Genomic DNA, 72,089 nt, shown 5'->3' on the forward strand with positions numbered 1-72,089 from the left:
ATTTTCATTTTAAAAATTTATAGTATTGTTAAAAATTGCAGTATTTGCCACATGACAGTGAAATTGCATTAAATCATGTGTATAGTTATTTTTAAAAAATTGTGAGAATTTTTATGGTTCTGCATCAAGGCTTTTTGTGGGGTTCAAATGAAGAAAAGTGCTCCGACCCGTGAATGAACATCCTAACCAGTGGACCCCCTAACCAGTGGAATCAATTTCACATTATAACAACAACACAGAAAACAACACACCATGTGAAAACAACACAGCACAGACAACAACGCAATGTGAAAACAACACAGCATTGTCTAGTTGTTTTCTTTCTAGAAGTGGGTAGAAGGGAGCTACTACTGCGAATTTATAAAGCAAAAAAGTTTTTGAACCTTATTTTCTCACAAAAATTACGAGGTGTTCCTTCACTGGTCGGTCTATCCTATTTTGTGAAGCTTAAATTTTTGTGATTATGAGGAGCTTGCACAGATTAAAAAATTGGATGAAGTTTCAGAAGATTACTGACACATAAACACATGTTTTTAAAAATAATTTTATTGATTTGGGTGTATGAGGTTATGCGCGTAGAAAACCACCATCTTGGGGTGTTCAATTTTCAATAGATTTTTTCTGTATTGACCTTTGAGGTCTTATGTCTTAGTTTTTTGCCCAATTTAGGCTGTTTTTGAGTTCTCGTTTTCACAATATTATATATATATATCTATATATATATATATATTTTTTTTCTTCCTTTCCATTTTCCTTTATTTTTTCATGTTGCTGTTTCATTATTCTGCTAGTGGGGAGTAAGTTACTTCCATGTCCGAAAAAAGAAAGGCCAATCCTTCAGAGGACGAAGAACGTACCTCGGAAAAAAATGTGAAAAGAAACCTTAATGTCTTCGAAGCTGACTTAAGTTTAGAGGACAAAGTAGAAGCAGCCTTTAATAATGGAGTGACAAGCATAAAATTGTGTGTTTATGGTATCAGCTCACCTATCCCAAGAAATAAGGGAATTAAGTTCCATGAAGAAATAGATAAAATCACAGACAAGACAGATGACGTCCAATTCTCAAGAAATAACAACATTATAATAACAACCAACAAAAAGAGCACAGTTGACAAGGTAAGTCAATTAAAATATTTCCTAGGAGTAAACACAGCGACTAGACTGATTGAAGACGCCGTAAGCACCAAATACATCATTAGAAACGTCGACACTGAAACCTCATTAAAATATATCGCCGAAAAATTAACCGAAGACGGTATCATAGTCAGCCAATTAATCAGATTTACGAAAAAAGGCTCTACAGAACCCATTCCCGTCGTTCTGATAAAAGAAATAGGCATAACTAATAGGGATAACATAAAAATAAGCCGATTACGCTTTAAAATTGAAAAATTCATCGACAAGCCTAGTATATGTAGAAAATGCCTTAAGATAGGCCATCCTGAAAAATATTGCCGAGGAACCCAAAAGTGCGTCAATTGCGGCGGGGAACACCCCACCTGCGATATCACTCCAAAGTGCTTACGCTGTAAGGGAAATCACTCTGCTCTGGATAAAAATTGCCCAGAATACGAAAAGTACATTAACAAGAAAAATAGCAGCATAATTGAAATAAAACCCTCTTACGCCAATGCAGTAAGAACAAACACTAACTTTGATATCCCTACTCAAAAAACGGAATCAAAAGAAAATAAAAACTACGAGACTTTATTAAATATCATCAAAGAAAAAGACTCCGAAATAAACACATTAAAAGAAGAAATCAAAAACATAAAGACAGAACTCTTCGCGTTAAGAAACGCTCTCACCGGACTTTTCGATAACACTGAAAATGTTATGGGTGATAACGAAAAACAACTAATTGAACAATATAGAGCTCTACGAAACAAAGACATTTTACTCAGTTCATGCTCCGTCTTCGACTCCTCAAAAGAAGACCTTTTTTACGACGTTGGTAGTCCTATGCAAGTCTCTAGTCCTCATGTGGACGAACCAGGAGGAAGCACGACGCCTTAACGGGGTTTTTTTTGTTTTTCTTATGGGTTGTTTTTTGCTTAATTGGAATTGCCGCAGTGTAGGCAAAAACCTTTGTTTTCTTAAACTTCTTATATCTTGGTCTAACCCCAGTATCATTTGCCTCCAAGAGACTTGGAGTAGCGACGACAAATTACCAGTATTGTCTAATTACATTTCATATGCAAAAGAAAAACCGTTTCCTCATAAAGGTGGAGGTGTCTGCATCTACGTACAAAAAAATTTATCTTCCCGTGAACTTTTCTATGATACAAGTAATTTAACCCTAGAATTCAACGCAGTTGAAGTTTTTGTCGAGAACAAATCTATTAAGATTTTTAACTGTTATCGTCCCCCCGGACACTTTCATGATAACATTATCAACTTTTTTAACAACATTTTAGATAATAATATTATTTTTACCGGAGATTTTAACGCCAGAAACACATGCATTGGTGACAGAATCTCCCATCCTAGCTCGAAAAAATTTTTCGACTGGATTCTTGAAAAAAATTTATGTATAATCAATAGTAAAGAACCAACCCGCCGCAATAGAGGCAAAGAAGACGGAATCCTCGACCTCACAATAGTTAGCACCGACCTAATTCTCTTATTTTCTTGGTTTCGAAGTAAAGAAAGTGGAGATAGCGATCACTTTCCAACCTTTTTAAAACAAAGTAACGCAAAAGATACCAAACTCATCAAAAAACGATATACAAATTGGAATATTGTCACTAATAACATAAGTAATTTTATTGCCGAAACAAATATAAATCCAACACAAAGCGAAGACATCATTAAATTTAACCAAGGTATTCTTAAAGTCGTCGAAGAAAATACAAACACTATCACCTTTAAAGACACAAAAACTCATCAAAAATGGTGGAACAGAAGATGTGCTATAAGCAAAAAGGAAAAAAATACAGCGATGAATAAAGCCTATCACACGAACAACATCACAGATTGGCTCAATTATAAAAAGAAACTTGCAAAATTTAGAAAAGTAATCAAAGAAGAAAAAAACAAATTTTGGGGAAATATCCAACACAACCTAAAAACTACCAAGGACATTTATCGTTCGGTCAACAATTTAAAACGTTATTCTACGAGACATAGTTACGTTAGTAATTTAGTTCTGGAAGACAAAGGCAATTTGATTAAAGAGCCACAAGCACAAGCAGACCTATTTGCAGAACACTATTCCAGAACAACCAACCCATCTTCAGATTCAACTCCCACAATTTGGACTAAACTTCCTCACAGACCCTGCATTTCGAAAGACTTCACCGCCCAAGAATTAGATTTCGCAATTAAGAATTTAAAATTCACAGCTGCAGGCACAGACGGAATAAACAACAAAATTTTAAAGAATTTACCAGCTACAGGGAAAAATTTGCTGAGAGAGTTTTTTAACAATAGTCTATCCACCGGTATCATTCCTAATGTCTGGAAAATGTCCAAAATAATTCCCATCTGCAAACCAGGAAAAGACAACAAGTACACAGAAAATTACAGACCGATTGCCCTTACTCAAAATACCTGTAAATTAATGGAAAGACTAATCCTTGAAAGATTGATATGGTGGGAACAAACATACAATATTTTTCCTAATTTTTTATTTGGTTTCAGAAAAGAAAGAGGAACTGAAGACTTTCTAGTCAAATTGATTACCGATATAAAAGACGCCAGAACAGACAAATATACCATCTACCTCCTCTCATTAGATATAAAGGGCGCATACGACAACATCAGAACAAGCATCTTAATAGGAAAACTGTTGAAAACTAATCTTGACACAAAAATAATCAAATGGATAAATAATTTTCTAACAAACAGGTCTTTTAAAGTGAGTTGGAGAAACTCAATGTCAACCACCAAATCCCTCGCGTATGGTTTGCCTCAAGGCTCAATTTTATCAGCTTTTCTCTTTAACTGTTTTTTAATCGACTTACATCACATTCAAAACAAAGAATGCTCCATCTACGCTTATGCCGACGATATCACCTGCATAATCAAACACAAAAAAGAAGATGAAGCAAAGATAGCCCTTAATAGAACAGTGCACCAACTTACAGAGTGGGCAACAAAAATCAAACTCGAGTTTACCCCTGCCAAATGTTGTCTCCTCAATCTTTCAGCAACTAGATCAAAAAATAATTTCGACGTGAAAATGTACAATACTATTATACCATGGAATAATAACCACAGAATCCTAGGATTATGGATAAATAATAATCTCAAATGGAAAACTCACACAGATACAATCGAAAGAAAAATCATCAAAACAATCAATGTTCTTAAAATTCTCAGCGCACAAAGTACCGGAATGAATAACAATAACCTTATCTCAATAGTTAAACAAACCATTATCCCACAAATTGATTACGCCAAAATATGCAGGACAAAAGACACGAAAAGAAACAAAAACAGATTCTCCATTATTGAAAACAAGGCACTTAGAAGCTGCCTAAAAGTCAACTCTTTTACCCCAAACGATGTATTACGACATCTCACACACCTTGGCTCGTACGAAGACAGAATGACCTGGAACATTGTCAAATATAATCTAAAACAAAATTACAAAAGTGATCGTCGAAGCAACTTTCAAACCAATATAAAATTAAAAACCAAGAGCGACATAGAAGTCAAAGCACTCAGTATCATAAAAAATTATAAATCAAATTACGTCAGTAATCAAGACAACTTGCTGGGAAATCTTAATATACCACCATGGAAAGAAAATAACCTAGAGTTTATCACAAAATCCGAACATTTTCAAAAGGCAACCTGCATAGAAGAAATTAAACAATCTTTTACAGAATATGCTGAACAACACAGCAACTTTGATATCTGGGCAACAGACGGCTCAAAAATAGAAGACAAAGTGGGTTTTGGCATTGTAAACAGTAATAAAGTTAATAGGAAGATAAAACTACTAGACATTTGCTCAGTGTTTACAGCGGAAATGATCGCCATCTATTATACCGCTAAATTTCTCATCGACAAATCAAACCCCATCATTATCATTACTGACAGCTTAAGTTCAATAGAAGCATTAAAGAACAAAAAGAAAAAAGAAGAAAAACTCATTGTAGCCACAAGAAATATCTTACAAGAAGCCAGCAACAACAAAAAAATTATTGTAACCTGGGTCCCTAGCCACACAGGAATTTATTTAAATGAATTAGCCGACAAATTAGCTAGAGAAGCCGTCATGGGCCATAATACTCCAATACTTTCGCTAACAACCTGGAAAGACTGTAAAAACCACATCGAATCAGCTCATAAAAATGAACTAAAGGAAAGATGGATGAACTCAAAATATTACAACAAATTCAAACTAAGAACTATCCCTGATAAATCAAGCATCCATTGGATTAAAAACAGAAAACAAGAAATCTTTTTAAATCGACTAGTCCTTGACAGTTTCCTCTTGAAAGACAAACTCTTCAAACTAAAATTTGAAATATCCCCAAATTGTAATTCCTGTGATACTCCCGAAACTATCTGGCACAGATTAAACACTTGTGATCGTTATAATAATCAAAGAAATCTGCTCATCCAACTTATCCCTAAACACCTTGTTTATTGCTCTGACGATTTTTTAGCCTCTCCCCTTCTCGCTTTCTCTCCAGATTATTGTTCGGTTCTCTCCTCGTTTTTTCTAGAACCGTAATCCCTTTTGGCTTTTCGCCCTGTTTATTTTCTGTTCATCTCTCCTTGCTTTTATATCTCGATTCGGTTTCGTTCTTCATGTCTCTTAGGTTTATGCTAATTTCATAAATTCCCACAATCATTCCTTATTTGCATACATATTTGATCTTTCCTTTTATATGATATTGTGTAACTTTTTCAATTCAAACTTTGTATCAACCTATATATTAATAAGAATCCTTACAATTTGACGTTCAATTTCCTCAAGCCACTATTCACTAAGAATCGATAGCACTCCTTTTTTAATATCCCAGTCCTTGTAAAGAAGACATATTAAGATCCTCCTATGATTGGTCAATCTCCTCTATTCAATTTTCGCTCAATTTAACTAGCAGAGGCAAGGCGTTTTTCACGCAGTCCTCTCATCAACCTGGAGTCTGAAGACTCTTATTCAACTTCAACTTCAACTTCAATTTTATTGATTAAATTTGAACGCTGTTTCAGCAATCTTGAATACATGAACCAGTCACGTGATACTATATTTACATTTTAAAAAAGACGTAGCATTAAATTAAAAAATATATTACTAAAATTAAAACAATTGATTGCAACATGTTGATGATAATCGATCATAGTATAATGAAACTATTTTTAAAAAGATCTCAAAAGAGTTTTAAGTAATTAAAATCATCAGAATAAAAATTTTACCATAGAAAGATTAATTAATGATACATAGTTGTATGTTTCTAGAATATGGAAATAAAATAGTATGATTATAAAAAAAATTAAAATGTTTTTGATCAACAAATGTAAAAAAAAAAAAAAGATCAATGTATAAAAAGTAAATTTTGGGTGCAACAAAATATTCAAGTTTGTAGAGCCTCCACACAGAATTTTTTTTCATGGCACAAATGATTGCACTCGTAATATTCAGTCAATAATTTTGAATTTGATGGTGACATACTGGATGATGCCTTTTCTTGAATGAAGCTCTGATGCACTGGGGTAAAATAATCTGTCATCTATAAACAAATTAGTACAATAAGCTTGGCCTCAAATCATAGTTCTCATATATGAATCACATAAAGGGATGCGGAGGAGAGAAATTACTCATGAGAATTTCAAATATAACAAGGAAGTTATGTTCGATTTTTTTTCAAAACGAAAATTTTTGTTTGGACTTATAACTTTAAATAGAAAATTATTGCTAATTTTTCACCAACTCTGCAAGTAGTTTTTTTTTTTTTTTTGACAACAGAATTCTTTTTACCTTGACATTCAGTGCTATGAACTTCTTGCTGTCATTTAGAAAATATAAACTTAATGAGGCCACATATATAGCAATAGCTAAGCCAGCCAAGAGCAGATCATTTTCTTTCCTAGCAGCTGGTAATAAAATCTGCTTTAAACACTTTCCCAGAGGATATTGTCAGTTTACTGAACTTCCTGAGCTTGGTCCTCCCAACCCTTAAAGCTAAATTGTCTGCGCTATTGCTGTCATATAGTTTTTCTTCCACTACATTTAATTTCCTTTTATATCTCATTCACATGCCAATTGATAAAAGTACACATTTTTTTAAAAAAATTTATCTAAGAGAGGAAATGTTTGGAAAATAACTAATCTCATATTGTAAGTAATTCTTTGATATTATTCTGCAAACAAAGAAGTTGGCATATAAAGTTTTATGTTGTGAAGCTTTTAAATGATCACTGAACTGCATTAAAAAAAAAGAAGAAGAAAATGTACAAATTTTTCACGGGTTCGGAAGTTACCCACTCTTCTCACCATTTGATAAGAAGTTTTTTTGTTACCCTTTCAATCTTTTGTCGGCTGAAAAATGGAATAAAATTAAACTTTTTTTGCAATTATAAACAAGAAATGGGGCAAATATTTGTTTCCATATGTATTAAAATGCTATTTCAGCATTATTTGCATATCCAAGGGTCCATGGTTTCTTGACCCTCCCTGAAATGAGTAAAGAAATTCAAAAATGAAAATGTTCCGTTTTTTCAGTTTTCTACTCATTTAATAATAATAAATTGAATTTGACAATATACTGTTATATACAGTCCAACCTGTTCATCTTGAATCTGCCCATCTCCAAAAACTTTCGATGTTAAAATTTTTCAATTTCTCTGCATTACAGCACAAATTCAATGTTTTTGCCATGTTTATTTCAAATGAATTTACTCAAAAATCTCTGTATCTTGAATTCCGACTACACTGTCTTTAATTTTATTCCCAGCTATTTTTATCAATAGCAGAACTTGGAAACAAAAAGCAATTTTTGTAACATCAGCAGTCTCCAAGTCTTTGAGACATGCAGACATGTAATCCAGGAAAAACGATATGTACAAATAGTAAGTTTTCTAGGAATTCCATCCACTCTGAAACTGAGAGGAAGAAAAGGCTGTGTTGAACAGGGAAAAAGCACCTAGCTTTTTACTTTCAAGTCATTGACAGGGTTCTTATCAGGGTCGGGTTTTGGACGGTCCGAAACTGGTTTAGAACAGGACAGGTGGTTTTTACCGTAAAAACTGTCCAAAAGATGTTAAAACTAAAGGAGTGTAATCTAATCAATTTGTATTTACTGCAATATTTGTAACGCATAAATATAGATATTAATGAGGTTTAATTATATTAATTAGCATTTGATAATGTTTTTCTCCAAAATGTTCGTTTAAAAAATATCTTTTTAAAAAATTGGCAATAATTCTATTGCATAAAAACTTCCTTATGTAACAGTTGATAGTGTTATGAAAGGAAATTCACAACACAACTAATTTCAGCTCCATTTATATCTCAAAGGAATATTATTAAATGTACAATATTTAGGTGCAAAAAAAAAAAACTTTTTTTTAATGGATCGTGCAAATAAGTTTTACAAGATGTTTTAACGAAAATTATTTTTTAAATCATAAATTAAAGAACAAGACATTGATGATTAAACATTTATATTATAAAACTTAAGCTATTCTTTTTTTAGTTCATATTTTTAATATAATACATTCTGAAACTACAAAAAATTGCCATTTATTATATTTAGGTCAATTATTTCACTATATTTTGAACGACTTCTTTTGCACATTGCATAAACATTGAGAAATTGGGGGGTTTATGGGAGAAAAAAAAAAAACTCTCGGATACAGATTGCCATTTTTAATGAAGAATTTAATTTCTACTTAACTAGATTAAAATCAGCTGTAAATAAGTTGCATTTATATTTACACACTTAAATGTTCACATTCTATAAATATATTAAATAGTCAAAAAAAAAAAAAAAAAAAAAAAAAAAAAAAAAAAAACCTGACACATTTTTTTGTTTCTGATATTTTCTCACAAAATATAGTTTCTCAAACAATAGTTTTGGACACTTTCGGACAGTTTCAACACAAGGATTTTGAACAGGATGGTCAAAACCTTGCCAACCCTGCTTTCATTTGCATACATGCAGGGAAATTAGGTTGCTATTATCAAAAAAGAAAAAAATGAAAGCCATGCATACAAATTAAAAATTTTAATCAAGAATTCAACTTGTATGTAACTAGATTAAAATCAGCTGCATAAACATGGTAACAAAATCCAGGAAAAAAAGTTTCCTGATAAGTCCCTGATATTCGTTGATTTAACTTCGAAAAAGTCCCTGATTCTACAATCGTGGCTATCACACATATGGGTCATTCCTCAAAAAGTAACTTTTCTGTCACATGCCTTTTACAGTAAAAACTTTAAGGAACAATTCATTTAACAATGATTTTTAATTTCATCAAAAATATATCTATTTAAACCTGCCAACAATTTTTTAATAATAATTTTTATTTTAGTATATTTTTGGTTCACAACATGTGAATTCTCAACTCCGTGGCATGTCACACACCTTGTGTGACTGTTTATGTTGTTTAATAACTTGTTTAAAAGTACATACTTATTTATTTATTATTCTTTTCACGAGTGTCTCAAATACTAATTGCTTAAGTATATTTAATTTCTTAATATTGTGTTTTAGTTCATCTTAGTAGGACACGGAATCATGTCACTCAATAAATTCTCACCTCCATCACCAAAACACAAAATACTATTCCTCATTTACATGTTGCAGTAATGACATGAAATTCTATTTTCCATGATACAAGGGAGCCCCCTCGTTTTTTTTCAGTCATAGTTGAAGTTGTGAGACTTTGTCGAAAAACAAGAAGATAGATTTTGCTTTAAAAACTTAGTGTGGTTATTCAGACTTCTCATATCCGTCAACTTGAATTTCAGAGATGTAAATTAATGTAAAAAAAGAAGTGAACATGTTTTCATATGCTTAACATGTGCAGATTGTAGGAATGAAAAAAAAAAAAAAGAAATCCCTGAAAAATGTATCTATTACGCCTATATTAATGGAAAATTCCTCACCTCTGTGACAGACCTTGTCAATGTCATTATTTCTGAGGTGAAAATAAATGATTGGAGGAGAAATACATCAACAATAGGCATTCTATTAAAATTACAAAATGCCAGTTTATCCTCAAATTTACTAAATACTATTTATTAACATACATTTGAAAGTACTAATTAAGCCATACTTTAATTAAGAGAGCTTAATATTATATTCCCACTAATCATTAAAATAGCTGATTGGTTGCAATTAACAAAATTATTACTTTGATATTAAATTGGCCTCAATTTTTAAATATTAAAAGTTTTTTCTTTCTTTTTTTTTCATTTCAGTGAACAAGGCATTATTTATTTATTTTTTATTAATGAGTAAAATAATTGGAACTTAGCTGGGTCATTGTTTATGCTTACTTCTAGTAGGTAATTTTTTCATGAGAAAACGAAAGGTTTTGAAATTGAAAAATATTTGTATTCAAAAGTTATGTTTTCTGGAGAATGACCCATATCCAAAAGATAGAACCACATTATTTAGCATACCTGCCAATTTTGCAAGAAACACAAGCAAATTTAAGTTCAAAAAATAAGAGGAAAATCAGTAGATTTTTAAAACAGAAAACTAGAGAGAAAACAGTAAGACTAACAATCAAAATACTTTAAGACTAAACTTTTTTCAATTAAATTTTGTTCAGTTCAACATTTAACTTGTGACATTTGAAAACTTGCAATCAAAATGATCACAGAATTTTGATTAAACACTCCCAAATTAATGTTTCAATGAAAATAAACAAATGTAACCAAGCATTTTAACTAAGCTTAAATAATATTCGGGGGAAAAATAACAATTGAACACGCAAATGGCAAAAAATATTGAAATCATCAGCTGTATGAAACAAAAAATTAAAATAGTATTAATAATTATAGAACGTTTGAATCAGTTAAAAAAGAGAATGAAAAGAAACTTAACTGAGTTCGGGTATTTTTTGCAAATTTTTATCATTTTTTTTCTGGTTCGATCTCAAGGTTTTGTTGGTTTGTATCAGTTCTTAAAGATAATTTTAGAACATTCGGAAAGTTTTGTTTGGCAAAAAAAAAAAAAAAAAAAAAAAAGAATAGGGAGGAAAACTTTAGAGGTTTGTGGTTTAAATTTATAATTTTCCCTGACATTTTGAGAAATTTTTAAAACACCCTGATATTTTTTAGAAATTAAAATTTTCCTGATTTCCAAGTTTCCCAGGTTGTTTTATCATCCTGGCAAATAAGCTGAATGTTCACATTGAATAAATGTTCAATATAAAACATTAATTTGATACATATTATTCTGTTTTTGATGTTTTCTGACAAAATACAGTTAATCTAAAAATATAGTTTTGACACTTTCGGACAGTTCTGGACACAAGGGTTTTGTGCAGGTAAAAACCAGGGTTTTTACCATAGTGTCCATGCCAACCCTGGTTCTTATGCTACTGGAAAACCTGGGGAATGTGGAAAAGTTAGGTAAAAGGATATCCTTCAGAAAGTCATAGAAATTTCAGGAAATTTCTTTTTCCACTACTGATCCCAGAAAATCTATGTTGGTTGCAATATCAGATTACCAATTAACTCCACGGAAAAATGTATACCTTTCAGAAAATATTTTATTATAAAGATGGACTTGTCACCGGATTCTTCCCCTGAAAAATGGACTTTTTAATTTCAAAGAGTTACAATTCTTTCTAATAGACGCGTAAGATGCCTGAAAGATCTTTTGCATGTTTACCAATTCATCCTGATTTATTATGTAGTTGGAAATCCAATTGCATCCGCTGCTTCCTGATTCTTGTCTTCAAGCACTCCTTAGCATCATTCACAATCTTTCCTCAATTAAAATGTACTGTGCAACACTTTTTTTCTTTTCTAGGTTTACCATTTTACATCTTATTTGTTTGATGTTTTTAAAAGTAGCAGCTATTAAATAATTGCTTCAGCATTAAAAAGTTATTGTCCTAAAGCTTTCTTTTTCTTATAAAAAAAAAACTGAATATTACTGTCCCAATTGAAGTGCAAGAAACAAATACAATCGACTTGCTCATCAAAATGTTAATACTTGATACATTAATAATCGTTTGATGTTTTAAGTACTACTTGTATCAAATCGAACAATTGTGATGGATCTTAAAAAATTTTCATACTCATTTGATGTTTTTCTTTTGATTGTAAAAGAAGAGGAGAAATATATATATATATTAATAATAAATAATCTATACATTTAATAAAATAAGATGTTTGTGTGTGTGTGTGTGTGTGTTTGTGGTGCGCATCCCGGGAAAACGGTAAGGCCTAGAAAGATGAAATTTGGTATACAGGTGTAGTTTTTGCTGAAGTTGTGCACCTCGGGCTTCGATTTTTGATATTTTAATTAGAAAAAAAGTTATTTAATGTTTTATGTGATTTTTAGCACTTTTTAGTACTTTTAACCTCACAGACCCCGAACCAATCGCGCCAGACAAATATTTTTTGTACTATAGTGTCGGAAATTTAATTTTAAATGAACAAAAAAATTTTGAAGATAGAGCACTTTTGTATTTTTTATGAATTTTTGAAAAAACCTTTATTTTGCATTTTTTTCCCGGGTTTAATTGTTTTCTAAACGCATCCTGCAAAAATTATTGAGCCCTCAATTCCAAAATTTTAGTTGGTAATAGTAAAAACATTCCGCCCCCTTCAGAAGAAAAAAGTTTTTAAAAATATGCAAAAGTTTTTTTTTTACAATTTTTTAAATGCAGAACACGACGCGACCTGTAAGCATTGCCGGCTGAGTTCAGCACTTCCTCATCACGTGACCTAACTGAAATCGTTTGCTTTCTCTTCACTTTTTTTTTTTAACGTTCAGAGATTTCTCAGATCTTGATTTTTCCAACTTTTTTTTTCTGGACTGTTTGCTATATTTATTTTTGGTCAAATATTTTTGTGCATTTTAACTCAATAAAAGCAGTGATTTTTTTTAACTTTTGCAAGCGCTGCTTTTTGGACACTACAGGGAACATAGAGCCTTTTTTTGCGTGTAATTTTAATTTTTAAGTAAATAAATAAAGCTCACGTTTTTTTTGCATGATTTTTGTAGGGATTGGTGTTATGTTTGGTAGATAGAGAGATGATATTAAGTGGGCAAAAAATGTTTTTTTTTTACATAAAAAGGATTGTTAATTACTATCAGAGGTAGATATGCATGGATCGTATAGATAGATAGATAAATAGAGAGAAAGAAAAGTGGACAAATATAGAGGTGGATACAGTAGATGGATAGTAAGAAATAGAGGAACTCCAACGGGGGATCAATAGCCCCCCCCCACCCCCACACGCACCATGACTTTGAAAAAACAATGCTTTCACATAAAAGTGGAAATGCTTTTTGTCATTTTTCGACAAAATTTGCATGAAGAGTATGCCTTTTGTGCCTCCCCTCCCTGAAAAAAATTCCAAAGGACATAACAGGAGATAAATCTAGAAAATACATTATTCAACACAAAACTTTTTTAAGCAGCCGCCGATGGCGGCAACCTTGGCATAAAAAGGCGAATGTTAATATTGATGTATAGAGAAAAAGGTTGATTAATACCATCAACAATTTTTTTTAAGCAGCCTCCGAAGAAGTCAACATTGGCGTAAAAAGGCGAATGATAATATTGTTATATAAAGAAAAACATTGATTAATACCGTCGCTAAATTGTCTAAGCAGCCGCCGAAGGCGGCAACCCTGGCGCAAAAAAGCGAATGGCGTAAAAAGGCGAACTAGCTGGTCGCCGCAGGCGGCTAAATAAATATAAAATAAAAAAATTAAAAAAGGTTCTAGGATTGAAATTACATATGTTACGGCAACGAGTTGAATTCATAAAACTGTTAAAATTATTTTAATGTTTTTATTTTCTTATCAATTGACAATAAGCATGGATTGCTTTTTTTTTAAATTTATGTTTTATATCTAAATAACTTATCTAATTTCATTAGTATATTTTACACTAGCCGCCTGCGACGACCAGCTGGTCCGCCTTTTTACGCCATTCCCTTTTTGCGCCAGAGTTGCCGCCCTCGGCGGCTGCTTAGACAATTTAGCGACGGTATTAATCAATGTTTTTCTCTTTTTTCTCAATATTATCATTCGCCTTTTTACACCGATGTTGCCGCCTTCGGCGGCTGCTTAAACAAATTTGTGGCGGTATCAATCAATCTATATCTATGTATATCATTAGTAGTTTGAATAAAATATTTTCTAGATCTATCTCCAGTTTCGTCGTTTAGAATATTTTTAAAGGAGAGGGAGACACAAACGACGTACTCTTCATGCAAATTTTGTCGAAAAATAACAAAAAGCACTTCCACTTTTATGTGAAAGCATTGTTTTTTCAAAGTCATGGTGTGTGTGTGTGTGTGGGGGGGGGGGCATTGACACCCCGTTGAAATTCCTTAAATGACGGGCATGCCTCTTTCTTGCTGTCCATCTGCTATATCGAACTCTATATTTGTCTATCTATCAATCTACCTCCTGACAGTACAATCTTTTTTTATTTATATAAGTATTAATTCGAAAACAAAAACATTTTTTGTCCACTCAACCTCTATCTATCTCTGTATCTACCTAACCTAACCGCCAATTCGTAACAGAAATGAAGATCATGCAAAAAATCGCGGGCTTTATTTATTTAATCAAAAGAGCCCTCAAAAATAAAGGCTCTATGTTCCCCGTAGTGCAAAAAGTAGCGCTTGCAAAAAAAAAAAAAAAAGGTGAAGAGAAGGCAAACGATTTCAGTTGGATCACGTGATGAGGTAAGCTCGGAACTCAGCCGGCAAGCGAGCAGCTCGCGTTGTGTTCTGCCATTAAAAAAATTGTAAAAAAAAACTATTGCGTATTTTTCAAAACTTTTTTCTTCTGAAGGGGGCGGAATGTTTTTATTATTACAAACTAAAATTTTAGACTTGAGGGTTCAATACTTGTCGCAGGATGGGTTTCGAAAGAAACTAAACCCAGAAGAAAATGTAAAATAAAGGTTTTTTCAAAAATCTATAAAAAATACAAAAATTGCTCTATCTTCAAAATTTTTTCATTCATCATATTTAAAATTAAATTTCCTACACAATAGTACAAACAATATCCGTCTGGCGCGATTGGTTCTGGATCTGTGAGGTCAAGAGTACTAAAAAGTGCTAAAAATAACATAAAACATTAAATAACTTTTTTTCTAATTAAAATATCAAAAATCGAAGCCCGAGGTGCACATTTTCAGCAAAAACTGCACCTGTGTACCAAATTTCATCTTTCTAGGCCTTACCGTTTTCCCAGGATGCACGCCACAAACACACACACACACACAAATATCTTGTTTTATTATATGTATAGATTACAACTCTTTTACAAATTATGAAAAATATTAAAAACGTACGTGTGTTATTCTCAGAAGTTTTGTTCTTTCTGAATTTGAAAGCAAACAATGCATATTTAGTTATTAAAACAGTTATAAAGGATAAAGAAAAATTTACTTTTTTATCCTGTAATTTTCAATCTAATGCAATAAATGTCAAAGAAAAACTTGTGAAATTAAAGGTTCTCAACTTTACTAATCAATGAAAACAGGACTCTAGTTAAAAGAGCTGGTGCTGATTTTGTTTTCAAAAGATAATGAGTATATTTTTTACAATGGTTATTGAAAAAATGGGATTCACAAATTACTGCCTCGGGTGTCACCAGTGCTAGGTATGCCACTGCTATATCTGTCTTAAGAATAGTTAAAAAAAAAAAAAGAAAAGTAGCCTCAGACTCTTTTTTTGTAAAAAAATGGTAGTGTAATAACCTTACCAACGACTAGTTAAAAAAACTGGCTAATAAGAAAATTGTTCACTTTGTCTTATTGCTCAGAAAGCCCTATTCGAAAATTACTTCAAGGAAAAAAAACTTAACATGAAAAAACGGCTAACGTGAAATGATACAGCCGTCGAGACAGCACACTGCAATTTAGTGCAATTTTTTCGACATAAAAAAATATTTCACTCAATTTCCTGTTAAATGTTTTAAATTGTACTTAAATTTATAGGAGAAAAGACTTCACTGTGCTTTTTTTAAATTCTAAATATAAATTTACTTATTGTATGTAGGGCTAAAATGCAGCAACAGAGATCTGATGGCAAAAACTCAAAACAAAAACTGCACAAATTACCAGCATTTTTGTTTTCCATGCATTGGTAATCCAGTGAAGTTTATCTGCTGCTCAGTTTTGTTTGAATTAGCTGTAATTTTGTTTGAATTAATTGTTACTTAGGAATGATTTAAATACAATTTTATTGAAGTGGTTACTCTAAAATTTTAAACAAGCATAATTTATGATTCAATACTTTTCGTTTAATAATCATGCATAGTTATTTTGCCAACAACTGTTTTAATAATTATTCAAAAGGAATATGCAACAATTCTTAACAAAATAAATGCTTTATTTCAAGCCAATATTAACAAATAAAAACAAATATTCAAGGTAAATGACCTTTCGCATCTAACATCAATTAAATAATATTTTATGTATAAAAATAAAGCAAACTATTTACCAGTGTGATTTAAAATAAAACTTTATATCATTTCTTAGCTTAGATAACATTATATGAAATGAGCAAATTGTTGAACAATAATTTAACAAATTATAATATTCTGATAGGATTGATTTAAATACAATTTTATTCAAGTGGTTACTCAAAAATTTCAAACAAGCATATTTTATGGATTCATTTTAAATAAATTAAGCAACTTGTGTTTTAAACATTTACACTCGAGCAAGAACGATAAACAAACTTACAGAAGGGAATGTAATAGACTGAAATAGAATGTAGCATTACAAAAAAATACTGCTGTTGATCAATAGTTTATTGGGTAATTATATTAGCCCCAATGTAAGACAACACTTGATGAATGCTTTAAAATTGTAAGCACATGTAATAAACAAGTAGATTTTGTTTCAAAGAAAGTATTACATAATTTAATTATAAGGTTTTTCAGTATTAATATAGATAACCCGACTTCTTAAGCAATATAATGCTTCAGGATCACTTTTACAATGATTATCATCCATGTAAATTTTATTCCCAAAATCTTGAGTCGATACAGTTCTCTAGAAACAAGTTAATATTTTAATTCATTACATTGCTCAGAGTGATAACATAACTTCCAACAAATGTTACTAAATATAACCTTTCAGTTCTCTCAAGCGATACTCACAAGAAAAAACTTTTGGGGGAACTTTCTCGTGACCAACTTTGCTTGCTTTATTCTGCTCAGATAATCTAAAAATCGTGCAATTTTTACCTAAAAATAGTTTGACTTTTGCTTTCAACCAATTAGAATAACTGTGATGACATCATTGCACAGAACTGACATGGACTTAGAAACTAATATTAAACTTAGCAAAAAGTACAGGTAATTAATCTCTTGAAATTTCATGTCAAATGATTGGATTAAAATATTTTCTAGGCTCCTGCTTCTACTCTGACCTACCAACCAATACTTTAACCCAAAAGAAAAAGAGAAGTAAAAAAAAAAAAAAAAAAAAAAAAAATAGTAAAAAGTTTCTGCAGTTATAGTCCTCTGCAGCAAAGGTTACAAAGCATGCTTACATAATAATTCATTGCTGCTCTTGATTTGTTGGGGAGACTCCCAAACTCCATAATGAAGTAAATATCTCAAAAATTTTCATTAAATCAACGAACAACAAACGTTTCAATTTTGGAAACTTTTTCCCATCTGATTGATAAATGAATAAAAATGAGCTGCCAGTATACTTAAGAGGAAAGGTGAAAATAAATGATCTTATTGCTTTATTTGTTTCATATGTATGAAAGGGAAGTCTGGAAAAAAGTATTCATCTAAACAATGAGAATTCTTAGCTACCTAGAAATAGGCTTATACAAAAAAATAGATGTAAAGTCCATATAAGTGGAAAAATACAAAGTGTGATTGAATTTATTGTTGGTATTCTTTAAAGATCAAAAATGAGTAAAAGAACAGCAACATCAAATGAGGATCAAATACGACATGAAGGCTTGCTGTCACTAATCTTTTCTGTTTAAGAATGCAGCATAAAAGCCCCAGAAAAGTGTCCTTCATTGGCTAAAAGTTTCATCAAAAGTTTATCATTGTACTTGTGCAATTCACAAACTCAAATACTTATCATTCTTTTTTCGTTTTTATATAGCTCTCTGTAACACAAGATATTAATATTAAGTGGTTACCCCCCCCCCCCCCACTCCTAAAATTAAAAATCCAAACTAAGTCGTTCTGAAATTTCCAAAAGCCTTTAACCTCTATAACATCCTTAGTTTACGGATGCAGGCCAATCACTAGCAATGCAATCTTTGCTTGAGGAATGATCAACTTTGAAAGAAATTTAGGACTTGAATGAGCAATTGTAAGTAATTTTCATAAGACATTACACTATGTATTCAAAATGAATTTTATTTCACATGTACGAATTTCACTAATACATGCATGTGTTACATCAGTGAGTATAAATATATTTTTATACCATTTAAATTTTATGTCCTAAATTAAACTTCCTTCTCAATTATTTGCAACCATATGCATAGTTTTAAAAAATACTTAGTATGCTATTCAAATCATTTGTACTGGTGATGTCACTTTACTCAACGAACTATCACTGCTTGAATCAAAAATTACTGGTGAATATAATGCAAATTCTGTTGGGTCAAATAATTTGGATTTTTCAAAGCATATGGAAATGTTTTTAGATTTCAATCTTTCTAATCGCACGTTCGGTGTACTACTAATAAAAGATCCTGGGGTTTTGTAAAAGATATTTGATCGGTTTAAAACATACAACTGTTCAGGACTAACACATGATTTATCACAATGTTTAGGCATAAGATTATTAGCAGCTAAAAAATTATCACTGATTTGTATTTTAGATAGCCTAGACTCTAAGTCAGATATTTCAGGAGAGAACTTATTCATACATAAGTTTCCATCATTAACAAGTACAGAACTAGGTTTATCAATTACATATGGCTTATGGATTTGTAACATCAAATTGTCAACACTGCTGTCGTTTGATTTTTTACGTCGAGAAGAGTCTTCTATTGTGGATTCTTCATTAAATGCATGATTGTTTACTTCTGATGACAGTAAGTCAGTTTTTGTGCACTCATTATTTATATCAAGGTTTTCATCACTGATTGCTTGTTCACCACAAACACTGTGACACGATGAACTACCAGCAGAAACATTGATTTGCTGTGAACTTTTATAATCCTTTTTATTCACAAAATCAACTTCTGAGAGCAACTTTTGTTCATTTTCGCAACTAAAATCACTGAAAAAGTTTTCTGAATCATGAAGTTTTAAGTTCATGATCTTACCAGGAAGGTCACGCATATCATTCAATCTTTGACAATTAATATCTCTTTTTCTGCCAGAGAAGAATAACTCCTTATTTTGACTGAGAAATACATTGAAACTATCATCAGAGTCATTGAATCGAAAATTTAAATTATTTTGGAATGAATCTGTATCACCACAATCAGGTGGTATAGTCTTTGAAAAGGCACCTTTTGAGACATCTATCCTTGTGATAGGCAAATTCCTTTGTTCTCTTTTAGAAGGCTCCACACATATTTTACTTGAATCTTCAGCAATTTCTTTGCTGGTTTTAAATTGTTTTATATGATTTTGAGATATCTTTGCAGACAACGCTATAACTCTAGCAGCAAGAGGAATATTTGTAAAACTGTCAAATGATTCTGATGAAGTAGAATTCGGTACGAGAGGGGAAGAACTAAGGTTTTTTTCATTGCCAGAGAGGAACAACTCTTTATTTTGACTAAGAAATATGTTAAAGCTATCATCAGAGTCACTGAATTGAAAATGAAAATTATTTTGGGATGAATTTGTATCACTACAAGTATGTGGTATAGTCTTTGAAAATGAGTCATTATGCTTAGAGACATTTATTTGTTCCATTTTAGAAGATTCTACACATATTTTACTTGGATTTTCATTAACTTCTTTGTTAATTTTTAATTCCTTTACATGCTTTAGAGACACCTTTTTAGACAATTCAATAACTCTAGTAGCAAGAGGATTATTTGTAAAACTGTCAAATGATTCTGATGAAGGACAATTTAGTATGAGAGGGGAAGAATTAAAAATATTTGATTTTAAATTTTCACTAGGCACAACAGGAGTTTCTTGTATTACCTTTCTAGTATCTTTTTCTTCTTTCATTGTCCGTTTTCTCCTCTGTTGGCGCTCTGCTTTAGGTTTCATTTTAGCCTCTTTTTCCTCTGAAAATAGCAAATTTTAATATGATGCTTAAATTAAGGATGCACCGATTAATCAGCCACTTTGCCATTTACTTATAACCGGCCAAATTTTGCCAATCAATGAGCGGGAAAAAATATTTTTAAAAATAATTTTTTTAAAGCATACCTTCTACGAGAAACTATGATGAATGTATTTATAAACAATAAATAAACGTTATTTTCTGCAAACATTGTTTTAGAGCTGCAGTATGAAAGTGTACAGAGATTAAAAACAAATAGTTTAGAAAGTGCATAAAACTGAATGAAATAATTAAAGAATAATTCTCACAGCTGAAATTCACATTACACTACAAAGAACAATTTACAAAACATTTAAATTGAAATGTGAAAATTATTTATGCCCCCCTAGCCCCCCCCCTCCCCTACACTTTTCACATCACCTGCCTTGCAGCTATTTTTTATTTTTATGTTACTGTTATTTTTATTTATCTTTTGAAGGACAGAAATGTAACAGAAATCAACAAATGTGTATATTGGAGTGGAGTGAAAAAAATAAATTTTCGAATTTTGAAATGCTTGGGGTCTCAAAAGTTGCCTTTTAGCATCAATAGGTTACTCTTAAAACCTTAGCCTCAAAGGATAATGACTTTAGATTCCAAAATCGCCCCAAAAAAGTCCAAAAACCGACTTGTTTTTGAACATTTTTTTTATGAAAAGAAAATATATATAATTTTGGAATTGTTTGGAGGTGTAAATGTCTCTGTCTTGGTAACATTAATATCTCCTAGAAGTTTTAGTTCAGTAGAGTAATTTCTTTTAATTTTACAAAAGCCACAAAATAAACCAAAACTCGACGTTTTTCATCAATTTTCTCACGATCTTGCAACGCCAAATTAAGTTTATACACACAATACAAATATTTTAAACACAGAATCTAAACTCATTTATTAGTTATATATTTAGCTTCTTATTTAGATAACATATAATATTACATTTAAGAACGTTTGCTATAAATCACTACTGGAGTTTTTTTTACAATAGTGGTCCAATTAAGAAGCACCCAACAAGAACAAATAATTGTTTTTACTAGTAAAACTTTTTCGATTATAAAATTCTGTAAACCGATTTTACCGAATTTTCCTTTATGCAAGTCAAATTAAATCGACTGAACTTGCAAACAGGGCCACCTTCTTTTTAGGGTGGAGCGAAAAAAATTAATTTCTAAATTTCGAAACGTACAAGTTATTTTCTTCCCAAGTGGAAAAGCATTATGTTACAACTCCTATAGAATATCATTATACTCTGATAAAAGAACCTGGCTCAAAATACATAGGACATAAAACAGTTCTGCACAGAGAAGCTGAAATGATACAGTACAACATTAATTTCTTAAAATTTCAAAAAAGTAAAAAAATTGATATTTTTTGAACATTTTTTACAAAAAATAAAATATATAATTTTGAAAATGCTTGGAGGTGTAAATGTTGACATGAGGTAACATTAATATCTCCTAGAAATTTTAGTTCAATAGAGTAATTTCTTTAAATTTTCCAAAAGTCACTAAATCAACCGAAAATCAACTTTTTTCTTCCTTTTCACATGATCTTGCAAAACCAAAATAGGTGTAATGCACATAAATATAAACATTTTAAACACAGAACTGAAACTTATTTATTAGTTATAGATTTAATTTCTCATTTAGATAATTCATTACATTACATTTAAGAATATTTGCTATATATCATTATTGTAGTTTGTTTTTATCCAATAATGATGCAATTCAATTAACAAGTACCGAACAAGAACATATTTTTTACCATTACTGCATTTCAGAGCTTAAAGAAAATATTAATTAATTTTGAATTTTTAAAAAAGATTTAATTTTAAGTTCAACTTATTTATGAAAGAAGTTAAAAATAATAAACAAAAATGCATCGAGGTTTGTGGAAATTGAAAAGATAAGGCTCTCAGTTTCGTGTGACTGTAAAAGTAAATGATTAACCCCAAAACTCAATTTATTAAAAATTATTTTACTTACCTTAGCGTAGTTAATGCAGCCTACTTTATGTGTATACTTTGGGAGTGAGTAAATTTACTTCCTTTAAAAATTTAATTTAAGGCAGGGATTTAAGACCTAGAGGGGGGGGGGGGGAAAGAATTTCATCTTTCGAGGGTATGAGTAAGTTTCAAAAATTAAAATGAAAAAGTAAAACTTCTTCATCCAGCAGTTCATTGGTGTAAATTGGTAATATATATGTATCTGTACGTACGTGAGAGCATTATTTTTTTTCCTCCATAAGCTTCTGAAACGATCCAAAAAAAAAAAAAAAAAGACTTTTACCATAGCAAGGATTTGTAACATACCCTTTCACACAACAGGTACTCGTTATGTTGAAACAAAATTCGGGTTTTCTTGATTTTTTCACAATAATTGTCTTGAAGTTCAGATTTATTATGTAAAAAACAAAAGCTATTTAAAACTACCAAGTAAAAAATCTCAAATTCAAAGAAAAAAATCCCGAAGTATTTGTAATTGCAGCAAGTAAATAATTGAAAACTAATATTTTCATTTCATTTTTTATTTCTTACTCATGGAAACTGTTTTAAAAAATGTATTCAATTGCTTGGAAATATCGATGAAAAGCATAAATGACAACAGACCAGGCGGAAATTCTCTGTCACAATGCGGAGATGCTCATTTAAGAGTCAAAATGACAATCAGATGTTTTCCCCCGGGTGATACGAAGTGGGGAGAAGCAAGTTCTGGAGGTTTGCTGGTCCACGGGAAGCACGCTAATGTTAACCTTGAAAACTCAAGTCTTAACCAAGACAGAAGTTGAGTTACGGCACTTTGATTTTCCTTTAGTAATCAGACACTTAAAAATTAAATTTTTTTAACACATAACAGCTTCAACTATGTGTCTCAATCACAGACATTCTCTATTTTTTTCACATCATTTGTCAATATACACCCTTTTAAGCCTTCAAATTTACGAGAACTACTCCCTCAACACCGAGTAGCACATCTTGTACCTTTCCCTCCAGTGCCAAGTTAAATTAGAAAAGACTATAGGTAGTTTAGGTAGTGTTGATGCTATTTAGAGAACTGCTGACTTCATTCTTTATAATGATTTTCAATCACTATTTTCTCTATTTTAATGGAAATTTTTAAGGACTGTTGTCCTTAATTTAATGGAGATTTTAAAGAACTGTTGTTTTTATTCTAATTCTTTCTAATTCACTACACTAAGGTTAAGTTTATAGTTGTGAATGAATTTGAGTCACTCAATGAGGAAAATGGTTTTCAGATTTCTTCAGAGTTCTGTAAGTTAGCAGTTGGAATTATTAGTTTGCATTCTGTAATTAACACTTTAGTTAACTGATCCCTAAGTATATCCTAAAGTAAGTGGCATTTCAAAACATAATTTTCAACAGATGTAACATTAAAAAAGGTGTGAATATGTTTTAATTTGTTTAATATTGTAGTTTCTAGCAGTAATACTGTTATTAGCAACTTACAGCACAATTTGTAAAATTCAGACCCTTTCTTACTCCCCTCCCCCCAATGACTTAAAAGCTATGCAGTAGCATTTTAACTATGAGTTATTTTGAATGCAGAATGTACCAGAAATCATCCTGGAGCACACGCATCTGGCATCAAAGAGAGATGCATTTGTTGCTGGTGTTCAGAAAAATCTGCAATCTAGGAATTGGAAATATCAAAACAAGCTACATGCAGCAGAATCACTCATTAAACAAAGCTAGAAAGCTCCTTTCAAAATTATATTTTGGAGCACCGCAAAAAAAATCTATATTGAAGGTACAAATTTGTATTCAAGTTTAAAATACTGCTGCTAATAAAGGTGCTTCAAACCAAAAATTTTGGCCTAATTTTTTTTTTTCTGCTGTTAAAAGCCAATAAATTAGTTAATATGAAGTACTAGGAAGTCATGGTGTACACATAAGACTTCTTTCTTCAAAAGATCCCAACTTTAGATTAATCTGCATAAAATGTTTTAATACAAAATTCAGAAAATACAGAAATTGCAAGCTCAAAGGAATAAAAACTGAAACATTTTAAAAAGTAGATTTCTATCACAAATTCTGTGCTTGAACATTTACGAAACAACATTTCTTTTTAAAGTAATTAACTCACATGACAAAGTCAATAAAAGTACTCACTAATTTTAGCATCAAAAAAGGCTTTTGTAACATCTGGATAAGCTTCAGAAAATAGTTTCAAATGTTCCACAGTACACAAATTTTCAGATGGAAGATCAGTATTACTTTCAATATCTAAGGGAAAGTTTAAATGAAAAATAATAAAATGTTAATTATACTAATACCACACACACAAAAAAAAAAAAAAAAAAAAACTACAAACAGGAACTACATCCAATAAGCCTAAAAACATGTGATATACAATACAATACCTACCTTTTAACTCCCACAAAATTTCCAAGTAGTCTTCACCCTTCACAACTCTTTCTTTAACAATTCTAAGAAAATTTAGAAATATTTAATTTCAATATTTCAGAAAAATGTTATTTAAGTTATGAAATCCTGTAATTAGTTTAGAATATAAAATTTTTCACATGGTATTTAGATATTATAGTACAAGGCACATAACACACAATGTTTTTGTACATAATTTTTTATAGTAATGTGTCAAAAACATTTTCCCCTGATATTATCACATGCTTACCATTTTGCTTCATATATTGATGCAAAGGACAGTTAGATTATCAGTTAACATGTAATCTAACTCTTAGCAATTGACAATTCATAAGGAATCTGCAGAGTACAATACTCAGAAACGTTAATTTCTTAACCCCAAATACACAGCTTATTTTCTTACACTTGACATATTGTTTCTTATTATAGATGCATTTTCAAGTAATAGCCTCCAAAAGTTAAGCTACAAAAAGTAACTGAGAAAAATTTCTAAAGACAAAATATTTTGAATAGGTTTCATTCTGAAAATGAGAGAAAATGAAGTTCAATTTATGTTTAAAATTAATTTGTACTATTTTTCTGCATTCATATATATGTTTTCATAAGCTAGACTTGAATTTTAAGGCCCTTCGACTTCGACTCCTGTACTCCAAAATTCTGACTCCAACTCCTTATCATTGGCAGAAATACAGACTCGTAGAGAAAGCGATCGACTCCAACCTCCTTTTGTCCCAAAAAGCAGTCTGTTCCCCCAACTCAGCAAGTACTTGCAGAGTTGCGGACTTTGAGGCAAAGTGACCAATTCTGACTCTTGAAATTTAAATCTTTGACTCCTGTGACTCCCAACTCAGCAGTTCTGGTTTTTACTATGAAATAATGATTTTCATTCTGAAGTTTTCATTTATTTATTCAATTTTTGGCAACAGGAAACAAAAGTAAATTCAGAGTCCTTTATGTGTTGAACAGAAATTGCAGACATTTTATTGTTATTTTTTTATTTTCTAAAGTAACATTCATGTATTTTTCTTTATTATATTTTGGCAACGGGGGAAAAAATGAAATCCAAGGCACTTCATTTTTACCAAGAATAAAGAGTTTAACAAATGATTTTTTTTTTTTTTGATAATGTATTTATTTTTATGAGCATTTTATAGTTAATTTTTTTTTGTGTTTTTTTTTTTAAAACCCAATTAAAGTTTCTTTTTGTTTAATGGAAAGAAATATATTAATTGCATTGTTTAAAAGGTGCTACTATAATTGTTCGTTTACTTATTATTTATGTATCTATTTCATCAGATGGGTAAAAGATATTTTGTTTCTTGAAATCAGCTTTAAAATCAGACATGTGACCCAAACAGGATAAAAAAATATTGAAATCGCATGGCTGTGTGAACTAACCACAACACTGTTAGTATATTATACCACACCTGAAAGCACTCCCATGTATTTTTGTGTCTATGTAGCAGACTATTGTAACTGGATGCATTAAATTAACTGGAACATGTTGAATTTAGCTTTCAATGCCCATTTTTCTGCAGACAGTATTTTGCTTTTTCAAAAAATACTGAAAAATTACATGCCTGTTAAAATGTTTAAAAGGTATATTTCATATAATTTGAAGTCTTAACTAATTAAGAGAATATTGATTAGATACTAGAAAGTCTATGTTGGTACATGGAAAAGTAGGCTCGTTTAGTTCTGGATGGAACTTCTTGTTCATTTCTAAGGAGATCTCTGCATGACCTATTCTTTTAACTCTCACAACTCAAAATTATTTTATGTTCAAGTGGTAGTGATCCACTGCATTAAAATTTAAACAGAAACAGTTCAGAGATCAACTTAAGAGCTAATATTTTACTAACTACTTTTTTGCATTCTCAAGAAAGCTATCTGTCAAATACCAAATGCACAAAGAAAACATTTTGTCAACTCCCCCCCCCCCCCCCACCTGAATACTTTTTCTATCTTACTATTTTAATTATACAACTTTAAGCAACTTATTGTATAATGACATCTAAAAATTATATCTTTCAAAAAATAGTTGAAATAATTTCCTATGGAAGTGTGCAAAGTTTGATTTTTTTGTAAAAATACTACTTAACCTAATGTAGCAAAAGACATGCTGAATTGAAACGCCAAGTAAAATTTAAAATAAATAATTTAGTTTATCAAATAAACAAAACATTATACATAAATCATACTCATTCATTCTCTATTTATATTTAAAAAAAAAAAAAAAAAAAAAAAAAAAAAAAAAAAAAAAAAAAAAACCCACCAGGCACACATTTACACAGACAGATTTAAGATGGTTAAAGGTTGAAAAAGTAATTCATCATATAGGGGTAGAAGTGATCGACTTGTCACATTTTCCACAAGAAATATAGGACAAATATAGGACACATTATATGGATAGTTTCGCTATGAAAAAAGAAATAATACATATGTATTATTTAGTTATTCTTATCAATGATTTTGTTTAAAAAAAAACTCTCAAACAAAATTATAACTAACACCCGAAATGACTTTCCTGTAGTTGAAAGAATAATTTTTGAAAAAACAGTGTACTTTATAGACAAAAAAATTGAACAAAGTGAAATCTATTGATAATTAATACAGCAACTCACAAATTTTGCAGAGATAGAAGTGTCACAAACATTGTTTATACAGTGAAACCTCCGAATAGCGGACAGTCAAGGGACCAGAAGTTTTGTCCGTTATTGGGAGGTGTCCGCTATTAGGAGGAACTACTTAATTTACCTTTTTCAACATGGGCTGTTGTTCCCTTTGTAGAGCACAATCGAAACAATTGCGAAAGGTTTACTACATTTTACGTCAAGTGTAATTAATCTATTAGTTGGCAATATGACCTTGAATATGGGCAAATCTTTTTCATGTCTAAAAACTAAACAACCCAACGAAACTTCGGCGCTATAAAGGCGACTACTACCGCCGCCGGTCTGCTCAATTGCATCTCCCGAGAGCCCCAGTTAGAAAAAGCGCCCAGTTTCCTCTTTCTTATCTTAACTTTTGAATAGTTATTGTGTACAAAATTCATTGAAATCTTATGAAAAACGTACGTTAATTGTTAAGACTGACATCAGTTTTCACTTATCAGCTTCAATACTCTCAAAACTAGCCGTAACAAAATTATGACTTTTTTTTTCTTTTTCATTTTTTGCTGCCTGCAAAAAGTACCATGTCTTATAGTTCTTTTTTTTATGCCCTCAACTTTTAAGCCCAATCGCTGCCTCTGCCCATTAACACCCTTTTAATGCCAAGAAACAGTGATAAGGGAATGACGGGGGGGGGGATATCAGTTGTGGAAGATGAAAAGCTTTGTAAGGCAAGCAGTTACTAAGATATTCTGTGAAAAGAAAAAAAAACCAAAAGTGCTACGATCGCAAGGGAAATTTTTTCTGAAATAACTGTCCGTTATTTGGAGTGTCCGTTATTCAGAGTGAATTACATGGAATGACCTATATTGAGGGACTGGGACTTGCAAAAATGTCCGTTAATTAGAGGTGTCCGTTATTCGGGAGTGTCCGTTAAGGGAGGTTTCACTGTATTAATAAATAAATAAAAACCGTCTTTGTGTTGAGAACTAACAGAAAATAACAAATGCTTTGTAGCACAAAAAAAAAAAGATATTTTGTGCTATAAAATTCCACAAAAAGAAAAGATTGCAAAAAGAATATTAGAACATTTCGATCAGAAAATGCACTGAACACAAAAGCATACCAGCGAAAACGAAAAAGAAAACCCGCTGGAAAACAAAACAAACGGCTGTTGCCAAACGCAAAATTCTAAAACCGGCTTCAGACTTTGTTCTCGAAACTACACTTACTACAGTGACGTCATGCTGTAGCCAATGAGAGAGGATTGTTGCAGGATTTAGTCAGTTGCGTTTGTTAATTTAAAATTCGTTTGCACACATACTTTTGACAAAAAATCCGAAGTCAGATAATTTATTTACTGTTGTTTTAAAGAAATAAATTGGATAAAAAACAGAAATATAGGAAATATAGGACATTTTTCAAAAATATAGGAAATTAAGGACGATTTTGATGTTTTTTTTGAACATATAGGAAATATAGGATATATAGGACCACTTCGACCCCTGATCATACTATTTTACATTTAAAAAAATGATTAATAGCTATGCATGTATTTTTTAAGTAAACAAAATACTTTATTTAATACTACATTAATACTATCTTAATAACTAAGATATTGAGTAGGGCACTTACTTAATAGGTTCGAAGATCATCTGGTGGCTTACTATTTTGTTGCACAAACTGTACAGCTGCCAGGACGTGATTAAAGGTAAACATTTATTCAAACTATTTTCATTAGTCCACCCTAAATAATTGAAGGCTTTTTCCTTTAAATATACAATAAGATTAATTAGTATCAATGCAGTCTCCCCCTTTTTTTTTTCTTTTTTGAACAAAATCATTTAGTAAATAATAAATTCAATTTCTACTAATTTAATACTAGTTTTTGAACATAATTTTAAGAACTTTCAAGAGAGGATATAATGTGATCAGGGGTAGAAGTTGTCCGAAAAATCCTAAAATTTCAAACTTTGTCCTAAAACTCCTAAAATTTTGAGTTTTGTCTTAAAATTCCTAAAACTTCCATTAATTACTCCATACTTACGCAGAAAAATAAGATTCAACCTAAAAATAAAACTTTTTCATGATGACATCCCAAAATTTAGAATAAAATAAACTTTGTAGACCCTAAGAAATTTTCTCTGAAAATGAAACAGAGGAAAAACTATGCTGCTGCTGCTGCTTTTTTTTTTTTTTTTTTCCTGGAGAAGGGGAGGAGAGGATGCAGTTAACCAAAACACATACTCAATATAAAACTGTTTGTTTTATCTATACTTTGTAACTCTTGCCATCATTCCTCTTCTGCAAAAAATATGTAAAAATAAAATAATAAAGAAAATAAAAACAGCTGTGCAGCAAATTTTGCAGAAAAAGAGTTAAGGAAAAGGAATATGAGTTGATGTTTGATTTTTTTTTCAATTTGAAAAGAAATGAAAAATGTGTGAATCAGGAAGGGGGGGGGGTAGTATTCCCTCCTTCTCTCAAATTGCAGTTCCATAGCAGAAGGAGTTCGGGTGTGAAGGGTATCATAGCTAACTGAAATAAAATAAATACAATGTGTTGAGTTAGTACCCAAACATAAACACTTGGTTCAAAAAAAATTACTTGGAGCAAAATTTAAATGATTTGTCCCCAGGCGGGAAGTGTAGTGCTAATCTTGTCTGTGGTTTCAGCATTAGTTTGTCCTTTTAATACAAAGAGTCAATTTGCTTTGTGTTTCTGTTCAAGGAAGTTGGATTATTTCTTGCACATATAATTTTTAAATTTAGTCACTAACTTTTTGCTTTAAAAATGAAAATAGTAATTTATTTTATTAAAATGTCATGAAAAGAAAATTCTCTCCCTTGTGGTTGGAAAAAGCAGACAGAAATGGATGCAAGATCAGAACATGGTGCCGTGCAGAAAAGGATGAATATAAAGCATTTTGCTCTGATTGTACATTATCTTCCCAATATTGATCAAGAATTTTTGCAGGTATTGTTTCATGCTGATGCGGCAAGACCTATAAGGTTAACAAGTAGCTTGAAAAATAAAGCTTTATTTTTAATTCCTTGTTCTTAGTCTTCAACTGAAAATGAATTAATTATACGAATACAAAAGTGACGACCAGCAACAGGCTCTGGGCCCAGCTAGACTGGTCCTAGTCAATTTATAATCCCCAGTGAAGATCAATGGCCCTCTTAAAACTATCTACTCCCTTGCTCATTACCACCTCTTCCGGTAAACTGTTCCAAGGTTCCACTACCCTGCTAAAATAATAATTTTTCATAACATCCATGTTAGCCTGAGATTTAAATAGCTTAAAACAATGACCCTTAGTCCTGTTTTCAATGCTAAACTTTCAGCCCCGTAACATCTTTCATTTTAATAAATTTAAACAACTGAATCATGTCCCCTTGGTCTCTTCTTTGCTCAAGACTGTACATTTTTAGCCTTCTAAGCCTGGAATCATAGTCTAAGTGAGAAAGTCCATTTATTAGCCTTGTAGCTCGCCTTTGAACCCTTTCCAATACATTAATGTCTTTCTTAAGATAAGGAGACCAAAACTGAACAGCATACTCCAAATAAGGTCTTACCAAACTTCTATATAAGGGCAAAAGAACTTCTTTAGATTTGTTTGAAATAGATCTATTGATAAACCCAAGCATCTTATGATGAAACGATCCAAAGCTTTTTTTCCAAACTGACTCCAAGATAAAATTTGGAAATCATAGGTTTTCTCAGTTTTAATTGCTGTAAAAAAATTATTTATTTCTATCTTTAAATGATTTATCTGTAATTTAGAGGGATACTTTCGATGGTTCGAAGAAAAGCAAAAAGTATCAAATTATCTGACAAAAATAAGGACATAATAAATTTTGGTATATACTTCTACTTTACAATGTGTTACTGTGTTGAAAAATAAAAGGTTGATTTCATTTTATTGTAATTTTCAAGATTTAATTTGAAACATTTCATCATCCCCTATGAAAATCAAGCTTATAAATTACATTTAAGTAAAAAAAAAAAAGATTTTTGTTGTCCTAAAAATGTCCTGAAATTTCATCAAAATTGTGTCCTAAAATTTTTGAAATCACCACTCCGATCCCAGAATGTGATGGAGAAAAAAGCAAAACATGTTATATTCCATGAATGTGAACACAATTTACTGCTCTAAATGAAACTCAAGATGACTTTAAATAAAATTTCTGGATCAATATAGAACAAAGTAATTTACATAAAATAGCAAAAGCTTTATCTGATCCAGATCCAGAAAGCTCAAACGAAACAACTGAACTTCTATACTGGATAAAGAAAAATAGTTGCTTCACAAGAGGTAATTACAAATTTCTGCTAATATTCTCAAGACGGATTTTGGTGAAAAAGATATTGATTTATAGAATAATAATCAAAGTAAAAAAAAAAAAAAAACTTTAAATTTAAATAAAATAAATTCTACTAAAAAATTTAATTTACCTGAAAGCTTTGCAAATTGGGACATTTCCAAACCAATGCTTCTGAATCTGGAATTTGATCAGAATAATAAAGATATTCATCAATTACCTAAAAGAATGTTCATTAAGTTATCAATTGTTCGGAAAATATAAGAATTTCTAAAATCACATCATTTCTGTCAATCACACTTCAATCAAAAATGCATTTGCCAAAAAAAAAAGTCCAAGACTGTGTGACATCATTTTCTTGATATAATATCTAATGATGGTGTAGCGGCAGCTAATGAAATTGTTGAAATATTATGATGTAGGAAAATCGGACTGAATTCCATGATAGCCACTTGACAACAGCTTACAAGTTATTTATTTTTGTACAAATAAGGAAATTGAGGCAAGCTATACAAATTTAAATCTAAGACCTTTTAAAAAAAAACCTTAGATGTTCGGTAAAAAGTAGAAGTTACTTCCTCTTTTTCCTAACAGAAACCATAATTAGTTTCTGAACCAACTTCTGTTGAGCACACATATTTGGCAAGTTTGATGACTATTATTTGTGTAGGGTTAACATTTTACACTTGAATGTTGATTAATTTTCTTGGGCTAAAGCCTTCATGTTTCTAAAAACGTGTTCCTTGAGTATTAGCTAAATTAATACATAGATATACAAATACGAAAGTGATGACCAGTAACAGGCTCTGGGCCCAGCTAGACTGGTCCTAGAATACCTCTCAATTCAATCTTTTTAATGATCCTTCATCATACAAAATTTCAATAAACGATAGCATCAGGTTTCTTCCTCCACCTAATAATAAATGTGATGCAAGTACTTCTTGTACCAAACTGGTATCATGGATAGTGTAGGTAAATTTTTATGTGCCAATCTTGATCGTAGCACAAGCAACACAAAATTAACTCTTCCCAGGCTTGAAAAAATCAACTTTTGCAAGGTTTGGCATTATATAGTTGAAACGGGCTCAAAAATGTTGCCATTTACTAGGAAAAATTCCAGACATATATTTGCAGTAGAAAAGCTGAGTATTTTTTTCCCCTTCTGAAATTTGATGTAAAACTGAAACTTTTACTTAATTTATTCACTATATTTTCAAGTCAAGGCACAAATCTGATGTTTTTACATTATGGGGTAAATACAAATTTCAATTTGATCAAGTAATTGAAAATGTCAGAATTAAAGTTACAAATTAAAATATTAAATCAATATTATAAAATAAACAAATATATATGTGATTTACCATGTTAAAATATTTTTTTTTTCTAATATCAATGCTGTGAAGTAAGAAATAACATCAAAAAAGCACAAATGGCAGAGGTTGTTATTTCTTACTTCACTGTTCAGCACAATGGTATTTATTTATCTTATCAATGCTGTGGATATAAATCCTGCCTCTAATGAGTTAAGATTATATATCCAGAGAAATTAGAACCAGAATTCAGCTGAGAAAGATTAATTATACAAAATTTTACATTTTCTGACCAATGGAAGTGTCTTGAGGTCAATATATGTCAAACATCATGATAGGATAGTGGGATCCCATGCTCTTTGAGTTATTAGCAGATGCACTCATCAATAGAGCAAATGAGCCTCCATCTCAAAATGCTATACACTTTAGCAAAAAAATAAATTGAAATTGACGCCTCTATTTGACTATAGTATTTTTTAAAAAAAGTTATAGTGCAATTTACCAAGATAAAAATAATGTCTTGGTTCCTTATGTTAATTACAAAACTTTCGCTCAGAATCCTGCAATGAGTTTAGTTTACCTATTCAATGAAATTTGGATCAGAGTTCTGTTGAAGAAAATGTCATTAATACTAGAATGACTGACATTTTCTGTATACATAGAAAGACTGAAAGGGCCAGTGTGGCCCCTACCCATTTTTGGGGTGAATGCTTTTAAAAATTCTTCCTGAGTGAGTACACATGCCCGATGCACCTTCTTTCATGACTAAATGAAAACTTAGTATGCTATTACTTTTAGTTTCCTCACTTCTCACTATACTAGCCAAAAGGTTGAATTAGTTTTTCTTTCCAAGAGCAATGGTTACCGTTGGCTGGTAAGCAGTTGGTACTGTTTATAGCATTTGGATATCCAACCGCCTGCATAAAGAGGAAGTTATAAGTTGATCTAGAGTGAATGGCATTTTTTTTATTTTACAACAATTAGGAGAAAGGAAAAAAATTAATTTTTTTAATTGTAAAAAAACTTTGGTGCCTCTATGGCCCCTCCCGTCTTTCTAGGTACAGTAAAACCTGTCTACAACGATACAGTTGGGACCTAAAAAAATATAGCAATAGACAGGTTATCGTTACAGACAGTTTGATTATTCATGCTGAGATTTTACTGGGGCAAAAAAAAAAAAAGTTATAGACAGATTATTGTTATAGACAGTATCACAGTGGCGCCAACTCCATGGGGCCTGAGGGGGCCCAAGCCCCCTCAAAAATATTTTTGGGGGGGGCAGAGCCCCCCCCAATAAATCAAGAAAATTATTAGTTATATTATGCTTTCTAAACTCATAAATTTAACTTTTATTTTCTTTCTTTGAAGATAGCTTTTCTTGTAAAATACATTCAGTAACAAGTTAAAATAAATAATTATTACGGTAGTAAGCAGGTTAACTGAAAACGAGTAGTGTGAATAATGATGGTGTTACGGTGCTGCAAGCACACTTAGAATTTGTCCCAGTGCGCGAACTTACGGGTCAAGTCAGTTGCTGGTACGCAGCGATGCGACGCGCTCATCTAAGTGTTGCTGATCTGGAAAAAATATACGAGGGTTTGATTTGTATATTAAATGAGAGGCGTGATAGTTTTGAATACTTTTGGGTATTGTGTTTAAAAGAAAAACCTTCACAAAATGAACAAATTCAACATCCTTCGTTTTCTCAGAATCGACATATACCAAAGAAGTATGAAAACAACGAAGCCAGCTCACCGCACACTTTCAAAATCCCAAAGGGGCCGTGGTAGCCCGATCGGTAAAGTGTCGGATTCGGGGCCGGAGGGTCCTGAGTTCGAACCTCGATGGTCGAAGATCCACCGTCGTCATTAAACGGGAATGGGAGACGTTAAATATGCTCGTGGTCTCAATGTCCTCCAAGTGAAACGATACCTCTGGGGGTGCTAGCACCAGGTAGCTATTAGCTCCTGGACTAGTTCTAAATTCTCATTAACTGTTCGATCCAGTGATGGTGCTGCCATCTATCGGTATATAAAATAATGGAGGCAAGGCACTTAGTATGCAGTCCTCGACATAAATACAGTTGTAGTCAGTTGTGACTCTGAATAGGAATAGGAAATCCCAAAGCACTACAAGGCAATACATTGATGAGGTTTGCGAAATGGCACAATCTTGCATTATTGGGCGGTTTACATCAACTGAACCCCCCACAGGTTATTGCAGTTGAACAAGAGTGCTTGGTCTTGTTAAACAGAGGTGAAACAAATTTTGAAAAATCAACTGCTTTTCAAAAATGACCTAGACAATGAGAGACTTGCGTTTACATATGAGTATGTTAGCCGATATCACTAATGAAAAAAAAAACTGGTCTTAAAAAACATGTGTAAATTAAATTACCTTTTTACAAAAAATACTGTGCATGTTTGTATTTATTTTTTCCTTTTTTCAAAGCCAAAAAATGTTTCAGGCTTGTCGAGTTTTCGGGGTTCTAATGTTCATTATATAATTTTGAAATGCTTTAAAACTCACTATTTTTCATCTCAATTTTAGAAAATTTCCCGCTGCAAGACCCTCCGGTATGCCCCCCCCCACACAATATATTTTTTTTTAGTCCGCGTCTCTGGGAGTGCCCTTCTATGCAAGTCAAGTGCCCTACCCTTTTTCAATGCCTAGCTACGGCACTGCACGACTCCCCGTAAAAATGAACAAAAAAATGTCTCTTACTAAGACAAGTGACATGATCTAGTTGAAACAGAAAATTTTTATACCAATTTTTAGATTGTTTTACTTTGAAAACGCCATATCACATTTGTTTGTTTAAAATATACACACCAGAAAATATGTAAATTGGCATTTTCAAGGAACAAAAATCTGACCTTTATTGTGGGGGGGGGGACCTCCGTGGAAGTACATAACCCCCTAAGCCCCGGTGATGTCTAGCCCCCTCAATAATTTTTGCAAGTCGGCGCCCCTGCAGTATCATTATACACGAATTCACTATGAGGCAAATGATTAAATGATTAAACAAGCATTCAAATAGTGTTATACAATGAAAAGTCAGAAAGTTCCATTAAGTTCCGTTAGATATTACCCGAGTTATTAAACAACCAACTTTGAGAGGGGCCACACAGGCCCTTCCGTCTTTCTAGTGTTAAAATGATGTTTTTTGGCCATGATGGATTTGAACTCACAACCATTGCTGTATTAGCACAACACTCAAACAACTGAAGCATGAGTCTTTTTTTGGGTGTATTGAAGCAATTTATTACGCATTGAAGCAATGATAACAGAAAACAAAATAAATTGTGTTTTTTTTTTTTTTTTGACAAAACAAACAACTTGCAAATTGCGTCTTTATATTTCTCCAAAGGGGTGAGAAAAATCTTCAATATGATGCTTAATTTATGATATTTGATAAAGTATTGAAGTTATGGTGTCCCCCCCTCCCCCCAAAAAAACTTTGAGAAATGATATACATAAACGCACTTACGTAGACACATATATACTGCTCTGCTAAGCGCAAAAGTGGTATCTGCAGCCGAGTTCAAAATGAGAAGTTGCCGTTTAAAGTTATGTGTCTCCATGTATTTGATTCAAAATTTTTTTTTTCGGATCTTTTAAAAAAATGTATCTCATCGACAAATGACCATAAAATATTATATTTAGGTGAAATATGTGACAAAGAACCATTTGGTGACAATAACTCAATTTTGAAAAAAAGTGCAGATACGATTTTTGTGCTTAGCACGGCAGTATAGACATACACACTACACGAAGAAACATTACTTCAGAATTTGGAAAATCACTGATTTCTTTTGCAGCATCATAAATTTTCAATTCTGCTTTTTGTTTCACACTTGTTTCATTACTGATGTGCCAAGGACAAGGACAAGTTACTTCAGAATTTAAGTAGCAAGTTATTGTGCTATTGCATAATGCACATCCAGCCTTTTTGTGTGCAGATGCTGATCCTGAAAATAAAATAAAATTTGGTAACAGTAAAAAACACACAGAAACGCACATACTCCCAAATTATAATAACATTAAAACATACTTCTAAGCTCTTTCAACAATTTAAATAAAAGTTAGGTTTCCAAAATGAACTACTTAAATATTTATGCATGAAATATCTATAGATTTAAGCTAAGCATGAAAAAATTACAGAGAACATTAAGTAAAAACAGTTTTGCAATATTTAAAATGAAGCCAAAATATAAAATTTTGGATTTTCAGGATAACCACAATGTTGGCTCTCTTATTAAACCACATATATTATTTCTCAATGGTGTTGTTTTGTGGGAACTGCGTAAATCATTCAATACTTCACCAAACTTCATAAGTAAGGCATCATTTAAAGGCTCTTTTTCACCACTTTTGGCAAAAAATAAAAAAACTATTCACATTTTGGTAACTTGTCAAAAAAAAAAAAAAAAAAAGCATAGTGTCCATCTTCAATGAACAGAATCTCAAAATGAAGATGCTTGGTCTCAGTTGGATAAAATGTTGTTCTAATAATGTGACGGTCATGAGTTCAAATCCCCATGGTTCAAAAAATATCGAATTAATGACTTATTTTCTTATCCAAAATTTTCCCGTTTATATAATCTTAACTCAATATAGGGTTCTGTGGAACAGTTGTGTTGTTCTTAAAATCAGGAAACGAAATATTAATTTCAAAATTATAAATCACAGTATAACTTAAAAAAAATATGTTGACAAAATAGAGGCATATATTTCAATATATTTTGTTGCTTTATTATGCATTGCTTAGTGTATACCATACTGAGGCGAAAGTCCAATAGCTCGTTTGGTAAGAGTGCTCTGCTAATAACGCAAAAATTATGGGATCAAACCTCCCATGGGCTATAAATTTCAAGTTCTGAATGACTAATATTCATCAATAGCATTCTAATCCAATTAGTCATGGATATATAATGTTAACTCATTGGCGTTAGTGTTATAAACCATAGTTGTGTTGTTGAATCAAAGTAAGAAAAAAAAAATCGCTCCATTCTATATAGCTCTGCACTTTTACTATTATTTCTTACACTGATAGCATCTTTTGGTAAAGATCAAGAATTTTGGAAGAGAAATCAAATATAGGTACTTCAATTTTACAATAAGGATAACACTACTCTGATACCACATCAGCTTTCCTAGCTGACAGCACCATCATTTGCATTTTTTTTCTTAAAACCAAATATACAGAATGACATTAAAATCCAAGGTCGAAAGAGAATGAAGGGATGCACAAAAAAGAGTTATGTGGTTTATAATTGGAGAAAAATTAAAAGCCCTTACAAAAACCAACTTTCAGCATGAAAATATCTCAGACAAATAGCATTAATATAAGAGTCAAAACAAATAATTTAAGTGAGCTTTCGACAGAATTGGTTGATCCTCACTCTATGCTTGTAAGGAGTTACATGAGAAAACAAAAGTGCATATTTTTTGAAGAAAAAAAGGGAGTTAAATCTACAGCTCAGTCAGTTTCAGTCATTTAATCTTTGATAAAAGTGTCCACTAGCATTGGAAACGGATATGTATCATAAAAAGTTTTAAATTTAAGTTGCATTTAAAGAAAAAGCATTACCAAGATGATCACAGCGGTTACAGTGATTTAGCTTTTTCACCTTTTTCCCAAGATAACCTGGGAAGAGTTTTGATTCATCTAATGTCTTCCATTCTTGAAATCTAAGCAATAATTAATATACATGTAATGAAAGAAAAGTTACTACATAGGTACTGCCAAAATATATGAACACTAAAAGCATTGAAATGTAAGTTAAAAATCAAACAAAGGTATAGCAGTTGATTTAAACTTTTGCATAAAATATTTTTTAATTGAACTTGATTAGGTTACAAAACAAGCTGAAAATATAGACATTAAGTACTCTGACACGAGCCAAAATCATGACATACAGGGCGTTCTGTTTAAACCTGCAACACCTTTATTTTCCCAATCGTTAGTCCTAGATGTATACTTCCAATTGCAAAAATTTTCAAAATCAGATGCAGAGTTAAGAGATTGAAAGTTTAAAGTGAAAATAAAAATGAGTTAAAAAATACAAAATTTAACTTTTTATACGAGCCCCAGGTCCCTTAACTTATGTTTAGGGAAATAACCTCCATTGAAGAATAACTCCAACACAAAAAGTTTGAAATTAGTATGACCAATATTCACCAAGATAAGAAACAGAGCATTTTGGTACCTACACCACTTTTCACTCACCGTCCATAACAGAAAATATAGCAGTTAACAAGTGTTCACATATGCAGTGGCGTAGCTAGACCCGACTTTCGGGGGGGGGGGGGTTACTTCTTTTATATATATATATATATATATATATATATATATATATATATATAATCGCTTGGAATTTTTTCCTTTTCTTTTTTTTTTCTTTCTCATCTCTCTTCTTTTTCTCTTTTTTTTTTGAGACTAACGTTTCGGGGGGGGGGGGGGGTGGGGGTTGTCCCCAAAACCCCCCCCCCCTTAGCTACGCCCCTGCACATATGTGCACATAGAGTGGTTTTGCAAGTTGTTCGAGGTTTTGTAGTGTGTCACAGCATAACATTCGCATTTATTTTTGAATGGCACTGAAAAATATAAATACCTTGTTTTTTTTACTTTGACGACTTGTCATTCTTCTGATTGAGAAAGTAAAAGATATAGAGCAATAAGTACCAATCTCATCGTATGTATAGTCCCTTAAAACTTTGAATTGGAATATTTCCTTGAGTTTTGGATGCACAAATGTCAAGTTTTCTGTGTCAGTAATAGTTTTTAATGGAGATTATTTCTCTAAATATTTGTTAGGGGGCCTAGTGCATGTATGAAAAGTTAAATTTGTATTTTTTGACTCATTTTTATTTTTGCTTCAAACTTTCAATATCTTAATCTTGCATCTGATTTTGCACATTTTTGCAATTGGAAGTATACATGTAGGACTAACGGTTCAGAAAATAAAGGTCTTGCAGGTTAAAAAGGAACACCCAGTATAATTTAAAAAAATTGGGACATGATATGTGCTAATTTAACTTGAAACATTGATATGCCAATGAAGTATTTCTCTCAGCACACCAATATTTGATGCATTTTTTACTTTCAGTCAGTTGCACCATTCTAAACTAGCGGTTCCCAACTTTTTCCCCCTTGCGAACCCCTTCCAAATCCGAAAAAAAGTTGGAGAACCACCTGAAGACTAAGTGATAAGTTACAAATAAAACAAAAACCTAAACATACACACAAACACAATAAAATTTGGGAGATTTTTTTTAGTTTGATGCTGTTCCATAGTTTATTATAATACAAAACTTACAATCAATTAGGGATGAGTCGTTCATGAACGAACGGGTCAAAAGGAATGAATCCTTAAAATGAACGGATCCGTTCCTTCATCTAAAAAATAAACGAACGTTCAGAACACTTTGGAACATTGTATTGATGCACTTGTGATAATATCGTTTTTTTTTAAATTACATTCATCTTCAAATTTTCAACTCTTAATCAATATCCAGTTCGAATCTTTTTATTTTCTGCTTTATTCCTCATTTTCTTTAGCTGTTGCAGTTAATTTGCAATTTTCCAATTTAACCATTAGTAATGTTTAGTATAACTTGTTTGGGCTACTAAAAATGTTTTTTCACTTTCCATTTCCTTCTAAAAATACCTTCCATCACTTTTCTGATGATCCTTTTGTCTTCTGTAACATCCCTCCTATGAACTACCATCTTCTTTAATTTGGCTTAATTTTTAACTTGCTTGGCGACTTAAAAGTCGCTTATTTTACTTTAAATATTCCAGAGGTTTTTAAATAAGGATTATTACTGTCTATTTTTCCTCCACTTAAAAATGTGTTGCAGTTTTTTTCTGTTCTCATTGGTACTGTGGAATGATTTTGAAGCTCACTAATATTTAGGTGAGTCTTTTTTTTTTTTTTTTAAATTTTTTTAATTAAGTTACCTGGTACTCCGGCTGAGCTACCAATATATTTCTTGTTACTTTTTTCGTTATATATGGTCAATTGGTAAGCTGGAAAAAAATATTTGAAGGAATGCGCACCTCTTTCTTTTGGGTAGATGTCATGGTTGACAGATGTTTGTTTTGGAATCGAAAAAAGTCGGTTTTGACAACTTAAGCAAGTTTTTATTTAAAAAGCAGACGTTTTATGATTATAATATATTTTTTATGTTTATGTATTTGACGTACTACATAGTTAAAATAAACATTTCTTTATTCTAAGTGTTTTATATTATAGCATGCTCATTTATTTATTTTTTTCTGTAGTTCTCTCTTTTATTCATTTCGTAATTAACATTTTCTTTTAAATGGCCTCTTAAGTCTATGCCTTAAGTACACATTCAAAATAATTTTTTTTATTTTCAACTGTGATTATACTACACTTGGAGATATGATAGATCTATTTAGAAATAGTGGACTATCACACTTAAGTTAAATTTTGCAAATTTTCAGATGCTACAAAAGTTATTTTTTTATACAGTAAAATTTAATAACTTAATTTTGTGATATGCGGAAAACCTACAATTTTTGGAATGGAAAAGATACCTTTCCATTCAGCAACTGAGAAATGTCTTACAAAATGAGCCCTAATTTTTACATCTGAACCTGAATCAAGTTTTTTTAATTCATTTTTCATAGGCATATTTTCTTACTTTCAGGTGATTTTAGTTATTTTTCCTTCAAATGATATTACTAATTTAATGAAATATTTTGGATGTACGTGAGTATGTCGTACAGAAGGAGATCACCGGTAACTTTTTTAAGTGAACGAAGTCGTTCAAATGAACGATTTGAATGAACAGTTCAAAAGAATGAATGATCATCTGATGAACGGATCATTAAAAAGAACGACATTGCCCACCTCTACAATCAATAGCAATGAAATTAATATTTATCCTAAAGAAAGAAACCAAGTGCTATGTTATGCTTTTTATCATTAGAGAAATAGCATTTTTCAAACTCTAAAATAGATTTTAAAATTTTGCAGTGTTTTTCCAATTTTTACCTTTAAATCTGAAGCAATAGGCCGTTTAAGGCACCAAAGAATGCAAAAAATCTTCAAAAAAGTACTTTATTCATAAATACCTTTGCAAGAGATCTGCATCGTTTAATTCAGAAAGAAGTTTCAGAGCTGCTTCTTTTCCTACTCCAGGAACACCTTTTGAATAATCACAGCCTAAAAGTAATGCCAAGGCAACCAGTTTTCTTCGATTTAGTTGCCATTTGTTTTTACATGATTTCAAATTGTATACATTCACATGGGCGTCCTGTATAAAAGTAAGAAATGCATTTAAAAGTGTCAAAATTTTAACCACAAAAGGGAAATTGATGGAAATATCTCTTACAATTTCAAGCCACTTTTGTGAGTTTTATTTTAGAAACTGCAGGACTGTGCTTCTTAACTCTTTTTGCTCCCCCCCCCCCTGCCACGCTCTTGATGACTTCTACATTCAATGAACTTTTCAAACTAAACTTTTTACTGATAGGTATTATTCATATGATAGTTGATGCCTCCTCCATTGTTTACCACTTATGGATGTTATTAAAAAGTAATAAACAATGGTTATGATGCATACCCAGTAATATAAATAAACTTTAATGCAATGTTATAAGCATAGCTAATTTTAATATAAATCTTAATTATGTTTGTGAATTTAACTTGAATAAACATAGGCAACTAATGCACCAAAAAAGTGTGTGTGAGGTTAGGGGGCGGGGCCCCTGAAGCTGTTTTTTTTTCTTTTGTAAAATTGGACTACATTAAAGGCTTCTTACAATACTGATTCTATGACATCACCTCCAAAATTGAGGAGTATAGCCTCAAAAATTGGGACCTATGGACTCCCTAGACTTACCCCTTCCGGTTCAAAGTTTTATTTTTATGAAAGAAGATGAAAAAAAGTTCATTTATCTGGAATTTTTAGTTTTAACTTTCGTAAAATAAATCAATCTACCCTGTAAAAAATCCGTTTTCAATCGAGCATTAAGTTTTAACTCTGAAAAGTGAGGGGGCAATGCCTCTTTACTTTAGAAAGGGAGGGGGCGGTTGCCCCCCCCTGTACAATCCGCTTATGTGAATAAATATAAATAAGGGAAGTTTTTTTACTGAAAGAAGGGGGGGGGGAGCTATTCTTAAAAAGTAGTACTAGATGGGGTAAAATGGAGGTCATATTTGGATTCAGGGGGTCATTTGACATATAAATCAGCAAGAATGGGGTCAGAAGCATTTTTAAACTTTTTTTGCCTTTCCCAGCATAGTGTAATTAGTGGGCAAATGAGGGTTTAGTCCCAATTGTTATGGAATATTAAGAGTTTAGCAGAAGTTTATTAAAAAATACTTATATTTTAAAACTAGCCGCCTGGTGCGACCAGCTGGTTCGCCTTCTTACGCCATTCACCTTTCTATGCAAGCAGCCACCTACGGCGGCTGTTTGGCTAATTTGTCATTTACCTTTTTACTTCAAGTTTGCCGCCTTCGGCGGCTGTTTAAACAAGTTTGGCTGCAGTATTAATCAATCCATCTCTATGTTTTTTTGTGCCATTCACATTTTTACGCCAAGATTGGCGCCTTCGGCGGCTATCTACCTTTACGATCAATCTTTAAAATTTCGTTTACATCTCTATTTATTTTAACCTCCCCGCTCATTTCCTAATAAAAACAAAGATCACTCAAAAAAACCGCTTTTTTATTTAAGTAGAACAAAAAAAAGTTATCTCCAAAACTCCCCGTAGTGTGCAAAAAGTAACAAAATAAAGTAAGTGACAAAGAAAAAAAATCTCGCTGTTTTTTATTGAATTATTAAATGCGCACAATTATGAAATGTAACGTAATAGCGAAACAGCAAAACGTCCAGCTTGGGGGGTTGGGGGGGAGGGGAGATGGAAAATGAAATAAATGCATTCCCTAAATTAAACAAAAAAAAAAAAAAAAATGGAAGGAAAAAAAGCAAGTGCTGCCGTAAAAACACGTGGTAATCACGTCATAAAATGTAGAAGTAAGCTATATAGTAAAAAAAAAAAGATTAACATTGTTTGCGATTAAGATTCCGTCGTAAATATCGAATCGAAATCCAAGTAGTGACGTCAGAGGCATAGAAGATTGAAGAATGCTTTTTTCGACCGATGCGTAGAAAGATATGATGTGTTCAGCATTAAAAAAATTGTAAGAAAAAAACGATAGCGTATTTTTAAGAACTTTTTTCTTCTGAAGAGGGCGAAATGTTTTTACTATTACCAACTTAAATTTTAGAAATGAGGCTTTGATACTTCTCGCAGGATGATATTAGAAAAATGTAAAACCCAGGAAAAAGTGCAAATTGAAGGTTTTTTCAAAAATTCATAAAAAATACAAAAATTGCTCTATTTCCCAAATTTTTTCATTCATAATATTTAAAATTAAATTTCCAACTCTATAGTACAAAATTATTTGTGTGGTGCGATTGGTTCGGGGTCTGTGAGGTAAAAAGTACTAAAAAGTGCAAAAAAAAACACATAAAACATTAAATAACTTTTTTTCTAATTAAAATATAAAAAATCGAAGCCTGAGGTGCACTTCTTCGGCAGAAACTGTACCTGTATACCAAATTTCATTTTTCTAGGCCTTACCGTTTTCCCGGAAAGCGCGCCACACACACACACACAAACATCTTTTTTTATTATATGTATAGAATACATTCATTAATCAGATAACAATTTACTAAATATCAAAATGAATAAAACACTTAGACCGTTCAGATTGTAATGGGATAACTAAAGATACTATGAAAATAAAAGAGAAACCACTTTATAGTTCAAATTTCATATAAAATATTTTATGACACAAGATGGGTTCATTTGAACTCTTTATAATAGAAACTTTCAACGGCACAATCCACCTCATTAAACGTAAGTTGGATGTTCTGAATGGGAATTCTTATGGCAGAAAAAATGTACTGCATAACTTACTTTTGGATCAATAGAAAAGTCTCGAAAAACAACATCAGCTCCATATAAAAATGCATCATTATCTTCAGTTATTACACCATCGACAATCTGAATAAAGAAATAAAACTATTTAGTTGCAAAGCAAAACACTTTTAAATTAGCATACACTTATGAAATAGTGACATTAAACAGAAAAATATGTATAGCAGGGGCCCATCTAGGGGGGTCATGGCGCAGACTGCAGCATTGATTTTTAGGGGGAAGGGTTGTTTTGAGGGGTATTTTTCTAATATTTTGGGGGTGCTCTTGCTTTTTGGGGGGAAGGGGGGGGAGGGGTCTTTGCTATATTTAGGGAGGTGCACCCTTGCTCTTTGGGGGAGTGGGTACCCCTGTGCATAGCAGGGCCGTCCCGAAGGGGGGCGAGCGGGGCAATTGCCCCGGGCGCCACGAAATGAGGGGGCGCCACGAGGCGCCCCTCGTTTCCAGGGAACACGACGACACTCACACGAAATGATTGTATAAAATTAGGGGCACCTTGCGGCGCCCCCTCATTTCGGGTATCATAGACACACAAAATAGAGAATCATTGCAATGATTCTTTATTTTGTCCTATGGCACGAAAATATTCTCGTCTCTCAGTCTCCAAAACATTCGTTTCCTTTGTATCACTGAAACAGATACAATTTCTGAGAATATAACTGTTTAGAATCAAACAAAATGCACTTCTCATTTGTCTAGTTCTCACCAAATTTGCTTGAGTTCTGCCCCTGCATGCAGTGATGCAACCAGAATTTTTTTTTAAGGGGACACATTAAAAAAAAATATTGATCTGATAGGAAAAAAGGTCAAAAGGTGTTCGGTCAAAATTTTGAAACTTTTAGTTTTAAAACCGCAATTTTAGCCTTAAAATGTGATTATAGGCCGTGTTTATTGACGTTAGGGTAAGAGAGAGGGAGCTCAGACACTGTTTCCGATCGATTATTTTTTTAAATAGATTGAAATCAATTCCTGTAAGTTTCCGAAATTGAAGTTTCAAAAACGCAACTTTTGACAAACTTTGAAGATTTTATGAATAGGAGGATCTGGAGCATTTCCCATTAAAATTTTTCAAAACTATGGATCAAAAAATTTCAGCAGTGTTTTACTTTCAGGGGCTATCCCACTTAAATTTTTTGTGAGTGTCGTTTGAAAAACACATTGCTTGTGATATTAAAGAAAGGCGGCATGGGGACCCTTACACGAATATTTTCTTAAACTCAAGTCTAAAAAGTAATTTGTAAGGCCATATTATGTAATATTAGAGCAGTATTTTTCGAAATTACAGCTCCAAAAATGATGCAATTCTGAGCGATTTTCGGTGTTGTTGGGGGCTTCTCCTTAAAACTTACAAATATTTGATGCAAAAGAATAATATCTTTGTTTTTAACATATAAGAAAGCTGACATTAAATTGGTACAACTAAAACCAAAAAACTCTTAAAAAGAATCATTGGATGAGTCCAGATCGAAATTTATTTTTGATGTAATTTACTCCGATAAATACATTTTCTATTTATTATCAGCAAATTATTTATTCGTGTTCTTAGTATGAACAATATGAATAACCAAGTCAGTTTTATTGTTTGTTTTTTATCTAGTGGGATAACATTTTACTAGATAAATATTTAAATTTTTAACATTTCCATTTTTCGAAAAGTTTTTGGGGCATTAATGTTTCACTATTAAAAACAGATTCATTGCTTGCGTTTTAATTTGTATGATGCATAGCCCTTTGATTGTTCTGTTTATCAATATGTAAAAAAAATCATGTATGTATTATGCGCTGGTGTTATAACTAACTTGATTTTTCTGTGTATATAGGGGAGGGGGGCGCCGTCAGCTCTTCGGACGGCCCTGGTGCATAGAAAGCTATACAATTTTCTTTTCCTTCAGTTTCTTATAAATAAGACATGGTAATTATGGACATTTTTCCCATTTTCAGATTGTTGATTTTTTAAAAAGCAGTTCCACATAAATACACTGATGAAAATTATCTACCCATAGGCCATTGAATTAAGCATCAATAACCGGCATGTCAACAATTAAAACCAATAGTTTTGAATCGGTGATCTGAATTCATAGTTGTTCATCCACCAACAATTTTGATCATTGGGAATCTTACCACATCTGGAAAAATTGTACTTTAGTGGTTTAATGATTTGTTGAGCACACTTGCCCCTTTCCCTAATATTTGAAATATTTTCTCTGAAAACTTTTTTGTCTGTAACGTTTTTCCCAGTACAGATGAAGATGTTTTTCTGATAACACAACGTTTCTGGTTTCAACTACTTCTGGCTTATTTACTCTTTCTCGTTCACTTGACAAAGTTTTTGAATGAAGTTTGAACTTTGTGAACCATTCTTTCTCTTTATGTACTGATAAAGAGGTTTGTTTTTTGATAGTTTTGAAACAGCTATTTTCTGAGATTTTAACTCATTTTAATGCTTTTATTTGTATTGTTATATACATTGTCTTATTTTACTCATTTCTTAGTACATAAATTGTTTTTTACAAAGTGAAAATTCATCAAATGAAAAGTGAGAAGTTTGATTTTTCTTTTTGTTTCTTATTATTTAACTTTTACTGTAACTACATGTAACCAGTGAATTTATAGGTTTTTATATTCTTTTACAATAATAGTGACCTATAAATGAATACATAACAATGGGTAGATGACTGATTTTATAATAGAATAGTAAAACTTATTTTTTTTAAATCTAATGTAATGTGTTTTTTCAAATAAAAATTAAACAAATAAATAAGAACTGAATTTTCTTTTTCGTTCATTTACCTCCATTTGATTTTTGTCTTAATAATGATACCCAATTTGTTTATTTTCCTAGTTTTGTTTGTATTTATACTGTAATACTATGTCATCTATATTAAATTTGATTTTAATCATATGGATTTGTATGATATTGATTTTACATTTCACTATAAAAGTTTTTGAATGAAGTTGCAGGAGAATGTGGGGCAAAGTGAAATTGCTAAAAAAAGTTTTTTTTTTCAAAATGATCAACTTCAAAATTTATTTTAAAAATTGCAGTACATAAAGGAAGAATAATGTATTTGAAAATAAGACTTCCATTGAAACATTATATTTCACTTTTGGCTGTAATTTTGTACCTTCAAAAAACAGCGGAAAAATTTCACTTCTTTTATCACAGGGCAAAGTGAATTATAAAATATTTTTCGAATGAAATACATTTCATTTGATTATCAAATTTTTTTTAATCAAATGAATGGCTAAATAAAAGTATTGAATAAATAAGAAAATAAGTGAGTAAATAAATGAATAAGTGCATCAATAAATGAAAAAATATAAATGAATTAATTAATGAATGAATAGATAAATGATTTAATAAATGAATGAAAAAGTAAACAAAATGAACTATTTTACTTAGCACCATTCACTTTCCCTTACGTGTACCAGATAAATTGTATAAAATATTTAAAATCAAAACATGACTAATATGAACTAAATAAAAACCACACTGGACATTAGTAGATCCCAATTAATTAATTTTTACAGTGTTATACAAAAGCTGAATAACTTTACCATAACAAAAATTAGTTTTGATAATCTTTACTAATAATAAAGCTGAAAGTCTATCTGTCCAGATCTCTGTCTGTCCGGATCTCTGTGACGCGCATAGCGCCTAGACCGTTCGGCCGATTTTCATGAAATTCGGCACAAAGTTAGTTTGTAGCATGAGGGTGTGCATCTCGAAGTGATTTTTGGAAAATTCGATGAGGTTCTATGTCTATTCTAAATTTAAGAACAAAATTATCACAAGATGGATGAGTAAATTACGAAATTATCATAACGTGGAACCGTAACATGGGTACAAGCCAATTGGCGAGAAAATTCACCATACATTATTTGTAAATATACAGGCAAATCAAAAGACCTTTTTATTTTTCTATTACGAGCAAAGTCGTGCGGGTACCACTAGTATTAAATATTACAACATGCATATTAAATTTCAAATATGACTTGTATTATTATATATTTTGATCTTTAAAGCTAATTATTTTTTGACTGAAATCAATTATTTTTTAAAGAACACAGATAAAATATTATTAGATAAGTGGCACCACAAACTGTGAAAATATTTTACCATCTCACTTTGCCTTGCTTTTTCATTCCCCCTCCCTCTACTTTTCCCTGCTTTAAATATAATAGTTTTGTGAATTTTAAAAACATTGATGAGATGTTTAATTATATTTATAAATGTAAATTAATTATTAACTGAAGTTTTGAATTTTTTTTAAATCCAATTTAGGTGAAAACACTAATGTAAAAAAAAAACATGATTTTCTTGCACCTTGCAATAACAAGAACTCACACGCTGCCGCCCATGACATGATTCGAGGCAATCAGAGTGAAATAAGTGAAAATTATAAATATGCAAAAGACTTACTAGTACAATTTTTAAAACCAAAGCAAGTTTAAACACAAAAGAATTTAATAAACATTAACATATTGAAAATAATATAAGAACAAAAAACTTACACCATTCAAGCATAAAAATGCACACAAAGCTTCTGCTTCTCCTGAACTTTTAATACAAGGGACTCCCAAGCAATCAAGCAAGTCTTGACACTAAAATGTAAAAACACAAATATCAATAAAGTGCTTAGTATAATTTCAGTCAACCACTCAAATACATTACACAATAGAGATGTTTGACCTATATTCTAACTAACAAGAAGTTCGTGCAGAAATAAATGAGCCTTCCTTCCTGTACTTCAACATTTATTTCCTTACATGAGTAGACTTTCCTTACAATCAGTAGAGAGAGATGGAACATTTCTCTCTACTGATTGTTTTAACTTCTGACATACCTTTTGGTGTACTCTTAAGGGAGCATCAAATTTACTTTTTTGAGAGTTAAAGAGGCTTTTGAAAACAAAATCTGTTTTTTTTTTTTTTTTTTTTTTTTTTTAAGAAAGAAAATACGTTAATATCGAAACAATTTTTTCAATATTTCTTCTTTCTTTTCAAATTTTTAATCCTTTAAGTTGAGCCATTTAACTCCTCCGCAAATTTCAGTTTTTGTTACCAATGTATTGCTTCCTAAACCTTGCATTTGCTCCACTATCTTAAATGTTTTGTTGATGACATAATTTCTTACTTTTCTGAGCTAAAATTGGAGCACAAAACAAATTAACATCAAGCATATGCTAGCTAGGTTTCATAAAAATGCAACAAAGTGAAAGTTGCCAGCACAAAAGAAGAAAACCGACCCTCAACTGATGCTGGAGTACATTGCGAGAAATTCCTTTATTTTGGAGAGCTGATTCAAATTTCATTGATAGATTTTTTGCATCAGATCTAAGATTTATTTAGGAATTCTTTTTATTCATTTCATTTAAAATTAACATCAAACAAAATTTTATTGCACTATACAGAGAAATTATTCTACTGAGACAGAGCCTTTAACATTGCGTTTATAGGGAAATTTTAGGTTCCAGAAAATTTTCCTCTAGTTAGTGGCTCCTTCCTTTTCTTCACTTGATCAGTTATGATGGATAGCATTTCTAAAACAAGAAAAGTTAATAAAAAAAAAAGAGTTTAAAAAATGCATCGCATAAACCATCAAATGAATTCTGTTAGTTAACAGTAGAAAGACGGAGGGGCCTGTGTAGCCCCTCGCTTACTTAGTTATTGAATAATTCGAATAATATCTAATGCAGCTTAGTGGAACTTTCTGACTTTTCATTATTTGACACTATTTGAATGCTTGTTTAATCATTTAGTTATTCGTTTCATAGTACTATAAATATTGGTTCTTATACCTAGAAAGATGGGAGGGATCACAGTGGCCCCTAAGCAACTTTACAATAAAAAAAGATATTTTTTTCCTTTTTCCAAGTTGTAGCATAAAAAATTTCTATTCACTCTAATTTAACTTGTAACTTCCTTTTTTTTGCAGCTGGTTGGATATCCAAATGCTATAAACAGTACCAATTGCTTACCAGCCAAACCGTAGCTATTGCTCCTGGACAGAGAAACTAATTCTACTTTTTGGCGAGTAAAAACAGTAAAACTGAAAATAATTAGTTATTAATTTCTTATTTAGTCATAAAAGAAGGTGCATCAGGCATGTGGACTCACTCAGGAAGAATTTTTTAAAGAATTCTCCGCAAAAATGGGTAGGGACATCATTGGCCCCATCAGTCTTTCTAGGTATATAGGAAATTTCAGTCTTTCTAGTGTTAAAATATTGATATCCCGTGATATATAGGCCTAAAAGAAATAAAGAGCAGGGATTTTGAAAATTTCCTACAAGAATTACTAGAAAGTGATCAGGAACATTATAAAAACTAATTTTGACAGGTTCAAGTATTCCTACCCAGAGGTCTGTTATTCATATTGATTTTCAGTTGGTCGGATTGAATGTAGTAGCAAATATCCCCAAAAATACACTTACCTGTTTCAGTATTCTGTCAAAGTTTGATCTAGATAGGTTATTTTTGGTTTCCTGATTTTCTGCATGATTTCTTTTCTTGAAAGCAACTTCTTTCAAAGCAGGAGGTTTTCCTTCAAGCACAAATATAGGACGAACACCATTTTGCAATAAGCAGGACACTCGAAAGAAAAGATTTCTACAATAAATAAAGCAAAAAAGATTGTTAAATCAGTAGGATAACAACAAACCTTACTACAAGGTGATCCAAAAATCTAACAACCTATTATAAAATGCTTTGCTTAAAACTATGGCTTACTTTTTTCTATGGCTGGATTGACCAGTGACCATTTTGGTTTGAACTCATAGCATTGAGGATAGTTCAACATAATGGCATTTTGAAAATGCAGTTTTTTGAATAAAAAGTGAAAGTTACAACTTAACACTAAACAGAAGGAAAGTAAAATACAGTGAACAAATTTAATACAAGAGCTATTTTTTCTTCAAGGTCTGAAACTGTTGCAAAACAAAAACTATTGTAAACATCTGACTGATCTGATAACAGATCTGTTGCAATGTCTCTAGTATACCCGTCTATCCTGACAGGTTTCACGAATCTCCCATCAGTTATGACTTTCATGCTGTATGCTGAACCTATGCCAGAAACGCATTGGCGAGATGTTAGCCAAATGCATTCTAATAGGAAAGCACCAAGAATCTCAAGTTTGACATAAAAAAAATATTTACCTTAAATGTGGATTTTTTGAAGTACTCAAAGGTTTACACTGAGTTGCTTGGACAACCCAGCCACTTAAATCAACAGCAACTCTCTTTCCTGATAAATACAGAAGTGGTTCTCTATCGCAAAGCTCACTGAGGATTGACCACAGTCCAGTTACTCCCATCTGTATGGGAAAAAAAAACTTTATTGGTTATACAATTCAGTTATTACACATCAATGCTTACATATAATGGTTTTAAAACTTACTCATCTTCAGCATACAGGTATTTAAAAACATCAATACAGTAAATCCTCAATTTTCCACAACCCTTTTAATCAAAGAGGGTTTTCTAGAATTGTTGGTAAGTGAACACCATCACTTCAAGGTCACCAGAGACAAGCATATAGCAGGACCAAACCTGCAAGTCTATAGCAGGAACCAAACTGTTTGAACATTTCTTTCGTCACCCCCCTCTCAAACCCAGGGGCATACATAAGGGGGGAGAAGGGACATCTGTTGGCCTGGGCCCGAGCCTCAAGGGGGCCCAAGATTTTAAAAATGAGAGGAGAAATATGTAAGGAAGAAGGGGTAAACAATATGGAGGGGGACCCATGAAAGTCATTTGTTACGGGCCCCAAAATTTCTGTGCAGGCCCCTGTGCAAATCCAATCCATCAGTAATATTCTAGTATTTAAAGTACAATTACATTCTTGAGTTCTTTAATGCAAAAGTAAAGTACTGTCTTATTAAGTAATAATTGTTTTTTCATTACATATTCATCCTGAAAATCAAAAGACAAAAAATAAAGCTGACTGCATTATTGATAACACAATAACAATCAAAATTTACTAGCGTTGCCTGGGTTTGCACGGTCTACCTCAAAAATAAAAGTTATGTCAAGTGACCAGTGTTCAACAATCAGGCTTAAACAAAAGAAAAAAAAAAATCAGTAAAATTGTGTAGCAGATTGCCAAAAAATAACCAAAAAGTAAACATTTTAAATTCTCCGATTACAGGAAAAGCCTTTAAAAGAAAAGCCAGTATTTTATTTGTTCATATTTGAGGAAAAAAAGGCAACAGATCTTTCTTTTCAATGATTTTCTTCATGCTTTAAATTTTAATAAAAGCATTGTTACGGAAAATTGAGATGAAGCACTGAATAATAATTTGAATGGAGGAAAGCCTTCGAAAAATAGGGATTTTATGTCGAAATCTAAATGTCATAATTAATAGTTTTTAATTAATATCTTCACTAGTTATCATTGGAGGATTATGCTAAATAGCCAAACATAATGTCAGGAAGAATACGAATCCATCGATATCTGGTTTGATGGTCAATTCACTGTCGTTCGGGGGAAGTAACTTGGACATAGATACATATGCTCCGTTTTTAATTACAACAGTAGAACCTCAATTAACTGAGGCTTCTGTTAACCGAGTCAATACTGAAGTCTATTTTTCAAAAAATAATGTAAATTCAATAAAATAATGAATTTTCAGTTGGAGGGTAAAAATATTTTCTGGAAATTTGTGTTTTTCAATGCATCTTTCAATATTTAACTTGGTATTGCTGAAAAAATTCAAATGACTTTTTAAAACTTACTACAAGTTACTTTTCATTTTAGTTTTTTGAACTGTAAAACATTACTTTTTAATTGTCCATTTTGAAAAATATTCTATTGTATTTTTAATGTATATACCATTTGCGATCCTGACAGGTTTTTATACAAAGTTTCTATTAACAGAGAATTCTGACATTCGAGGCACTAACGGTCCCAATCAGCTCGGATAATCGAGGCTCTACTGTATATAAGATGCTTTATTAAACATACACCCCATTTCTTGGCTTGTGTGATATTTATGGCACAAATATACTGCTTATAATTATAGTAAAAGAATGAAAAACTCACATTAGCAGTTATTTTACAAAAATGTGCATGTTTAAATGCAAAGTTAAAACTTTAAAGGTTTCTTCATTTCACAGCCATTTTAAGAAATTCTCTTTTCTTTAGAAATTTCAATTTGCGGCAGGTCCTCCGTTCTTTATAACTTTGATTACTAGTGATGTGGACCGGGTAAATACCCAGCGGGTAGGTAAATATTTTTTGGGTATTTACCCAAGGCCTGGGTAAATACCCAAAAACTGGGTATTTTACAAAAAAATGCAAAAAGTGAATGTGAAATTTAAAAAAAATCTAAGTATGAAATAATTGGTAAAACTGATACATACATATGTATTACACAGTTTATTAAATTTTTTATTGAAAGACTTGATGAAATTATGAAAGAAACATATCATGAACCAAAGAATCTTTCTTTTCAATGTCATAATTGGAGAAATATAAGCAATTGAATGATGAACTTCAGGATTTTACAATCACAATCTAGTTTAGTCATATCCAAAACGAAAAAAAAAAAAAAGGAAGCATGAGGGATGTTTGGAAGAATAAACTGAGAAGTTATTGAGACTATGATGTTATTTATTTTATTGCTGTTTAAGTGATAAAGTGGAAAATATAGGAATATTTTTCACATTGATAAGCAAAAAAAAAAAAAAAAAAAAGAAAAGAAAAAGAAAAAAAAAAGTCAAAATATTGTTTTCTGTTGATGAAAATTTATTCAAACTATTTTTAATACACGCAATTAGTGAAGTAGGGTGGGAAGGTAAATATTTTTTTGGGTATTTATCCAAAGACAGGGTAAATCCCTAGTAATTGCGGATTTTGCAAAAAAAAATAGGTGGTATAATTTTTTAATTAAAGGAATGATTTGGAAAAAAATTTCAATGAAAGCCTACCTAGGATGTTGTCTTTAAACACGTTTTACTCAAAACTTGAAAATGTTGTTGTCTTAAAATGTGTTTTACTCAAAACTTGAAAATGTTCACTTATATCCCGTTGTTTCTCACTGCTCCAATTGATGTTTGCTTTTTTTTTTTTTTTTTTTTTTGCAACTAGTTAAGCTTTTTACTTTTTGTAGAATGGTTTTTTATATCTGAAATTTGACTACAGTAGAAGACCGTTATAACGCCGACCTATATAATGCAATTCTCAATAAAACGCACAACTTTTCAGAAGTAAACAATATGTTTTGAAGTTTAAAAAATCCCTCTGTTTTGCTTTGCAAGCACTAAAATTGTAAGGAAAATCAAATTTTGAAATAGTTTCTCATCTTTCCATTTTAATTCAAAGCTTTTAAGGGAACATTAGTATTTACAGTAAATAGAAAATACCAGATGGCTCTTGAAAATGCAGCTGTTATGCAAACCATGAAGCTAGCAGAAGTGCAGGATAGTGCATTTTTTTTTGATTGTGAAACATATTTATTTGTGAACAACTAATTGTAATATTGGTGCTTTAATACTCATTGCAGATAAAACTCATTCTGAAGTGCTAATATATAGATATATTCTGAATATTAGTCTCAAAATTTGTGAAATGATCTATCTAACGCAAAAACCTGTATAACGCAAAAGCTCTGGTCCCAAGGTGTGCGTTATAACGGTCTTCTACTGTATCAACATTGATTAGGCATATCCAATACATTAAATGTGACTATCATATTAGAGAGTTAAGCTAAATTTCACACAAGAATTCTTTAAATATGTGGTCAAAATACAATTTTTGAGTAAAAATATATTGTTTTGCATATGGTTTGTATAAATATGCATAGTGGAATACATGCAGAAAAGTATTTTAGTTGAATATAAATTTTTAAAATAAATACCCGGGTAAATTCCCATTTTGGGTATTTACCCTGGTATATACCCTGTGTGTGGCTATTTACCCCTAAAAATAAATATCCGGGAATTTTACATCACTATTTATTACTGAAGCTTCTTCCGTTATTCAAAAGAAATGAGACCTCACAGAGTGAAAGTGGATAAAAATTATGCTGCAAATAACATATCATCGCTTCAGAGCAACATTAAGATATCCAGCGTTAGATAAAATGAAAAGCTTTCTGCAAACACAAATTCTAACTGGAAAATTTTCTGCAAATAATTTTTTTGCCAAATTCACTGTTTCATTTAAAATTAACTATTTCTGCAAAAACAAATGCATATAAACAACTGTTTTGAAAAAAAGACTGGTCAAGAATGACAGACAAAAAAATGTTTGGAAGAAACAAAAATAAACTGTGGGTTTTTTTTTTAATTTACCCCTTTTTTTAAATTAACATTAGTAGTTAAAAAAAAAAATTTCTGCAGAGTCAAAAAATTTTCTGTGAACCTCGTTCACGCGTTCATCTATATTATGCAAGACTGAAGATATCTTAGTGTTATGTTTGGGATTAGATATCTTGTTTCTCTGAGGCGAGGATTTGTCTTTTCTTTAGTTATATTTAAAATGTGTGGTCTATTTGCAATGTTTGTTTGACAATATATTTTTGTTTTCTCAGTAACCCTGCTATATCATGAATTATTTCATATTGCTTGAGTACTTTAACTGCTGTAAATTCAAATGCAGTGCAATTAGTTTTGTTTACTGGATTTGAAGAAGGTGGATGTGCTCCATGTTTGTATAAGGTTTTAAGGTTGATGCACTAACTATATATGTTCTCATTCGTAAAATAAAATCAACACATATTTGGGCTAAGGGGATGACCACAAATAGCACTTTGACAGGGGAGGGGGTTTGTAATGTAATTGGCACTTTTTATTAATCATATTGAAAACATGCCAAAAAAAAAAAAAAAAAAAAACTGGCTACCAAGCCCTTTGGTTTGTTCCCAAGCACAATTTTGAAAAAATCAATAAGGAATTAACTATCTAAAATGGCATAGCCATTTCTTTTCAAATAATTGAGAAATATTACAAATTTCTTCATGACTTTATGCATGCAACAGAATTTTGCTAATTGTTAAGAACATTGGAAAAATCATTTAATTAGAGCAAAATCACAAGAACACAAAGTAAGGAATTTAAGTTAACTTTAACGTGTGAAATTTTATCCTTTTCTTTTGGAAAATGTCTAATGAAAGGAAAGGATATTTGAGTTAAATGCTTGCTTCTAATTGTAAAAAATGAAAATACTCTTTTCAACACTATGAATTTTTTTTTACAAACCATATTTTCCTATCAAAATGAAGAACATTTGGAAAATATCCCCCCCCCCCCTTTCACGAAATTTGTTTCCAAAATTTAGAAAGAAAAAAAAAACTGTTTTACGTTTCTCATACATTCCTTAAAATAAAGATGAGTAACCTCACTATACTGTATCCCATCTCATTATATTACGCTTTGCCTTTGCCATAGAAAAATGAAAGGTATAAAACTATTTGCCTCACAATTGACACCATTGAAAGAATAAAAATCTTGTTTTTCCAATAGTCTTTTTCGTTTCTTAGTCAATGAGCCAAAAAAAAAAAAAAAAAAAAAAAAAAAAAAATCTATTCATCTGAACTTGCTGTGATTCTAACAAGCAATAAAGTTGATTTTTTGACTATCCATTTACTAAAAGTAATAGCAATGTTTTAAATTTATTTTTTCACCTTGAGAAAAATTATAATATTGTTTACTAAGTAGTTCTGATACATAAATATACTAAAAACTAATAGGTGTGAAAATCATTTTAATATGAATTAGATGAATTTTAATTTTTAACGAATTCGATTGCACAGCGTTTTCGGATCTATCCCGCTTTTTCGCGCCCGCTTGTCAAACGCGATATAAGGAAAGGCAGCTACATACTCTACACGCTATGCACTAACAAATTCCAAAAAAACAAATTCGATCTAAAGACAAAAGTTTCAATGCATATTACTGAACATATGAAATTAAATATAATCAGAAAATTGATACAAATACCTTAAAACCAAATACAATCTAAGCAGCCGAAATAAAAGCATTATTGTTTACAAATTTGACGAGAAATCACAGTTACAGTTAATTAAACAAGGGGCAGGAACAGGGAATTTCGCACCTAGATGTCGCTTTTACAGGCACAAAAAAAGTTGTCTGCCTTAGAGTCCCTTCTGCCCTAGAGTCCTGAAAATCTAGTCCTGAGAATCTAGGACTCTAGATCTAAATCCTATGTGAATTTACCAGCTACCCGTTTGTTGTTTCTTTATATTGCTAAATGTATCTTACACTCTCGAATTTTTTGACGCGTGGGGAAAAAAGATCATGTTTGACTCCTCATGTTTAACCTCCATCTTCTCAAGGGCGATGGAAAGGTGGGAGAGAGAGACATTCCCCCTCAAATACTAAGGAATTCCCTCACCCCTCATCGAGATTATATAAAATGCGATCAAAAACCCTCTATAAAAATTTCAATGGCGCAGTCTGAGCAATGGATCTCTTCGTGAGTACCCTGTCAGAAAAGTGTCCATCCTTCAAGAGCATTCCCCACGGTCTGATAACTGAACCAACTTGTTCGTGGTCCAAGGCTCCACCTTTTTAAGAATGGTAAAATTTTTAAAAGGCGTCGTCATCAGGGTTTATTCGTCATCAGGGGCTCCCTGTGCAGAGCTTCAATGGGGGTACCACTATACGAGGAAGTTTTAAAAAACCTTCGGAAGAGAGGGGAAGGACGGTAGCACGGTGAAAACAATATTCTCTCAGAATTAGGGGTTTCTTCTCCTGAGAATTTTTCGAAATTGCAGTCTTAAAAAGGCATTTTAGGCGATCTTTCGTAATGTTAGGAGAAAAATTCTGAACGCTCCTCCGTTCATTTTCATATTTGAAACAATTGAAATCGAATTATTATGTTTGAAAATATTAGGGAGGGGAGGGGGAGGGTTCAGAAGCTCTCCGCCAAAATTTTTCGAAATTTGCTTTAGACGATCTTTGGTAATGTGGGATGAGGGGGGGGGGAGATTCAAGGACGGATCACTCCTGGAAAATTTCCGAAACAAAAATCTTTCTCAAAACTGCAGACGAACTTGAGTTATATTAAGCAAAGGGACGGGAGGGGGGAGTTATAGGCATCGCCGGAAAATTTTCCAAATCGAGGTCTTATGTGAAATTTTATACAATCATTGATGATGGGGAAGAGGCACTTCCCGGGGTTTGAATGGAGGTATGCTTCTTACAGGCCCGGATCTATAAATTTTGGGCCCCTGCAATAAAATCTGTAAGACCCCTCCCCACAGTCCAACAGTATAACACAACACATCTTCATTTAAAAAATCCATTGTGCCTTCATTTTTTTTTTAATTTGTCAAATTGAAATTGAAAGAAAGAAAAATTCGTGTTAAATTAAAACGCAAAAACCATTTTCTTTCAACAATTGACTCCGTTTTTCTTATTCTTCTGTATTAAAAAAACTTTCTACATTAAAAAAATTAGAATTTCAAAATTAAGATGAATACATTTTTTCGCCGAAAATGTTTACAAATTTCCAAAGTGGTTATCATTAGCCTTAATACAGAGCTTAAAGCGTGTCACAAAATTGTCGAGTATTGGCCGCAACTCACTTACTGATATTTTATCCTAGTATTCTTTGCATAAGGATTACTTTAGAGAGGCCAAAGTTTTATGAAGTTTAGTACACACCCTTGTCTCTAAGACGGACCAAACATAATACTCCATTGTGTAACATCATAATCGAATCTGGGCAGACCCGTGTCCCGATTTTTATGAAGGGAGGGGTTTTAAAGCTTCTGCATCCAGGTGTGTTCCTATTATACTCTATATACGCCGTATACTCTAAAACACTTTTTAGACATATTATATATATGATCGCGTACACGTATTGGCTTAGTGGATTCCTATGAGTTTCAGAAAATTTGATGGGAACATCCTTATCCAAGGAGGGGGGAGCGTTCAATTCCTCGCAAACTTTGCTTTTAGATAAAATTGCCGATCCCAGTATGGCATTTATAGACATATAAAGACTTCTGTTTCCCCTCCACCCCCAAGAAGGATAATTCTGGCCACGCAAGTGACAGCAAAATTCCTTCATTTTACAGCTTCTTTTTAACAAATCACGTTTGTCTCCTTAAAAAATCTTGTTTGTTTCTTTCTAATCCAATCTGTTTACTATGCGGTACATTCTAAAATAAAGCTTACTTAACAAAACAAGAAAGAGCTTATTGCAGATGCAATTTACACTGTCTCGCACAATAAATGCATCTTCATAGCTGCAATACATACAAAATTCAACCTCCTTAAGCAATATTAACGCAGTTAATGCTCTGTATTGACAAATCATTCAGCGGTTCTTCCAGCTTCCACCATAGTTTTTCCAAAATATTATTCCAGTTGGGAAAGTTCTAACAGTCTTCAGTAACAGTCTTAAACCTCAGAGAGAAAGGTGTTTTTTTAATCCAAAGCATTGCACACAAACTTTCACATTAAATTTTTGTAAGTCAAATATACCTTTTCTTAATTTGGCTTATTATTTTTTTACCCAAAGGGAAGGGGGTTTAACCCATAAAACCGTCCCCTTGGACACGGACATGAATCTGGGGAATACGATGACTATTCTCGAGCTCCAATGAAGTCCTGAAACTGTGTCTTGCACCAATCTCGAGTGCCTTTAGCTCTGTGTGCGGGCGCGGAATCCTGTTGGAAGGTCCATCTTTTGTTTCCAATGAACTTTTGCGACCAAGGTATGACCATAGGCGGATTTAGGACTGAGTTCCTGGGGGGGGGGGGGGGCAGGATTTTTTTTTAGCAACATTTTTATTACCTCTCACTTACATGTTTTTGTGTGTTTCCTGTGATGCATAAGTCCATGTTTACTTTTTTGTGTGTCGTTTTCATTAATGTGTGTTTTCATGCTGTCCTTTTTGAATTGACCTTAAGAGAGGGAGCTGGTATCAAGAGAGTGACGCAGGGCCCCCTTTTAAGTGCGAAATAGAATATCTTCAATTTTAGGGGGCTGGGGGTTTCTCCACGGGAGGAAATTTTGTAAAATGGATATAAAATTCTGCATTTTGAAGCCTTATAAAGGTTAATTGGATAGACATAGAAATTGATAACTAGATTATACAGTTGTACAAAATTGTTCTAACTTTGTAAGAAACAGCCATTTTAAGTTTGAAGGAAAAAATAAACTATATATTTCTCATTACAACAACCTTTTTTAATTATAAGTAGTGCAGAAAATGAAAAGGAATAGAGGTAGAGTATCATTTTTTTCTCTGGCTAAACAATTTAACAATATGGTGTAGAAGTAATTGGAGCCCACTTTGCTTAGGATTTTCAAAGACTTATCAAATTATTTTCAAGGACTCTAGAATAAATAAAATTATTTAACGCACTTCATTTGTAATTTCCAGTCTGACATTTTAGTACTTGATTGTAAATTTTTACAGTCCTGTTCTAACTTTGTAAGAAATAGTTATTTTAAATTTAAAAGAAAAAAGAAACCACAGATTTTTTATGACAACAACTTTTCTTCAGTTGCAAGTGGGACAGAAAACGAAAAGAAATAGAAGTAGTGTGTATATTTTTCCGTGCTAAACAGATAGACAATATGCAGAAGAAGTAAGATAAAAGCAATCAATACAAAAATTTTTCCAAAATACTGCATTCGGGATTGAATAAATAGCAAAATATGAAACATGTGAGTCACAAAAATTTATTTCAAATAATATGTTACAAACGTGAGAACCATGATTTTTACATTTTTAATACAGGATAAGGCAAGGAGCTGAATTTGACATTTACATGTATTTTGACATTCCTCTTCCTCTGCCATTTGTTAGAAATTTTAAAATTTAAGGTTTGTAGCCACACGTTTCTAAATACTCAAGGTTTTCAAGCACTTAAAAATGAAATTAGTTTTTTCAAGCAATTTCCATTTTTTAAGAAACGAATCATGATTTTTTTTTTGGGAGTTAGGGACCCACTTCAAAGCAAGGGTCCTAAGCAATAGCATGTTTTTCTTATAGGCAAATTCGACCCTGTTTGTAATTCACTCTTACCTGCAAATTTTTGCTTGATTTTTTGTAATTTTTACGAAAATATGTCAGTTTTTACGGTTAAAGGATTTTTACGATTTTACCAATTTTTGTTAGATTTTTATAGACTTCTATAAAATTTCAGTAATTTTTTGCAAAAATTTTGATGACTCAATTATTTAGATTTCAATAATGACAAGGACTAACTCACTTAGACTTAGATGATTATGACTTACCTTACTTTTTAAACAGTATTTATAAAGTAAGTAAAATTGTACTCTCTTTCTAAGTAAAAAGATACATTTAATCAGAACGCTCAGATAACTGAAATTTATTCAGTTTGCGGTAGTATTTATTTTCTCTCTCTCTCTTTAAAAGAAAAAAAAAGAGAGAGAGAGAGAGAGAGAGAGAGGGGGGGGGGGAAACTATGTTTTTTAGAATTTCTCAAAAGACCAATTAATCTACTAAGAACATAAATATTATGCACAAATATACTTGAAATGTGGACACAAATCATAATGAGTAGATCGTTCTGTTAGCGCGAATGGGGGGGGGGAGGGAGTTTTTTGCCCTTTGCTTTAGGTTCTAATTTGTTAAAATAATCGTCAATTATTATAAGTGTTGCAGCTTAATGTATAGCTCGTTTAGCTTATCCTTTCATTCATATACTTGCCCAAATGGTTTTCAGTTCAAAATAGTGAATTTAGACACATTTTCAGCACCCCAGTGACAGCTGTACTATTTATATTTAATGTTCGTTTTTTTCTCCCTTTTCTATTCTCCCATCAGAAAAGGATATTCGCTTTTCTCTTTATTTTCATTGAACTATTCAAAAAAGAAAAAGTCATGATTTTTTTGTTTTAAGATTTTGGAAGATGTGTTGTTACTATATAAAGTCCTCCCAAAACTGGGGGGCATTGCCCCCTATGCTCCCTCCTCCCTATAAATCCACCCATGCCCTTCTGAACTGTTCAAAAAAGAAAAAATAATAATATATATTTTTTAATTTTTGGAAGATGTGTTGTTATTACATAAAGTCCTCCCAAAATTGGGGGGCATTGCCCCCCTCTGCCCCCCACATAAATCCATCCATGGGTATGACAGCATCTTATAAAATGAGCTTGCAATTTTTCTTGATTAATTTTTACTTTCTTCTATATCTAATCAAGAGAAGAAAGTATTAGTTTCGTGCAAATTTTTGAATTTCGAATTTTGACGGATTCGAACGTTTTGAGGTGTGTTGAGTACATTCCGACCCCCATTTTTGGAAAAAATCTGTCTATGTCCGTGTGCGCGTGTATGTGTGACCGGTTTTCTGTGGCCGCTCAACAGCAAAAACTACCGCATTAAATCGAACGAAATTTGGTACACATATGTGAACTTGTACCCATTGGTTTTTGGCGCGAATCCCTCCAAGGAGGGATGGGAGGAATCAAACGTTTCTTGAGTTATTCATCCCTGTTATTCCCCAAGAAGTAACAGGCGGAATCAAACAAAATACGGTCCATATGTGGCCCCTAACTGGTACAGGTGCTGATTCAATTTTAGTGTTAATAGCTCAAACGGGAGCTGAGCTATATAACGTTTTTGCCGTCACTTGTGACTGCTGTATCTTAAGAAATAATGAACGGAATCAAACAAAAATTTATCGACAAGCAGCCCTTAGAGGGTACAAAAGCTGATTCTATTTTGGCGTCAATAACTGAAAAGGGGGTCGTGCAATCGAACATCCTTTCTTTTTCATTGCGAGTGCTAATCTCAAGAAGTAATGCTACGTTCTGGATGAAATTTGAAATAAATGTGAACTGTAGGCGTTGGTTCAATTTTGTCATCATTCGCTTCAAGAGAGGTTGATTTATTATTTTTTTTTGGGCGAATAAAATAGCTTTGTTAATGCAAAAATAAGAAAGATAACTCGTAAAAGACTGTCGCCGACGTATTTCGCGTGATTTTAATTGTTGAAAAATGATCGGAAATATTATTTTAGCGATTTAAAATTTTTAACTATTGCCATCTTATGTTAACAAATAAAATATTTAATTAACTCAGACAAGGCTTTAAAAATAATTTTCAATTTTCGCTCTTTGCTTTGTTTCTGCGATAATTCAGAAATTGGGATAGTCGTCAAGTTTTTGTGTGCGTAATTTTGTTTTTGCTGGGAATATTGTTTTCTCGTCAAACATGGGGAAGAATCAGAATTCATAAGAAATATATAGAAGAAAGTTTCCTGATGGCCACAACATAACTAGTTATCCTTTAATCAACAAAAACAAGTGGTGTTCTCCCACTAGCACATATCCCACCCCAAACCTTTACGGATTGGGGTCGTTCACGCCGTTCCATGATGCGAGAAGGTCTTGGAAACAAGGTTGTGTGGCAAACCTCATAAAACTATGGCATCCCTGAAGAAATCTTTATGCAAGGAATTGAATAAAATATTAGTAAGTGAATTGCGGCCCACAGCCGAAAATTTTGTGATTCGTTTTAAGCTCTGGTTTAAAGGCCACTTTGAAAATTTGTAAATATATTAGACAAAATAATGTACAGTAGACCCTCGTTTTATGCGGGTTTTTATAACGCAGTTTCGAGTATACGCGGTTTAAGATCTGACACCTTTATTTTATTTTACGCGGATGAGTTTCGGTTTTACGCGGATGCGGCAATGCAAACAGATAACATTTTCTCTTCTTTTAAAACCCAAACTCCCACTACGCGTAGTTAACTGCATTTTGGCGTGCTTATAATCGAGCTTGGGCCTCTGGAGACATTTTATGATTGGTTCCAGAGCTCTTTCCAGAAGTAAAGTTATTATAAACTGACACAGTTCAGAACTCACTGGAAGAAGAGCTTATAGGAGTGGTAATGGATTCCAAAACCAACTAGGATACCGACATCGGTGACACACAACAGAAAACGTTCACATTTACAAACGTTTACATTACAATCTTAGGGATGAGTTCAATTATTATCTATATAAAAAAGGAATTTTTAATCTGCTGTACTACAACATTGTCTATTATCACCATTTTGTTGAATTTCTTGAATATTTTGTTAATATGGTTCATCTGCTGTTCTTACTAAAACTTTGCAGTTCAAAAATATGTATGTAACATTTTTGCTTTCATTCTCCTGGACAACATTTCTGTGTTAAATAACAGAAAAGTAATGTTTTAAATTATAGTGTGTAATCAAATTAAGAGGTTAGAGTTGAAAAACTACATTGGTTACCTTAATCACAATCCTTGGCTTACGCAACATGCAAATTACAAGGAAAATGTCGTACTTCTGGCGCAAAAAAAAAAAAAAAAAAAAAAAAGTCATACTCCTAGCGCAAAATGTCATACTCCTGGAGCAAAAAAAAGTCACTTCCCAGTATTATTTATAACACCTGGTAAGACATTTAGTGGAATAGACTTTATTTCAAAAACATTATTCAGAAAATAAGATTATGATTAAAAAAAATGAATTTGGCAAACGATAAATTAAAAACGAAGCAGTAGAGAAATTCTATTTATTTGATCTTTTTTTTTCTTGTTCAGACGAATCTTTCAAAAAAAGATTTCTTGGTTATGCATTTTTTAAATTTTAATGTTGCTCGAATAGGAAAATGAAGTTGCTTTAAATTTCTGACTTAGATAAATTAGAGCACAAATTTTCTAAGAACTAGGTAAATACTTTTTTGAACTAGAGAATTGGAAATAACAAAAACTAGAATTTAATGGGGAAAACTGTTATTTATTTGCTGGTTTAGAGTTTTAGTCCAGCAATTGCAAAAAAAAAAAAAAAAATGTATATATTTTTTGTTAAAATGACTGTCCATTATTCGAAGTGTAAGATATTCAGAGTGAATAATAAGGAAAAACGTAAATAAAGGGACCGAGACTCGGAAGAAATTTTCGTTATTAGGGTGTGTCCGCTAAGGGAGGTTTTACATAGAGTTTGTTTTGCCATGCAATAGCATACTTTTTGGTTTTAAATTACATTGTCTTCTCTATTATAATTAATTTTTGATAACCTTCGATGAAACTCACTGCTTGTTACTCTCCTGGTGTGTGAAAATTTGGCCCTCTGTTTTTAGGGGTGTAGCATAGTTAAAGTGAGTTTCCTCCATTTTCTCCTTAATCAGTTCCTAACAAAGAATAAGTATATTTTTTTTTTCAGATTTTTTGAAGCATTTTTATTTTCAAAATAGTTTTTTTTTCTTTCCAATGGGGGAGTATAAGAGACTCACCTCAAGAGGTGTCTGGGCCTTAACCAGACCTAGTGCGCTCCCCAACAATGCATCAGTCTTTCGTGTGTCACCATTAAGGCGCTGATGCATGACACAGTAGTGTTTTGGGCGCTGAAGATTTTCTGCATCTCGAAAATCCAACGATTGTCCTCCCAGGTCAGAACCTGGGTCCCCAATTTTTAAACTAGTTGAGATTGGAAAATGTCAGGTTTTTGGAGAATTACCCATATACTGTTTGAACTACCGTGAAAAATCGAAATTGGAAAATGTCAAATTTCCCGGTGATTCATCGGAGATACTCATTCTTGTCGTTCATCGAAGTTTTTTTCTATGTGACTATTGACATGGACCGGTGAATGTCGACATTCACCAGGATTTGGATTTTTTTTTTTACATTAATAAAAATGAAAAACACATAGATGCACCTTAAATAGATTACGTAACGTAAGCTGGGACCGTTGCCCAACCTGTCTTCTAAATAATGAGCCTATCTTGGTTTCTTTTGCTACATAACAAAACACATCTTCATTAAAAAAAAAAAAAAAAAATAACTGCACCTTCCCCTTTTCTTTTAATTTGTCAAATTGGAACGGTAAGAAAGAAAAAAATCTAGTTAAATTAAAACGCAAAAAATGCTTTCTTTCAGCTATTGTCCGTTTTTCTCATTCTTCTGAATTACATTAAAAAAGAGATCAATATTTGAACAGATTAAGCATTGCGATTCCTTTGCAAAAAAATTATCAGTGAAGATGATAAATATTAAGCAGTAAAAGGAGACGTAAGATAAGAAAGCTTTGGGAAAAAAAAATATCTAAGAAAATTTTTATTTCAATTGATTTTTCAACAAAGTGAAAATCAATTAAAATATTCTATGTGAGACTGACAATTTCATAGGACTCTGATTTGGCTTTGATTAAATTTACAAAACTCGGCAGAAAACGAAGATTACAAGATAAATATGGGCCAGGAAGGCTAAGGAAAGAAAATTTTAGTGTTTCAAGTTATGATCTTTCCCTTTCTTTCCTTTTCGAAAATTTTAAGTTTCGGAGCAACTGAGATTTAAAATTTTGTGCACTGTCTACGATTACACTCTCCGGGAGTAAACGGACAAGAAACATTTTATTTAATGATTGTTTGTTAACGATTGAAAATATGTTTTCTTTAATCCCGGGGGTTTCTTTTTTCCAAAAAGACTAGCGTGAAAATAGAAACTCCCAATTTATTTCCCTATTCTGTTAATGATAGTAGATAATCGCAAATACACGCAATTTAGAAGATTACGAATTTCTACACTAGCAATGCTCAATAAGTGGTTCTTTTAGGTCGTATGTCACCCCATGAATCCTCCAAATGTAATGTCAATTTGTTTTTCTTTTTAATCAAGCAAAAAATTAAATCACACTGAATTTACACTCCAAAGTGTAATTTGCATTAAAATTAAATCTTCCAAATAAATAGGAAGAATGAAGAACTCAGAGTTTTTCATTTACCTCAAAGCATAGTATTTATTTGGTAGGAAAAGTGCATGAATTTATGATAAACACAAAATGTAATTTGCATCAAAATTTAATCAAAGAGTAGGGGCCCCGCCCCCAGTTCGCTTCACTTGCCATCCGCCCCGGACTGATACTATTGTGGACGGATTATTGAGAATAATTTAGTGAGCGAACACTTTCATTCATAAAACACAGACCCCCAAGTCACGTGATATATTTTTAAGCAAAGTATTGGAAGAAATCGGGTTTCTTTCGCTTGTTTCACGCAAAACGTGCCAACCATTCGTCGTTGTTGAGTCACGTTACTTGGGGTCTTTGGGTCAGCTTTTGCTGATCCAATGATTGGACACTTGCTCCCTTCATTTTAATTCCTGCTCTAAGGGACGGATACTATCGTCGATGGTTTTAGGGAGGGGGAAGGGGATTTTGATCCTCAATATCTCTTAAGTGAATGAAGATGTTTTAGGAACAACGTATGCAGTTTAACAAAAATACTTATGTTGTCGTTCAAAAAGAGCACAACTGCATCTCTTGTGAAAAGTTGAAAACTTCAAAGTTTGGGATGCAAAATAGAACTTTTCTTCAGAGTTGCCCTTATGGACATGCAAATTGCAAATGCAAAATGCATATGTGTATGGGTGTGCTCGATGTACCCCATACACTTATACTCTACTTTTGAGAAAACGATCTGTACTTTTCTTATCAATTTGTTTTGGAAAGAAAAATAAAAAACGAACGATATTTTCGTTCCATAAGTTCAGAGAAAATGCAGTTTTATTTTGACATTATTGCTTTACAGTTTGGTTTGAGTTCTATTTTAAAGAACATAAATCAAACAGGGAGAGTTCTTATATAATTTAAAATGAATAACACAAATAGAATGTATTTTTCACTGAGAAACGAAAAATGCATAGCAGAAACTGTTAATAACAAACACTTCTTGTGAATAATCCAAGTAGAAATGTTTTAAACATTTCTGCTTAGATTATTGTTTCACATAAAAAAGTAAGAAAAAAATACGACTATTTTACGGAAAGAGGAAATCAAGGGATTCTTTTTGTTTTTCAGCACTTTCTAGAATCCTGGAAACGTGATGCACTTCATTGCCTTTGTTAAATTCATATTAAAATTTTCACGAATGAGCAAGCACTTTCAAGCAATTACGTTTTCTTGTTTATGATTGCAGCATTTGAGGCAAAAGAAGCAGTTCGTTTTTACTAGTTTGTTAACAGATATATCATTTATTGATATTCAAATAATCATTTGAATGCATTTTTTAAATGTTGAGCAATGGGGTTGTATCCATCAGTCAAAAGTATTACTTTTAGTCCCTGAAGTTGATAGAAGGAGCAAAAATAAATGAATAAATAAATAAATAAAAAAATAACATGGAACGAGGAAAATCTTATTTTCAAAACGTTTAATTTTAGATTAATTTTTTAATATGTCTTATTTTTCAAACAAGGCGTGGTCTTTATGACGTCTCAAGTAATCAATTTTGGCGCGCATTCCGCTTGCGCACTGAACGTTTAGGCTTGCTGTTTACCGCCTTTCAAGGTTATGATAATTCAGAAGCGAATTAAATATTGCGCTCTACGCTTGCTATCAACCATACCCTTGCCGCTGCATGTGAGTAAAGAGGCATATTAAATATTGCACAGTGCGCTAATGGCATCAGTGAATGGCATTTCATCACTTGTGATATCATGTGCAGAAGCGTAAAAAAGTAAATTGAATCTGCGCATGGATTAAAATAATTTTTTGAAAATATTAAACTTTGTCAAATTATTTAAGAAATGGTCAAATCCTATGTTTTTTAAGCACGCTTTCTCAGAAAAAAATACTTTTAAAATTTCGGAAACGACCCCATTCCACGGGTAACTGGTTAACATTTTGAAGCAAAACAATACGAATTTTGTAATATTCAATACAAAATATATACGTTGTGCAAACGATCTTTTGCCCTGAAATATTGTATTTTTTAAGCTGAATTTAATGTTACAATTGAATTACCGAAATACATTTTGGATGATTTTTAAATATTTATTAAAAACATGGTAGCTAACTGAAATTTTAAAAACAGGTATTTTAAAAACAAATCAGTCAGTCAAATTTTAAAAACAAGTCAGTCAGTTACCGCGTTTTAAGCAATTTTTTTAAAATAATTCAAAATGTATTTTAGGAATTTAATTATGGCATTGAACTCAGCCTTAAAAAAACAATATTCCCAGGGAAAAGATTGTTTTTACACTGTATATTTTAAGTTGAATGTTGCAAAATGCGTATCCTTTTGCTTCAAAAATGTCAGTCAGTTACCCATGGATTTGTCCAGTAATTAGAGGCAAATGTGTTACTTTATATATATTTCACAATTAATTTACTAAATTTGTACTATACTTTCATCCTTTATAAATTAAAAAAAAAAGAAACAACAGCATTTTTTAAATTGTAATGATGATTTTGCCGCAATCATTCTTAACATTATCAAATATGACGTTAATTTCATCTACCCAATAGCGCGAATCATTTTTAGCAGTCTGCGACGCAAATTCAAAATTCCAAAAATATTCTATAAGGTAAAGCAGCATTGGATCAGCCGAAACACTTATTATAAATTATCACTCAGAAATTCCTGAAAATTAAATGCTAAATTTAAAGACTTTAGAGTAAAACATTGGCGAATAACTTTCAAAATAAAAAGGAAAACTGAGTAACTTTTTATTTGAAACATGGTAAAAAATTAGGTTAGAACTATGTAATGTTCGCAAGTTGAGCTAGTTTACCAGTATTTTAGGCAAACTGTAGCTCAAATTTCATTTGAATGCATGTCAGATGGAAAATTGCTAAGTAATTGATTTATTAAGAATTTTGTTATAAATGCTAACTCGTTCTCGTATGGCCGCTTAATGTTAATTCGCAATACAGTCTTACGATGGTTGATCCAAAAGTAAGGTTCCCATCAATTTTACAAATATGCAGGATCATTGGAAAGTAAAAACGTTTTTTTATTTTTATGCATAATCGCAATCTTTTTCTGTGCATTATTGTCGACGGTGCTCTAACTTCTGTATCGAGTGTCATAGAATTCCACCGCCAACTCGATGAGGAAGCGTCACTGCAATCAAGAACGGAGTGGTTTGTTGACTGTCATGTCCCACTCTCCTTGCAGTCCGGAGCTCGAGTCTAGTGAATACCACTTGTTTCCTACTCGTAAGTTTAAGGAACACTTTGATGACCCACGTTTCCCGAGCGACGACGAAGTCAAAAAAGGGGGTGAAACTCTTCCTCAGCGGTTTGGCGGTGGTATTCTGTGACACTCGATAGAGAAGTTAGGACATCGTAGATAAACGTTTTTTCTTTATAACGATATAAATTTCCATGAGAATAGACAGTGCTGTATAGTTGCAAAATTGATGGAAACCTTACTTTTGGATCAACGCTCGTATTTTTTCATTTAAACATTTCTACTATTTGTTACTGCTTAACCATTATTTAAATCTATTGTTGAGCCAGCGCACGTTTCCCACATTTTGCTAATTAAGAGTCATTCGAGAGAGGATTAACTTTGGTTTTGTGACTTATATTATATTCTTACTACTAGTACTCACTTCAAAAGTATAATGTATGAAATTTTACTTCTGAAGTAATACTTAATTAAAAGACATGCAAAGCTATTTTTAATTAAGCGATGAAATTTGTCTGAATTTACACTTCATTCTCTTACGTATGGAGAATTCGGTAACGAAATAAATCAGTTTATTATAGATTTAGCGTAACGGAAAATTCTTATTATTTTAACGGAATTTCGCTTGGCTGACAGAATTACGTTACCGCTCCAGTAAATTCTTTGGAGAAAAGATTTGTTCTTAATGAGTGTATTTGAGCATGTAAAAATCAAAATGTCTGTCACAGTAAGGGAGAAAAAGGTCTTTATTAAGTATTACAAGTATTTTACGGATGGACTAGAAAAAGATTATTTTAGTACTTCTTGAGCAATACCAGGAATGGCACTTTTTACTTTCTTTTACAAAGTAGAGGTTGCATTGCAAGCAGGAAAAATAAATTCAATCAAATTTTGGCCTAAGTTTTCATTTTGCTCAGCACTAAATGAATTTTGAATATTTTTTTCTCCCCGTTCGCACGTACATATGTAGCAATGAACGTCTGTGCAGCCAAAACATTCATTTTATTACCCTCGAGCTAATTTTCTTGTGTTTTTCCTGCCGTCTGTGTGTATGTTATACGTATGTGCGTACGTATAGCGTACATACGTACGCATGTACGCAGGTCCGACGAGAGGTGTCATGTCAGCCTAGTCCGAAACTAGGGGCCCGTGCATATGGGGGGACG

The 72,089-nt window shown here is 31.9% G+C and overlaps 1 protein-coding gene across 1 annotated transcript; it reads right to left on the reverse strand.

Moving 5' to 3' along the window:
• Positions 1-6,231: 6,231 nt before the first annotated feature.
• Positions 6,232-58,010, reverse strand: LOC129224388 (flap endonuclease GEN homolog 1-like). The gene is made up of 14 exons (XM_054858838.1): positions 57,970-58,010; positions 52,186-52,343; positions 51,463-51,637; positions 49,542-49,631; positions 45,009-45,095; positions 42,150-42,331; positions 38,634-38,734; positions 36,827-37,011; positions 31,864-31,950; positions 29,041-29,174; positions 24,776-24,837; positions 24,521-24,634; positions 20,274-20,359; positions 6,232-6,689 (listed from the first exon to the last, which is right to left on the reverse strand). Exons 2-14 carry the CDS (start codon positions 52,341-52,343, stop codon positions 6,534-6,536), a joined length of 1,617 nt encoding a protein of 538 aa, XP_054714813.1. The 5' UTR covers positions 57,970-58,010; the 3' UTR covers positions 6,232-6,533.
• Positions 58,011-72,089: the final 14,079 nt, after the last annotated feature.

The sequence above is a fragment of the Uloborus diversus genome, chromosome 1, assembly GCF_026930045.1.
Source record: "Uloborus diversus isolate 005 chromosome 1, Udiv.v.3.1, whole genome shotgun sequence".
Taxonomy (NCBI): Eukaryota; Metazoa; Arthropoda; class Arachnida; order Araneae; family Uloboridae; genus Uloborus; species Uloborus diversus.

Excerpts from the sequence above, each read along its gene's own strand:
- LOC129224388 (XM_054858838.1), bottom strand. The coding sequence starts at position 52,343 with ATGGGAGTAACTGGACTGTGGTCAATCCTCAGTGAGCTTTGCGATAGA. Across the intron at positions 45,096-49,541 it reads CATTTTTATGCTTGAATGGT|ATTGTCGATGGTGTAATAAC; the intron begins GTAAGTTTTTTG and ends TTCTTTATTCAG. Across the intron at positions 24,635-24,775 it reads AATTTTGTGGGAGTTAAAAG|ATATTGAAAGTAATACTGAT; the intron begins GTAGGTATTGTA and ends ACTTTCCCTTAG.